Here is a 72,089-nt window from a genome sequence, read left to right on the forward strand (position 1 = left end):
TAAACCTCGCATAGAAGGAATTGAGATCATTTGCTAAGGAGATGTCACTGTTCAGTTTGAGGGTGGTGCCTTTGTAGTCTGTCATTGTTCTGAGGCCCTGCCACATGCCTCTAGAGTCAGCCTGTTCAAACTGAAGTTCAACTTTATCCCTGTAACGCCGTTTTGCCTCTATTACTGCTCTCCTGACGTTGTATCTTGCCATCTTGTGTTCTTCCATGTTGCCTGTCACCAGCCCGGTGTTGTATGCTGATGTGCGCACTTTCAGAGCCTCACGGACGGATTTGTCTACCCAGGGCTTTTGATTTGGGTAGATTTTAATTTTGGTGGAGGGGATTGTTTCTTCTACCAGAGTACAGACATAGTCAATTACCGTTTCGGTGTATTCGTTAATATTGGCTGTGTTATCACGGAATACACTCCAGTCTGTGCATTCAAGTGCAGCTTGGAGTGACTCCTCTGACGTCACGGCCCAACGCTTAACCTCTCGCGAGACCACCGGCGTTCGCTTGAGACTTTGTTTGTACTTTGGCAAAAGAAAGATGGCGAAAAGTGCAACCATATTGCTCGCATATGCCCCTAGAAATATGTGTGCGAACCGGAAAAATCAATTACTCGCACGGTGTGCGAGTGAAGATTACAGCCTCAGTCGTGCTTTTTTTCCCTCCGCTGATAAATCGTTAAAAAACTACAAGTCCCACATTGCACTCAAGCCAACGGTCCAATCACAGTAGAGTGACGTGACTGGTTTCAAGGCAAATAAAGGAAATGACCAATCGGAAGCTCTCATTAGCTTTTTAACTTCCTGAAAGTCCGCCATTGCGATATGCAAGCGTTTTCCGAGACAGTAACTTATTCTAGTCTTACCAATAGCAATAGATTTATCGATAGCAATAGTAATATAATGTTAATGCAACAAAACGAATGCCTTGCTTTGTTAATCATAACGTTGATGCAGTAGCGTATGTTGTTGTGTTGGCTGTAACTGACATGAGAATAGCATAACACTGTGTACACATTACAATTGCGATAATCGATTCTAACATTTTCAAATCGATGCAGTTGAATTTTCCCCTTAGGATCGATGCATTGCGATGCATTGTTACACCCCTACACCAAAGTCACTGGCCCACTGTGCGTGTGTGTGCACGCTAACTTGGCTAGCGTTATCAACAGCAGAGGTGGGTGCAAGCGGTGTGACGTAATTGGCAGAAGCAATTGTCAATCAATGGTCTACCTGACACGCAAACTCATAAACAATGCTTCTGTACTGGAGGCGTACAGTATTTCAATAGGCAACCCTGAAAGGATTATTTTTCTAGAAGAGCAACACTAGCCAAAACATAGGCATTGTATGCATAAAAGGGGCAAAAGCTAAAGTTAAGTGACTGTTACTTTTGTAGCAGTTGATTTTATAGTTTATTTGATAGGGACAGCACATGTTAATGAACATCAAGTACAAAATGTAAACATGCAGGGTTGTAGCAAGAGCTAATTTACACCAGGAGACAGCCAAACTCTTTCAATAAATAAATAGCCTGCTTAGGGTAAAAGCATTGTGACAATCAATGATAAAAACAACAATAAAAACAAGAAACAAGTTACATAAACTAAATCAGATAAAAAATGATCACAGTTCTGGTTTGCCTTAAGATGCAGTTTAAGATGGGTCTTGAACATGGAGTATGTGGGGCACTCTCTAATCACAACTGGTAGGCTATTCCAGTTAAAGGTAGTTACCACCTTTAACAGAGAACACAGTTTTTCCCCTCTACTGATGGCCCTGGTGGTAATGCCAGTGTCTCCTTTTTGTTTAATGTCACTGCCTTTTTTTATTAGGCCTAGTTGTTGGCTGCAACTTTGCCACAGTAGGCATTAATCACTTAATAGTTCAAATTTCTGTGTCCCATTCCCATTTGCACACGCAGATACACACACACGCACACAGTGGGCCAGTGACTTTGGTGGTATGTGCTATTGCACAGATGTGTGTCCTGTTCCCGTTTGCACATGCACGCACAGTACAAATATACATTTATAAAAATAAACTCTGTTACTTGAAATATTTTCACTGTGCTCCTAAATATTTTTGTGTGCTCCTACATTTCTTTGTGTGCTCCTAAATTTTTTCATTTAGGAGCACATGTGCTCCTTGGGGAAAAGGTTAGCGTAGAGCCCTGCACGCACTCTGTGCGCCACTCTGTTGTCACTCGTCACCAGTCAGTCAAACAGAAAAGACTTGCCGTTTCGAGGAGTATTTTCAGTTTCGATTTCTACCATGGATAATTCTGTTAAATCCATCAAAGCAACACCATTTGAAAGACGGACACTGCAAGAAAAACTCAGATTGAAAGAGCTTCTGTCGTTTTCTAGCTGATTCGGTAAGAAGTCTTGGCTAACAAGAAGCTATATGGCTAGCTGGATGCAGTCATGTAAATGCTGTATTTCTCTTCCCATGCCTGCTTTTTAAAACGACAGGGACATGAAACACTTTTTTATTTTTTTTTAAGTGGATTAAGGCTTGTGGACAGCTGAATATCTCGCCCCCTTCAACTCTTCTGATGGTAAGTGAGTCATATGTTTAATTTACGCAAGCCAGCCTTGGCTCTTTTAACAATATGCAAAATATGCTGTACTCATACTGAAGTTATTATTGGTATATACTGTATAGGTCTGATCCTTAGCAGTTCCTTCTTGTAGCATCCTGAATATTCTACTATTATTCAGAAGTGCTAATGTAACCTTTTACTTCCCCTGTGTGCACAAAGACATGGTAACCAGTGGTTCTCTTTGATATCCCGCCCGGACAAATAACGCGAGGTTCTCTTTCATCGCTCCGGCCGGAATATGGATTATTAACGTGCAACTAGATCATCCTTTTCCTTCCTTGAGTGTCCCATAGTGGGACCGGATTGCAGTCGCCAGCAGGGGGCGGTGGTGGCAGGCGGAGCAGAAGAGGAAAGGAGATGAGGAAGACGTGATTTTACCTGGGGAGCGGAAGAGAGAGGAAGCCTCTTCGACGTGGAACGTGGACATGAGCAGACGTGCACTCTCGAAGAGCCCCGTTGAGAGCAAGCGGGAGAGATAGAGAGACTGCTACAATCCGGGTTATTATAGAACTACAGGCGATAGTGGAGTGTTGGACTAATGAAACAGAGAAAGGAATAAACTTCAGTAATACCACGGGTTATACTAGAAGTGTATGCGGAATTTTAGCTTGTGGCTAAGGGGCTTTGAGTGCACCACCAGGCGAGCGTCGCCGAAGACAGGTGGTAGACATAGCCCACCGTGTGTTAGCTATATAGGCGATAGCAGGAGGGTCCACCAACACCCACAGTTTAGCTGTGTTTAGGTTAGCACCACAGCTTATCCCGCGCGTCGGCTCGTCCCTTCAGCCCCGCAGTGAACGTCTCTTCGACGCAGCAGAGGACGCCTCTTCTCCCCAGCAGAGGTCGCCACAACACAGCACGCTCCTCCAGCCCACGCCACTGCCAACTGCCAACCCCAGCCCGCCCTCTCTGATAAGTACAGCGGCGCTTTGAGTGCTGAAACGGTATCATATACAATTCACTGTGTGGTGCAGGTCCTAGGGGCGAAGATAAACATTGCTTGGAATGAACGCTGGCAGCAGTGCATAGGGGTACCCCAACCATTTTAAGCCGGCTTTAGCTAGGACTTTTGTTTGGTAATGTGGGCCCACTTTTCATTTCTTTTGAGTGTTATAACGTGCATGTTCCTTTATACAATTCCCATTCAGTGAACCCTTCCCTCCCCATTGTTGAAGTAGTGCAACAGTATATGTAAACCCTTAGGGGAAGGTATTGGTACTGTGCCTAGCCCAGACGTGGGCAGCACTTTAGTCTGTTTTACGGAGCGAGAGCACTTGGTGCCTAAGGCGTAATAGCATTGAATCAGACTGTATTTATTTGTAACTTGAATCCGATTGAGACACTAAACACATACTGGATGGGAGCACTGTGTGTGTGTCGATTACTGAGTCCGTGTCTTAACCCTTTTTGGTCCGGGTAATGCTATTATTATTTAACCCTTTCCCCACCTACACCCCTATTTCATTGTTAAAGGTCTCTACAGGTCATTAAGGGAGGGTACTGCTTTGGGGAGCGAAAACCAGTATCCATCTTACTGCCACCAGGTGTGGGGGGGCTAAAGGAAGTACCGGGGGAAGTGGGGGTGTGTGGGGAGCTACTGCTGATCGCCCTGGAGGGCCAGAAGGACCAGAGTGCCACCCCTAGGTTAGTGAATCCTAGGCCCCATCCGCTCCTGCTGCTCGACCTCCAGTTTGACCTTCCTGGCCAAAGATGGGGGTCCAGTGAGACCAAGCTCTACTGCATCCCGCTACCAGGTGGCCGTGTACAACTACTCCCATAAAGCAGGGATAATCCAACCTGCTACATTTGGCGTCACAAACAGGATCAACATCCTAACTTACTTCCTTGAACTTGACCAGTAGAGAGACCCAGGATGTCAGAGGAACAGACCCGCGCCGCGCAGGAAATGGCGGCGAAGTTTGAGGAGCTGCAGAAGGAGTGTCGGGCTCAGGCGGCACTACTGAAGCAGCAAACCGAAGCGGTGAAGGTGTTGACCGAGCAGGCACTCCAAGAGAAGCACTACACTCAGGCAGCCCTACGGGAGCAACGAGACAGCCAGGGCGCCGCCACCGAAGTAAAGGAGGAGGAGGCCGAAACAACAGGTGAAGGTCCAGGAAAAGACCCAGGCCGCCCTCGACAGGGACGGCTGCGAACCCCGCGCGGCCCCCTTGGCCGTGTATGTCCAACGGGACCGAAAGTGCAGCGAGTTCGGGGGGGGGGGAAGAGAGGGGAGAGCCGCCGGTGGGGGATTGGATCCGGGAAATGAAAGAGCATTTCCGAACCAGCCGAGTGCCCGTCGACGAACAGGCGGAGTTCGTACAACAGCACTTGAAAGGCTAAACAGACGGTGTGCTTCGTGATGGTGTCACATACCAATGTCTAATGACAATATAGAATATAAGCTGGAGCGGGCTGTATGTGAAAACCAGCCCCTCCAGTAGTGCATTAAGCACAGTCCCGGGCAGGTAAGAAATAAACAAAGCGTTTTCCAAAGGTAAATTATATTTATTATAGTAACAGAGGGGAATTAAACCCACAACAATAGACAGACAGGGAAAAGGGTAAGGGGAGAACAAACAAGGTAAATATAATAATAAGGAACACAAGTATTATCCGTGTCGTAGGACACCAGCCAACCAGCCAGAGGTTGGCACTGGGAACCCACCCAGCAATAGTACACCAGTTTACCAAGTGACAAATAAGTGCCAATACAATATTACAGTTGCCCACACACAGTGGTAAATGGCATAAGGAGTACACACTATAGTATCCACACAATAGTGACAGAAGGCACAGAGGCCAACAATATGATACTCCCACACAATAGGCAAGTCACACAAAGTGACAAGTAAGCATAAGAATCGCTCCACACAATAGTGGCAACCAACGGCAACCTCACTCCACTCTGGTCACTGGCAGATGACAGAATGAGGCGCCAGGATGTGTGTCATCTCCCACTCTATATCCACTCATCTCATCTGACTGTCTGAAGGTGCACCAACCAGGTGCAACCAATCCAATCAAGGAGATGAGTGGCATCTGCGAAACAGAAACAGGAGGTTAGGAGATGACACAACATCACACAAACAAAACAACACATTAAATATACTAACCTGATGTTACATGGTGTTAAAATATATGGCAATAATGATAATGAACCACCCACGTACGTGACACCTCCCCCCATAGAAGCGAACCCACCGGGTGAGCAAAACATTATTACCTATACAACCAACATCAGAGTAGTACCCCCAGACCTACCCCCTGGACAAGGCATCGGCCACAACATTGTCCACCCCCTTTTTGTGACGTATGACAATGTTGTTACCCTGCACCAGCAGGGCCCAACGCATCAACCTCTGGTTGTGGTTGTACATGTGAGCCAAGAACACCAGGGGATTGTGGTCCGTGTAGACCAACACCGGAATAGAGCTGGACCCTACGTACACCTCAAAGTGCTGGAGGGCGAGGAGCATCGCCAGCGTCTCCTTCTCGATGGTTGAATAGTTCAACTGATGTTGTTTGAACTTCACCGAGAAGTAGCAAACCGGGTGATGCAACCCGCTCTCTCCCGCCTGCAACAGCACAGCTCCAGCCCCAGCAGCACTTGCGTCAACCTCCAGCTGAAAAGGCAACGCAAAGTCAGGGGCTGCCAGAACAGGTGCACTGCATAAGAGAGATTTAGCAGCCTCGAAGGCGCACTGACACTCCGTGGACCACACAAAAGGTACAACAGGGCTACATAAAGAAGTGAGGGGAGCCACCACCACCAAAAAATTTCTACAAAAGCACCGATAATACCCAGCCATCCCCAGGAAGCGCCGAAGCTCGCGCCTCATGGAAGAAGCCGGATACGCAAGGACCTGCCCGTGACCCACCTGCTTCCCCAAGTACGTCACCGTGGCTTTCCCAAATTCACACTTAGCGAGGTTTAGGGTCAACGACGCCTCCGCTAAGCGTGCAAAAACCACCCGTAAATTAGCAATGTGCTCCGCCCAAGTATCGGAGTACACCACCACATCGTCCAAATAGACATTACACCTAGGCACACCCCCCAACACCATGTGCATCAAACGTTGGAACGTGGCCGGTGCGTTCCTCATCCCGAAGGCCATGACGGAGTACTGCAAAAAATGGTTGGGTGTAACGAACGCCGAAATATCCGAGGCTCGCTCTGTTAAGGGAACTTGCCAGTACCCCTTCAAGAGATCGAGTTTCGTGATAAACACAGCGGGACCAATCCTGTCTATGCAGTCATCCATTCTGGGTAACGGGAACGAGTCAGGCACCGTCACCGCGTTCACCTTCCTGTAATCAGTACAGAACCGGGGAGACCCATCAGCCTTAGGAGCTAAAAGGCAAGGAGAGCTCCAGGGACTACGGCTAGCCTTAGCCATCCCATTATCCATCAGATACTCAGCCTCCTTCCTCATCACCTCCCTCTTCGCCACCGGACACCGATATGCGTGTTGTTTAATGGGGGTCGCACTCCCCACATCAATATCGTGCTCCAGGACGCCTCGTTCTGGAAGGCACATTAGACAACAACACAGGATAGGACAACAACAGTTGTCGTACATCATCACTCTGTGACTCGGGCAGGTACAACAGATGAGCAGTGACTTCACTCATGAACTCAGAGTTAGTCAAACGCCCCGTCTGCTGACCCTCGGACAACGCCTTCAAATCATCGTCCGGCAGTGGATTTACACATGTTAACAAAACAGCTGGAACAGCTCCTGGGCTGCCAGACTGCACCTCCTGCATACTCCCACCAGCACGGGTGAGATACTTTTTCAACATGTTAATATGACACAACCGTGTCTTCCTGCCCTCTCGGGCGTACATATAACATAATTGGTGTCTGACACTTTCCTCTCCACTTTATAGGGCCCTGCAAACCGGGCAGAGAGAGCTGACCCAGGCATGGGCAGCAAAACCAGCACTTAATCGCCAGCCTCAAACTGCCGCCCCACTGCCTTCTTGTCAAACCTCACCTTCATTTCCCCCTGGGCAGAGGCGAGGGCCTCCCTAGCCAACGAGGATGCACCGCGGAGACGCTCCTTACACCGGGAGACAAAATCAAACAGTCGTTTTAGGAGAAGAACCAGACAACATCTTCTCTTTGAGCAGTTTTAATGGACCACGCACACCGTGACCAAACACTAGCTCTGCAGGGCTAAACCCAAGTGACTCCTGTTTAGCATCCCTAATAGCAAACAGTACAAATGGCACACCCTCATCCCAACCACAACCTGTATCAACACAGTACTTTTTTAGCATCGCCTTCAGCGTCTGGTGCCAGCGCTCTAGCGCCCCCTGTGATTCAGGATGGTATGCGCTAGACACCGTGTGACTGATACCCAAAACCTGTAAGGATTGATTAAAGGTCTTAGACATGAAATTCGAGCCTTGATCACTTTGTACGGTTTTTGGTAGACCGAAAGTTGCGAAAAACTTGTTTAATGCCTTGGTAATGGCTGGGGCAGTAATTTTCCTCAGAGGTATTGCCTCTGGGAAACGGGTGGCAAGACACATAATAGTTAACATGTATTGGTGTCCTGCCTTTGTCTTAGGCAGGGGGCCAACACAGTCAATGATCACATGTTCAAAAGGTTCCCCTATTGCTGGAATGGGATGCAGGGGAGCTAAAGGAACCCCCTGATTTGGCTTCCCTACTATTTGACATGAAATACAAGTACCACAAAATTTTACCACATCGGCCTTTAGACCGGGCCAAAAGAAATTTTGTAGGATTCTGTCATAAGTCTTTGAAATACCCAAATGACCAGACCAGATATGTTCATGTGCTAACATCAAAACGTGACGTCTACACTCCACTGGTAATACAACCTGGTGCACTATATTCCAGGCATCTCCACACTTCAAGTCTGTCACACCTGGCCTAGCTACCCAAGTTCGCATCAACACCCCTTCTTCTATCAAGAAGGCGTGTTTCCTACTATTAGTAGTGCTGGCTACTGCCGCAAAACAACTTGATAGGGAGGAATCATGTTTCTGAGCGTCATTCAACGCTTGACGCGTTAGTGGTAATGGCACGTCAGAAAACTTGGGATTTACCAGCTTTCCCTGAACGCTACTCACACCCTTTTTCACCTCGCCACTAGATGGCCACCTGTCCTCAGCGAGAGCCTCGCCACAGATGGAGTCACCCAGCGTCACCGCCTGCCCTCGTTGTCTCTCCTGAGCCCTAGTCACAGCACAGATAGGAAAAACATTTGGGTGACTTTTAATCAACGCATCGCACAAAAACTCAGACACTGGGGCGTCCACCACCTCCAGAACAGGGATTACCTTTCCCCCAGCTATATCGTTCCCCATGATAAAATCAATTCCGGCTACCGGAAAAGATGAACGAACTGCCACGGAAAAACAACCTGTGACTAGGTCTGATCTCACATGTATCCTATGTAAAGGAGCGGGTGTAAAACCCATCTCGATCCCCCTCACAATAGCACTCGATTTACAAGACGACTCCTCATTTAATGGCAACACATCCGCCAGAATAAAGGACTGCGAACCACCCGTATCACGAAGGATTCTCACCTCCCGTTGTTCACAGACTTTACCTGACAGTGACACAAAACCAGAAAAAATAAAAGGTTCAAAACAACTGTCTGGTTTCTCCTGCTCTGGGCGTGAGACAGTGCCAATCAACCCCACCCCCTTTGGTTTGTGAGCTGGCCTTTTAGTATCTTGCCGATCGCGTAATGCATAACAGTCCGCCACCAAATGACCTGGCTTCTTACAATAATTACATTGTCTCTTGTCAGACACAGGCGAGCGTGGCCGATACGCTCGCTCGCCATTTCCCCGAAATGGTAACTCCCGAGAGGGAAACGCACCGCCTCTAACATACACAGTATCGTTACGCACAGAAAAATGTTTGTGCGTTAACGCAAATTCATCCGCCAAAACAGCAGCGTCTTGGAGAGTAGCCACTTTCTGTTCATTCAGATACACCACGGTTCGTTCGGGCATACAGGTTTTAAATTGTTCCATGAGCACCAACTCGCTCATGGATGCAAGATCCTGCACTTTACTCGCCGTGCACCATCGTTCAAAAAGATTCCTCTGCTCACGGGAGAAATCTGTATTGTATCTGTATCACGGCAAGCTGATATCAAGCTAGCTAGCTAGCTAACGTTAAGATTACCTAGCTAACATACTAGACGTTAGCAATGTCTATTGTCGTGAACCATTTTAAATTGAGGCATGTAGAGGAGTTTCGGGAACGAGTAAAATGTGCAGGTCCTCTTCTCAGACCTGTGGGGCAAGCACTGCACACGCATCATGCCGGCTAGCAAGGTAGCTAGCTACAACGTTACAAGCTCAAAAACCTTATAACTACTACTACTGTTGTGTCAGAATACTTTGTTTGTGAGGACAAAGGTATAAAAAGAGGAGAGAACCATTTTAAATCGGGGCATGTTAGGAGTTTCGGGAATGCCGGCTAGCAAGCTAGCTAGCTACTAACGTCATGTAAAAAACAATAACGTTAACGAAACAATGATTTACATGAGTATTTACAGTGATTTAATATGCAGCGAAATAACGTTATACGATTTAAATTATAAATACAAATATGGTAACGTGGTTGTGACTTTTACAAATAGTGGTTATAGCTTTAGAGATAAATGGCTATGATCACCGGAGCACTAGTGTTGGGTGAAACAGATACTAGCCACAGATTCATGGTCAGTTATTTTCCCATTGTACGAATTGTTAAGCTTATGGAATGTAAGGGAAATCTCAAGTTTCAAGTTTCTTTATTAGTTGACATGCAAAAATACTTAATACCTTCACATGGAATGCTTTTTTCTGTTCCTAGGTCTGTAACTACAGGCAGGAGGCTACGCTGTGGTGACATCAGTCAGCAGTGCCAAATAGCAGTGTAGTTTCCCAGAAAACAAAAACGAAGGTTATCCTATAACCCTAGTTATATGATTGGTGTAGCTGTCTGCTTCGCCTATGGGATACACTCAGCGCCTGTGCGCGTTCAATGAAAACTTTTCACATGTACCTTTCATTTGCCCGACCACGCCCACCTCCAGCCACTCAAAGCCCAGGTGTGCGGTCTATTTCTTCCTTCTGAGTCTGAATTTTCAGCGAAACCCAGCCAAGGGTCCTCAGGGCTGTGATTAAAGCAGACAGCTACGCCAATCATATAACTAGGGTTATAGGATAACCTTCATTATATATCATTGGCTACGCTGTCTGCTTCGCCTATGGGACAACGGGCGAAGCAGGGCCGTAGCCCCGACAAATGCACCCCCTGAGGTCCCTTCACGACCATCAGAAAAACATGGGGTGGGGTCTGACCCCCTCGCGCCTCCTAACGAGGAGTGGAGAGAAGGACACCAATCATACGCAGTGGGGCGCAGTTACCCCAAAACGCACAAGGTGAGTCGATCATGCGAAAAACCGCCGTCTACCCCACCATGCACCCCGCCAGCCGCCCGGCAGCGGGATGCAGAAGGGGTTCCAGCTCTAAGGGCCACACTCCTCCTTTACAGAGGCAGGGCCCCCGGCCATGGCCCCCCGAAGGTTCCGATGAGGACCAAAAAGTCCTCACCCGGATTCATGACAGCGTCACGTCTAACCAGACGAGCCCTCTCACCGGGGTTACAGGGACCTACAGGCTGACCAATACCTTAGTACTGTCAGCCCGGATGAGGGAAACCTACATAAAAAACCCTCCTTCCCATCTGTACACATAGAAAACACAGCTTCTATGCTGTTCCGACTGATCTGTGTTGAAAAGCACCCGGAACCCGGGAGCACTGACCTTTAATTACCAATACGTTAGGCCGTAGGGAGGCAGAATAGGCCCACTACCTCCCCACCGTATTGGGCCGGCACCCCACGTTAGAGGGAGTCGGTGAAGTCCGCCACGTGAGATGTGACACAGCCCAGTGGCTGAGGTCCCACATCAATGATCGACCAACCAATTGAAAACTACCTTTTCAATCCAACTTAATAGCTTGGAGAACGGGTACTCCACCGCACGTTCAACACACACAGCTGTAAAAGACGATCAGAGATGTGGAACTCAGTCTAAACCCTCTACTCGTCATCAACTCACATACGAGTCGGGGGGAGAAAAACACAGCACAGTACCACTGTGCGTCTTTCAACCCTATATTCGAATGACAAGCAGGGCCACCCTGTGTGGGCAGACGTCATCCCCCTTTGCAGCAGTAGGGGGGGGGGGGCTGTCTAACAGCCCATACCGAGGATGGAAACCTTCACCATGCCTCCTCCCAAAATCGACCGATCGGGAGACAGCAGAGCCAGAAACAGAGCAAGTCGAAAAAGGAACCTTGAATAAACAACCCGAACCGGGGAGGTGTGCACGCAACTCCCCTGGTTGCTAACGCCAAAGCCAGCAAGGGTCCCCATATATCCGCCGACGGATAGCGGGGAACCCCGTCTATGCAAAGGACAGATATGTAAATACTAGAGGTGGGCATAGATTAATTTTTTTAATCTAGATTAATCTATCTGCAATCCTGGATTTAATCTAGATTAATCTAGATTAAAATGGCTCAAAAAAACAAAAAAAAACTGCCGAAGGCATTCAAAATATGTGTGTTCTACCCAAATAATGACCAGAAGTAAGTCCTTACTTTTTCTTTCCTCATGTTTCTCAGGCCAGGTGGCCCATTACACCATGAGCCCATCTCCCGTTTCCAAAATGCATTACAGACTGTTTGAAAAAGCTGTTTTGCTATGATAATTGGTAATGAAATATCAAAATAATGTTCAATAAGATGTACTTGTGTTTAATAAGTTGTTTTATTCAGAAGTTAACACAAATAAATAATATTACCAGTACAGTACAGTATCTAGCACACTCTCAGGAGCAAAACAGAAAGAATCATTTCAAACTTGAACTATGTGACATGGCTTGAATCAACTGCTCCAGTGGAGTTGCTCAGTGGCCAATGGTGTCAACTGTGGTTGTACTGGGCAGCTCCCAGGTGTGAATGGAACTGTGTGAATGTGAAGCAGGGCGTTCCTGAAAAAGAGCATCTGTGCTCAGCGAACCTACCCTGGGTAAATAAAGGTAAAAAAAAAAAATGTAAAAAAACAGCGTTAATTAGATTAATGCGTTAATTATATTATCGCGCGATACTAGTATAGCGTTAACGCAGCACGTTAACGCCGTTAACGGCCCAGCTCTAGTAAATACTAAGGCTGTCAAAGTTAACGCGTTATCGCCCGATTCTATTAACGCCACTATTTTTTTAAACTCACGATTAACACATTGGGCGCCAATAACGTCAACGTGTTTCAAGGTCATGCTAATTCTGCCAAACCACGGCGTACAACGAAATTGATATCATATTTAATTTTTTCGCCATGGTATTCATACTTCCCTCACCCAGCCTCGGCTGATACAGTGGGTGCCTGCACAACTCTGCAACGCTTCAATACTGCCGCTTGGTGGATGATCGGGCGAGTTACAACCGGAAATGGATCTCTGGTGATCTCCGTGGATCTGGGAAATGCGTCCGGCACTCACATATTGTTGCGGGACTCTAGACACACATCCGTGTATATGGATCGCTGCCAGTGTTCGAATTATGAGGGGGCCAATGGGGGCTCAGCCCCCATAGCTAGAGTCTGAGCCCCCATAGTCAAGACCCCCTGTGGGGGTCTCTCAAAAATAATATAATTATTATTTTTTTATGTACGAATTAGTATTATTTATGTTACCTAAATAAATTGTTAATAGATCATATTTTTCTTTTCAGTTTTTAAAATAACAGTAATTAATGTTGTGGAATAGGCTGCATTTCACCTCCAAGCCGCTATGCGTCGCCCATGAGCGTCGCCCATAAGTTTAACGCTACTCCAACCTAGTGAAGAAGAAGCAGCAAGCAGCTGCTGTAAACAGAAAGCTGCCGGTCCATGTCCTGCAACTGAAAACATAAACACTAAACAGTACGCCACATGCCGCCAAAAAAAAGGCTCAACCCGCTGCAAGGCTGTACAAAGCTGGACAGCTTTGGTTTTATAAAAAGGCCAAAGACTGACGCTGTTAGTGCAGCAGCTAGCAGCGCTACTGTCACTGAAGTTGACACTGCTAGTGCTAGTACTAGTGTTAGCTCTGCTGCTCCTGTGCACAGTGCACCTGTTATTGTTACCGCGCCGGTTGCCACTGCCAGACCCGAGTCTCCACCACTAGACCTGGACTGTGCTGCTACTCAACCACCACAATGCTGGGGTCCGAGTCAGTGGAACTTTTGGAAAAATAAATATAGCTGGTTATTTGCCAAGGAGGGATGCATTGGCTGCCTTCCATGTAAAAACGCCAAGACATGTTAAATAAATCATTTGGAGCCCATTTGGCAGAGCAGTGGATGAATGGGACTGTGACTAGCTCTCAGAGCAATGTCTATTGTCGTGAACCATTTTCTCAGAGCAAGTTGAGGAAGAAAATATACTTGCACAGTGATAGCATTGCTCATAAGCAAGCTATAGAAATAGAAAGTCAAAACCAGAAGGAAGTGCTTCCAAAAAAAGTTAGCGAAATCACATCTGCTTTGCTCAAGGAGACAGCCAGTTCATTCAGGGCAGCATATACTGTCGCTAAAGAAAGGTTGCCGTATACCAAATTGAACCCCCTTATGACACTTAATGAGTTGAACGGTGCGACAGTCAGGCCAGCTCACCGATCCGATCATTCTTGTGCACAGATCATGCCACAGAGATGAAAAAAAACACTCTTTATTTAGATTTATACAAGTATTTATTTTATGTTCATTTTATTATCAGATGATAATGTTACTTACTGTATCCTGATAAATGCTGCTGTTGTGCCATACAACTATTTATTTTCCATTAGATTATTTTGTTAGTTTTTGATTTATAAGTGCAGAGACAAATAAATGTTAATTCAAGTTCATAAATTTGGTCAAAGATGCAAAATGCAAATAAGTAAATATGGCATTATATATCAGAGGTGAGTAAGAAAATGAACAAATATTGATGGTTAAGAATGAGACTGAATAATGACATCACACAATAGTCTAATGATTAGACTGTTGTGTGATGTCATTATTACTTAGTATTAGACTAATCCTAATGAGATATTCCTCTAAATATGACTTCGAAAACAGCCACAATTTCAGGAAAAAAATTGTAAAAAAAAGAAAAAATTCAGGGGGCCCCCATAGCTCTCAGGTGATAATTCGAACCCTGATCGCTGCCATTACTCAATAATCGATATGATTTGGGCGTTTATTATTATTATACAAACCGGAAATGGATCTAGTAGATCGCCGTCATCCAGTCTCATCGGCGAACGGTAAGAGGACAGTAACGTTACTTTCAGCGTGTTTGTTTATTATTATTAATGCAAACTGCTCTGATCAATATATCACCCATACTACATAAAGCATTTACTGACGATCACGGAATTATAAACGACCCCCCCCCCCCCCGTTCATCCGCGCATGATGAGTCATAACGTTTAGGATCATGTACAGTTGAAATGTTTAATATAGCGTGTATCGGCAACCAACGGCAGTTGATAATCTATATATGCGTTTATGCCCATAACTCACGTTCTAGGAATTACTGCAGAAAACGATAAAAACATATTTATATTCTAGACGGTATTTTCGTATGAATCTATGAATGAAAAAGTATAACGTTCCTACATCCTGAACGATAGATATCGATGTTGAATGGGCCATAGTAATGTCAATTTAGCAATACAATTTAAAAAGTTATAGCCCTGCAAAGAAGGTGAACATCTCCATAGACTTAGAGTGGTGGCAGAGAGTGGTATGAGACGGGCAAACTCCGTGGCAGTTAATGTGTTAAGGGGGGGAAAAGAGTTTTTTTTATTTTAAAACTTTTTTTCTAGACTTCACTCAGGTGTATTATTGATGCTCTCATTGATACTATGTTTGTTTCTGAAGTGTGTGTGTGTGTGTGTGTGTGTGTGAGATATAGAGAGAGAGAGAGAGAGGGGGGTGAGAGAGATGAGGAAGGGGCAAGAGAGAAAGAGAGCTGGGAGAGTGTGTGTGAGAGAGAGAGGTGTGATTACTCAGCCCTTGTGTGGGTGAATGTAACAAGTTCCTAACGTTTTCTTTCCCCTATTATTTCATGCACACTTTAAATTGTTTTAAATAATTATTTTCTTTTAAGTTATTTTGTGCGCGGCTAAGTGGCGCAGTGGGCAAGGCGCTCACCACTAATGCAGGAGATGCTGGGATCGAGCCCAGCTCTCGGCATTGCTACCAGCTTGGCTGGTCGTTCATACTAACGCAATTGGCAGTGTTAGGGGTGGGAAGCTGGAGGGTGGGGATCGGGCGTTGTGGACAGCGACTCCTACAGGTCGGTTGGTGCGCCTGCGCAGCAGAATCAGGAAGCGACGGGGGCGGCGTGTCCCTCCCACGCAGACCCTCGCCGCTGAGAGATCGCGCTGTGCAGGTGAAAAGATGCGACGGCTGCCTCCTCGTGTACCGGAGGGGACACATGATGCAAGGCTTCGTCCACATTGCAGCCGGCTTGTGGGAGGCATGGCCTAACAGCGTTCGAGACATGGGAGGGAAGAATTGGACAATACGAAATTGGGATGGGAGAAAATAGAAAATGGGAGAAAAAGTAGATACAAAAAAAAGTTATTTTGTGCATCACTCTGTTTTGAATTTGATGCAAATTTGCAATGCATGAGGGTCATCCTTTTGTGTTAAATGGCTGCATAAAGCATGCATTTGTTGACTCTCATGTTGATAAGAGTATTAAAACTTGGAACTTGAAAAAGATCCGTTTAAGGTAGATAATTTTTTTTGCGATTAATCGCGAGTTAACTATGGACAATCATGCGATTAATCACAATTAAATATTTTAATCGATTGACAGCACTAGTAAATACAGATATGTAAATACCATACGTCACCGCTCCCACTGAGCGGCAACGTGGCGTGTTGTCCACGCTCATGGTTGACCAGAGGAGCTGGATGTAAGATATTTAATGAATAAATATAGTACAGCCCCCCACATCAGGCATTCTCCTGGGGGAGAAGACCGATACGTCATATACCCACATGAACAGACTGTAAAGGACCCCCTACAGGTATAATGCCGGTTCCAATTTGAAAACATGGGACCAGACACCGCCCGCTGCCTCCTGGCTGAGCGCCACTGGATCCAGCGGCCTTACCGTTAATATAAATAACACAGACTCTGTAGGGTCACTGACAATCTATTATCAGACACAGTCAGAAATCATACCAGGTATATTCTTATGGGGGATAAGACTAAACGTCATATCCAACACACACGATCAAGTACAATGCCCCCACCGAGTGTAACGCCAGTTTCCGTTCTTCAAATAAAAATAAATGGAACTCCAAGCACCGCCCGCAATTCTCTTTTTTTTGTATTTTATTTTTTTATTATTTTTTAAACAAACACATAAACAAACATGACAACACACAATAGGATATACAAATACACATATGCTCCAGCTCGTACCCCCCTCTCCCGGACCCCCCATTGGATAATCCAACCATTATAATTTGTTCCTGACCAGACACTACCATTATATGCTGGCTTTTATTCTCTCCACCACTTCTAACCACATTGCCATTTTGGATTCATTGAGACCCAAAATTCTAGCTGTTGATATTTCTTGGTAAATCACATCGAGATATGTAAGAATCCAGACCTTACGGCAAATTTTTTCCGGTTGAAACCATCGTGATGCTATCAGCTTTTTAGCCACTGTGATACCGGATAAAACCAATCTCTTTAGCTGTGGAGGTACTGCATGCTCAAAGACATCATTCAGCAGTAATACAGAGGGGTGTACAGGTATATCCAGAGTTAAGAGATTTGACAATTGCTGGGTCACTTCTTTCCAAAATATCTTAACTGGTGGGCAGTCCCAGTACATGTGCATAAATGTCCCTTCGTCCCCATTTGTACATAAGGAGCATTTGGAGTCTTGTTTAAGACCCATTCTGTTCAGTCTTATAGGAGTTAAGTATGTCCTGTGAATATAGTTAAGATTGATTTGTTGATGGTCCGGGTTCCTTGATGCAATGCGTACATTTTCCCAGGCTTCTTGCCAGTCAAAGTCTATCTCCAGGTCTGGTATATCCCTCCTCCAGACTGAGTCTAGATGTAGGGTTTCATACGAGGCCGTTAGTAATTGATGATAAAAATCTGAAACAAAACCTCTCGATGTCTCTCTTTCATAGAAGAATTTGTGGTATCTGTGGTGTACAATTGGTATCCTTAATGGAACACCGTGAGCCTTCAAACATGCCAATAACTGTGCGTAAAAATAATATGAGGACTTGGTGAGATTAAATTTTTTGCATATCTCATCAAAACTACAAAAACCCTGTTTGTTGAAAACATCTCCTAATGTGTGTATGCCTTGCTTTTCCCATCTAGGGAATCTTATAGGTTGTTTTCCAATCAAGAGTGCATTGTTATTGAATAAGGGAGTATGATTATGCCATTTATGTGGGATAGAGTCTTTTTTTGTGTTTCACGCCATATCCGGATTGCATGAGTGATTATGGGGCCAAATTTCCGTTCGCATTGCTTAATTGATAATTTGGTGTACACTATGTCCTTCAGCCTATGTGGAGCTACTATATTTTCTTCTAAATTTCTCCAGGATACTGATGCTTGGGGATCAAACCATGTTGTCAGTGGTCTTAAAGTGTATGCCTTAAAATAGTGGTGGAAATCTGGAAATGCCATACCACCGTCTGCTTTGTTTCTCTGTGCGGTGGATCTTTTTATACGTGGTGGTTTGTTATTCCAAATAAATTTGTATGTGGAGGAGTGTAATTCTTTCCAGTAACCCTTTGGAGGGGGTAACGGTAGCATTGAGCTGAAGAAGTTGATTCTAGGTAAGACGTCCATCTTAATTATTGATATCCGTGCTTGTACTGAGTTTTTAAGTTTTGACCACCTGACAAGGTCGTATTTGATTTTATTTTGGATTTTTATGTAATTGTGCTTCACCGTTTGGCTTATGGTAGGGAATATTTCAACTCCCAAACATCTAAAGTGTTTTACCATCGGTATCTCTTCTGGGAGGGTTATATTTCTTTTTGCAGGGGCGTTAAGTGCTAAACGCCAGGAGGCAGCGGGGTCAAATCACATTACAATAATAATAGAATCGGTGGGGCACTTGACCAAACCCAGTATACCAGACAGCATTTTACATGACTGAAAAAGGACCTGCTGACGGAAAGGCACGAGAAACGCCACCATTCCACCTCCCCGAGGGGAGGTAAAATGGCATATTCCATGGGGGATATGACTAAAACGTCATATCACAACACACATACGATTAGGTTCAAAGGCCCCCGCCAAGTGTAATGCCAGTTCAAGATTTCAATAGAAAAGATGGAACCTCAAGTACAGCTTGCAGCTCCCCGGGCTAAACGCCAGGGGGCAGCGGGTACAAATCATATTACAATAATAATAGAATTGGTGGGGCACTTGACCAAAACCAGTATACCAGACAGTCATTTTACATTTACTGAAAAATGACCTGCTGACGGAAAAACCACGTTCTCACCTTAGACACGCCACCATTTCACATCCCAGAGGAGAGGTAAAATGGCATAATCCATGGGGGATATGACTAAAACGTCATATCACAACACACACATGATTAGGTTCAAAGGCCCCCGCCAAGCGTAATGCCAGTTCAAGTTTTCAATAGAAAAGATGGAACCTCAAGCACCGCTTGCAGCCCCCCCGGGCTAAACGCCAGGGGGCAGCGGGTTCAAAGCGCATTACAATAATAATAGGATGGAGGGCCACTGGGCGGCTACGTGGTGTAGTGGGCAAGGCGCTCGCCACGAAATGCTGGAGACGCTGGGCTCGTCAGTTCGAGCCCAGCGCTCCACATTTGCTTTCAGTTTAGCTGGTCGTCCGTACTAATACACATTGGCCGTATTAGGGGGTGGGAAACTGATGGGTGGGGATCGGGCGTTGTGGACAGCGACTCCTACAGGTCGGTTGGTGCGCCTGCGCAGTAGAATCAGGAAGTGTCGGGGGCAGCGTGAGCCTCCCACGCGTTACTCCTCGCCACTGAGAGATCGAGTTGCGCAGGTGAAAAGATGCGACTGCTGTTACCTCAAGTACCGGAGGGGACTTGTGCTATGTATGACTTAGTCCACATTGCAGCCGGCTTGTGGGAGGCAAGAAACAGCGTCCGTGACAGGGGAGGGTTGAATTGGATGATGCGAAATTGGGATGGGAGAAAATATGGAAAAATGGGAGAAAAAGTGGATAAAAAAAAGGGGGGGATGGAGGGCCACTGACCAAATCCAACACATCAGACGGCCACTTTTCTCTACTGAAAAAGGACCTGCCGACGGAAAAGGCCACATCAGACATGGTAACGGAGGAATAATTGCACGTCTGTTGAACAGAACCCACCGGTTTCACTCTGGCTTTTTTATTACAAAAAAACAACATAAACAACAACAAACATCGTATGCACAGTGCAAAGAATAGAGGAATTATGTACAACGTGGGCGAGAGGGGAGAACTCTTTCCAGCGTCCCACTACCACAGTCGCACCCAACAATAAAACAATACGTACATAAAACTCCTTCTATTCACCTCCTTCGTGTTGTGGCCCATCCACGGTTCCCCCGAAGGGCGAACCTGTAGTCCCGGTCTTCCGGGGGACAACAATTGTATCGACAGATTGCAGAATGGGTACAATGCAGTACGCCTCAATACACACAATTGTCAGGTGGACGTAGCCCAGGGCAATGGGACAAGTCTCATTCCTCTGGGCACCCCATTTTCAATTTATGACAGTGACGGTAAATGTCCTAAACGGCCCCTCATACGATCCCCGTCCTCATGAACACGAGTGGGGAATGTGAAGACACTTGCATGGCCCAGCGCGGCACTTCACTCTGTTAACACAGCGCGAGCCAGCATGACATATAGATTGAAATCGTATCAACAGATTGTAGAATGGGTACAACGTAGTACGCCTCAATACCCACAATTGTTAGGTGGACGTAGCCCAGGGCAAGACATACAGTAGTCTCATTCCTCTGGGCACCCCATTTTCAATTTACATATACATTTATATATATACACATATATATATATATATATATATATATACACACACATACATGTCCAAAACCAAAACTCCCCGTCATCGTGCTATTACATAACATGACACGAGTGAGGAGTGTGGACATACGAGACACATTTCAATATGAATATGTGACAGTGACGGTATATACAATACATTATACAATACCCTGTCCGTATGAAACACGAGCAAGGAATGTGGACACACCGCATTTACCTCTGGGCACCCCATTTCCAATTTACCATATATATATATATATACATATATATATACACACACATATATGTCTAAAACCACAGCTCCCCGTCGTCGTGCTATGACATAACACAAGTGAGGAGTGTGGACATACGAGACACATTTCAATATGCATATGACAGTGACAGTATATGGCCTAAACTAGGCTTGGGCGGTATGACGGTATTAAGGTATACCGGGGTATTTAGAAATATCAGAGTTTGGTTTAAGTTTCTATTTCCACTGAAACAGAGTTTATACAGGGACGGCATTGGGTTTCGGTTTCCATTAGTGAAATGGAGTTAACTTTCGAGTTGGTTGAAGTGCGTGCACACACACACAGCACGGCCAGCAGAGGGCAGGGGAGGCGGTCCGTATTTCCCCACACAGATGTGCATCACACTAACCTACCTGTATGCATTTCCTCTAACTCTGAGCAGCTGCTAAAGCTTAAGCAATAATAATATTAATAATATGATGTTATTGAACAATGAAGCGTCGAAGTTAACCACCGTCACTCCAGCCCACGATGAGCTCCCTGACCACAGAAGAGCTAAACTTGCACACACTGTCGCATTTGGACAATTAAAGGACTGCAGTCTGTTTGGATTTAAGCAAAACCCTCGCGCCATGAGTCGACTCGCCACCAGTGACTTCATCCAGCACAACGAGACTACGAGAGACGGAGGCACTTCTTTGGTAATGTAATATAAAACGGGGTGAGTGAGTGTTGAAATTTTTTAATCCTAATGCAACTGGCTCACGTTGATACCTGGTGCCGGGCTGCCGGCCGGGATAACTAGCTACCGTTAGCTCACGTCGATACCTGGATGGTGCCGGCAGGCGGCAGTGTCTACCTTCTGTGAGATTTGTTTACCTCGAGGTTGAAGAAAGTGCACTTTCAGGTTGAAAGAACGGCCCTAATCTCAACGTGTTTCAATATAAGCAAGCGTTATGTATGGTGATAATAACGAGTATATTGTTAGCTGCGCCGCTGCCGCCACCCCCCCCCCCCCCCCCGCTGATGATAATGAATGAAAGACATACCGTCATATACCGTGCACTGGGGTATTAGGTCATGAAGGTATAACGGTGTGAAAAAAAGCATACCGCCCAGGCCTAGCCTAAATGGCCCCTCATACATTTTCCGCATCATGAACACGAGTGGGAAGTGTGAAGGCATTGCATGGCCCAGCGCGGTACTTCACCTTCTGTTAACACGGCACAAGCCAGCATGACATATAGATTGACATAACATTGATTGAAAATCGTATCAACAAATTGCAGAACGGGTACAATGTAGTACGCCTCAATACAAATTGTTAGGTGGACGTAGCCCAGGTTAAGAGTAAGACAGTCCCATTTACCTCTGGGCACCCCATTTCCAATTTACCATATATACATATATATATACATTTAAACTAAATAAGACTCGTGCACCTGAGGAAGCGATAGCGAAACGCGTTGTGCAACAATAAAAAAGCAAAAACCAGTCCTGAGTGTGCGGTCCCTTCTTTCCCTTGAAGGTATTCTCCTTTTAGTTTATATATATATATACATATATATATACACATATATGTCTAATAACACAACCCCTGACGTCGTGACAACACGAGTGAGGAAACTGCACGGCCCAGCGTGGTACTTCGCTGTCAAAAACAGGCAAAATACAGCACAAGCCAGCATGACATAGATTGCAATGACCAAGAAACAGGGAGCAGAAACTGACGGGTGGGGTCCCTTCTCTACTCGAGAGAAAGGACACACACACACTTCAGGGTTACACAAGCATCGCACTACACCTGGGTAGAGCCATATGAAATCCGCGTTCACGTAATCGCAGACAGAATCGCGGAATTGAGCAATAAAAATGGAATACTGTAAAAAAAAATTATCAAAAATATTAATATTTTATATTTATTTTTTATTTTTGGGGGACTTATACAGCACTTTGTTCAACTTTGTCAGTGCTGTAAAGTTTAAACCTTTTTAAATCTTAGACAAATAAAACACTTTCATGAAATATTGTAAGCCGTCATATGAGGCTTTATAAAAGCAGCACAATGAACACAAATCTGTCAGTGCCGAGTCCGACCTCATCTTAAATAACAAACAGCATTGCTTGTTGTAGTTAACAAAGAGAGGCAGAGTTGATTTTGCACAAAAATAAAAAGAAATATCTTTATTTTTTATATAATCTAATTTTATTTTCATATTCGAATCCCATGCCCATCGAACGAAGCTATTTAAGACAGCCCTATTAAATGGACTGTTATATCTTATTAAATTGTGGACATTTATTCATTCCCACTTATTAGACACTATTTCTGATGGTAAAATGCACGTACAAAGCAAAATACAGAATTTTGAAATATTAAAATGAAAAAAAACGGAATTTGGAAACAAATTTAATGGAATTTGGGGGAAAAAAAATGGATTTCATATGGCTCTACACCTGGGGCTGTTGCTGTACACCTGCCGCTCCGTTCCTGCCTCCACGCCATGCACTGCTCTCCCCGTATCCGGCGATGACGTGGGCCCAGGGAATCCTCCTGTTGTCCGGGGAATCCCTATGACGCGCCTCTCTCGAAGACGCGCCTCGCCCCGTTCATACTGCAATTAACCCCATCACCCCACGCGGGAGTAAAAAAGAGTCTCTCCCCTGGTTCGACAGCCAGTTCACCGGCCGCGCCACACCATATCATCAGCCCCTCGAAGAGAAGCGCCGGTCTGCTAGGAAAACTCCATACCGAGCATTACAGCGGCACCCCAATCGCTTCCCTTTCCGAATGCGCCAGGGAAGTCCTGAAACAAGGACTTTGTGGTATATCCTTACAGCTCTTATCTAACTAACTAACCAATTTTCGTTTCAACTGCCAAAGGCATGTGAGCCAGTCGTTTCGCTGAAAACAATGAGGAAGGAAGAAGTAGACCGCTGATAGATTAGTTCATTGATGCCTGGTAATATCTTATATCTGTGCTTAGGCTGTAGGCTGCACCCTGCTCTCTCTGTCTCTCCCTTTGTGCATGTGGCGTGACCTGATGACCTCTGGCTGGAGGCTCCTTACACAGGGCCCCCTGTACATCACATGGACGCGCACACGCACACACACTCACACATCTCCCCATCGGGGCCCCTTTGACTTATGGAGATGTTGTTCAGAGACTAGGGGTTCCTCCATCTGGAACCAATTAGCCCCCCTTCTTCTGACCAAGTACACACACACACACACACTCACACTCCTCCCCTCCTCTCTGTATAAAATGACATGTAATATGGATATTCTGCCTTCTTTCTTCCTCTACTGGTGCTGTGAGATGATGTGCCCGCGCGGGGTAACTGTTCTTCTTCTCTGATGAATAAAAGCTCCATTTGAGAAATACTCCGTGTTCCGCTTCGTCTTTCGGCCGACTGGTCCACAACTATATCAATTAAGAATTCACGAGGGATAGGAAATCCCTAACACCGCACACCTGGGCTTTGAGTGGCTGGAGGTAGGCGTGGTCGGGCAAATGAAAGGTACATGTGAAAAGTTTTCATTGAACGCGCACAGGCGCTGAGTGTATCCCATAGGCGAAGCAGACAGCATAGCCAATGATATATAACATAAACGTTGTTATTTTGCTACCTTTACAATTAATTGCGAATATTTTCATGTTGAGCTATAGATTGTGGATAAATACGCACAGAAAGGTACACCATGCCAACGTTAATGCTTTATTTATCTAAAACGAGCCGATTTAGAAATGGTCAATGGAAGTGGAACAGAGGGTGGAACAGGAAAAAACGAAAATGACGTAACCACTACACCTCCCTATACACTCCGGCAAGACTCCGGCTTATATCGATGCATGGACTAGGCTCCTCCCCCCTTTCATATATGCAATGCTGGATAACGCTGGATGCACTGCGTTTGTATTTGGAATGGCGATCAGATTGGATTATTCTTTTTGCAGTACATCATAGACAAGGTAAGGACTATATATTATCGATCTTGCGTTGATCCGTTTATTCTTTCCCCGTCATCGAAGCGTGTCGGGGTGGTGTGTGTGTGCGTCCCTGTCTCCCTTTCATGCGTGCATGATGAAAGATAATACCGATAATCTAGCGTTGAAAAAAACGACTCGACTCGAGTCTCGCGCTGTCAGTCCGAGGCCGAGCTGCAGTGTGTGTGTGTGTCACTGACTGTCACTGTCAGTGTGTGACTCGAGTAGTCAGAAGAAAGACTGCCAATACTGATACAAGTTGTTTAGCTAGCTAAGAAAAACAAGAAAATGGAGCAAAAAATACGTGGCTGAGATCCGTTTCAGATGATCCCCAAAAGGTCGAATGCAGCATCTGCCACAGGAGCTTCACCATCACCCATGGAGGAGAGGGGGACGTTAAGAGGCATGGTGATGGCGAGGCTCACAAAAAAAAATGAACAGCAAGGCTTATCTTATAGATCTGGCGATTGTGGATCAAAACTTAACCCCATCATGTTCCCCGATTCAGAGATAGCTAAGAAGCTAGCATGCGGACGCACCAAGAGCGCAGCTATCATTACAGACGTGCTTGCACCTGCATCCGTGGAGACATTATTGAAGAACTTGAATACGCCAATGGTTGCAGGTAAACCAGAGTATCTTCCCTTTTTTTTCAATTGCATCTGACGCATCGAACCATGGTACTACCAAGTTATTCCCACTAGCAGTGCGATTTTACACCCCAGAGCTTGGCCTGCAAAACAAATTGTTGGACTTTTATGATGACCACAAGGAAGACTCTGATGCGATATTTAATCAGGTCGTTTCGAGGCTCGAGGAGAGCAACCTTGGCTTGGAACAGGTCTCTGCATACTCTGCAGATAACGCCAGTGTGAATTATGGGGTACACAAATCTGTCTATAAAAAGTTAAAAGACAAGAATGGTGCAATCATCAAAGCCAACTGCGTGGCCCATATTCTGCATAATTGTGGGAGGAATTCAGGTGACAAGCTGAAAGTGGACATCGAGAGCGTAGTCACGAAGATATATAACCACTTTTCAGCATCCGCAAAACGTGTCCAAGAATTGAAGGACATTTTTTCTTTTGTAGAGTACCAGACGCTTTACAGGCATGTACCAACACGGTGAGCCAGCTGTCAAACGGCTTCACAACTGCTGGCCTGCTGTCAAAAGCAACTTTTTTTCGCCAATGACGAGAATGGCGAGGGAGTGCCCTGTGAACTCCAGGCATACCTGATGTTTCTGCAGAATAGCCTAAAGCTTTTTTATGACGCAGTGCTTGAAGTTGAGGGGGATGAGACAACGGTCTGTGAACTTTTCCAGCTCATGACCAGTCTAGGACTGAAACTTGAACAACGATCAAAGGACTGTTATTTTGGATTCGAGACCAGTGCTCTCATGCAGAGGTTTCTTACCGTACAGGCTGCTGCGATCGAACAGGACTTTTTAATGTTCTATCAGAGAGCGCTCGCTTACCTAGACAAATGGTTTGATTTCTCTGATCAGAATTACCTGAAACAGGTGTCATGCTTGGCTCTCAAGAAGAGAGCATTCAGCTTCCAAGAGCTTCGCGAAGCAGCTGAAACTCTTAATATCAGCAGCAAACTGGACATGGACCAGTTATACGACGAGTTCTGTGTTCTGTTGCCACGGGTAAGCGAAGTCACAGCGACAGGAGATCCTGTAGCAAAAAAGTGGACAGCGCAGGAGATCCTGTAGCAAAAAAGTGGACAGCGCAGGAGATCCTGTAGCAAAAAAGTGGACATCGCTGCTCAAGAATGCAATTACCCCCGAACACGACTACGTTGGTATCCTTTGCATTAACACCGATTTATAGGCCAGAGGACAGAGGTTTGTTTACAAACCGATGTACTTTCTAAGAGCTATATATATAATTTATAGTATTGCTATCTGTCCATTCTCATTGTCACTTGAGTGCATAAACCGTGCCTTCATAATGGCTTAAAGAAAATAAAAATCCATGGGTTGGTTGTCATTTTATAGCATCGTGAATATAAGGTTTATCGCACTTTTCGTCTCGTCTTTTTTCTAGGGAGTTATATCAAACGCCATTTCTGCTGTATATATACGAATGAAATAAAACAAACTGCGTAGCATCCGGACTATTACAGAGCATCTATGGATGAAATGGGGGCGGCGGGGGACGCCGATCAGTATTATTGATTAGCAATACATTGTGTTCAAGTAGCCATTTTCGCTGATCGATCACGTTACGTTTTAAAACAATGTCCAATCCAGCTGTAATTTGGGGGAATAGTATCCTACCGTCAGGCCATGTGATCGCCGGCAGCATTTGGTCATTAGTCATCGGAATCTGGTAGATCGATATGTCCATTGGCTAATCATAAATCCCATTATTCCAGGCTGAAATATGCGTTCGGTAACGGGATCAAAGATGGAGGGTCTTCGTTTGGAACCGAGGCTCATATGAAACGCCCCCAGAAAAGAAAAGAATAATTTTTTCAATCGCCCTCAATGATACTGCAGTGGAGCGATGGCGCCCCTAAGCGGATCTGGCCGGTATTGCATGTTTCGAAAATCAAATATGTGGCTTAGGTCCTGCATGTCGATCGCGGACGTTAATAGCGTTATAAATATGGAATCACGAGTTAACTCGTGGACGGTCCACATAGTGTTAAGCATCCCGGTCGCGTGTATGCTTTTACCAACCCAGTTGTGTTTCCGGGTTCCCGTGATTGGCCACTGACGCACACGGCTACGCCCCCTCGCTATGAGTGACGCGCGAACAGACTGCCGTCTTGTTGACAGAGCTCTCATATTTGCGAATGCATAAACTATATCTTAAATTATGGCTGTGTCTAATATGGCCGTCGCTTATCAATGACTTGTTTGCAGTCAACATTGTCGAAACGGATAGTTTTTTAATCGGTTCATTTTTACGGATTGTTAATTTCCGTTTTATACCATTTTGAAAAACGCTACACGCGTACAGTACAGCTCAATACATACAATTGTTAAGGGGATGCAGACCAGAGAAAGACTTTCGTCAGGGTCCCCCATTGTCAATTCGCCATAATAAGCGTGACTTTATATGTGCGCTAAAGTTCGCGTTTAAAGTGCTTAGAAATGCCGGTAAATGCCGGTTCATTCATGCTTTGAGGCACGCTTCCTGACAGGATTTTATAATATTGGATTTATAATATTGTAGCTTGACAACGCTCTCAGCTGAGAGTCAAGAAACGACCCTCTAAGCAGTCATCTTATGCAGCATCACTTTTCACATCAAAACAAAAGTAGAACTGTAATAGCGAGGGGCGTCACTCATAGCGAGGGGCAAAAAACAATCCGTTTCGACAATGTTGACTGCAAACAAGTCATTGATAAGCGACGGCCATATTAGACACATAATTTAAGATATAGTTTATGCATTCGCAAATATGAGAGCTCTGTCAACAAGACGGCAGCTCTGTCAACAAGACGCCCCTCAGCGAGGGGCGTCACTCATGTACGCGTGTGCGTCCGTGGCCAATCACGGGAATCCGGAAACACAACTGGGTTGGTAAAAGCATACACGCATCCCGCGTCACCAACGCTTTTGTCGAGAGACTGTTCTCATTGATGGTGGGGGCCTGGACGGATCAAAGGAACCGCTGCAGCGTTGAGCTCATCAACAGTGAAATACAGGTGATTTTTTGATTGATTGTAAACTTTATTAACAGATTTGAATGGGTACTACAATACAGTACGGCTCAATACAAACAATTGCTTTCGTCTTGTTTACATCATCAGGTGAAGGTTAACTACAGCTGCACATGCCAGGAGTTTTACATGCATGTGCTAAAGGAGAAGAGCCTGCTAGATGCTGCCCGTTCCAACAAAAAATAAGTTTAAGAAGCACTGAATCAGGTAAGAACACAATCAATTTACAAGCTTGTTTTAATAAAAGCAACAAAAATGCAAACAATGTCCTGAACGTAGCATATCCTTACCGGTAATAGCGAAACTCTGCCCCAGCCTTTTTACATAATTTTCTCTTCTTGCATAAAATGCGTTTTTAAAGGAAAACTCCAACATTTTGGGAAATTAGCTTATTTAACATCTTCCCTGGAGTTAGACAAGAAGATACATACCTTTTTTGTCTCTGTGCGTGCATTTTAGCTTTGGGAATAGACGCTCCGTTAGCATAGCTTAGCTTCATCACTGGAAGTGAGTAGGGGCCGGAGCCTTACAGTGCCTTACAGTGTATTGCAAGGTCTGACATTGACCAAACTTGATATGCATGACCTTGGTGGGCTCTAGATCAACTCCTGAAAAGGGGGTCAATGTCAGACTTTGCAATCAAAAGTTAGGGGGCTAATAACCCTTGCCATAATTTCAGTGTGCCCCCTAACTTTTGATTGCAAGGTCTGACATTGACCCCCTTTTCAGGAGTTCACCCTCCTCCCACAGTGGGTCAATAATGGTTCTGTCTTTAATGAGACACTTGTGGTCTCTCCTGTTGGCGCACAATAGAAGGAATGTCAACTTCAATGTTTGTGCATGCGATCTGCATCAGATGAAATAACGTTTCATTTTTACGTGCACGCGCGTACACATCCGTGTGCGTACTTCTGCTCAGAAAAGTGCTGGGACGGTGTGGTACCGCGTGGCATGACCACTGCACCCCTGATTATTAGTGACCCACAATAGATGGAAATTATGTTAGCGAACTTACCTGTGTGTTTTCCTTTCATTGCGGGTGCTCCATCGGTAACAACAGCGGACAGTTTATCAAACCCCCCATATTGCTGCACGGCACTTTCAACAGCGTTGAATATGTCCACACTAGGGCTGACCCCTATTAGTCGAATAGTCTACTAATCGGTCGAAAGGAGCCATAGTCGACTGCCAACCTCTTAGTTGAATATTTAAAAAATATATATATATATATTATAATTATTAATTTTTTTTATATTGGCCTGGGGCCGCATGGAGCGTCGGTGAGGGCCGCATCCCTGGTCTAGAGCTAGTTTCTGCTGCTAACTTTATGCTATTTCTATTTTTCTATTTCTTATTTTTTGTATCCTATTTTATTGATGTCACTGCAACAAGTCAGAGGAGCCAAGACACAATAATTGCATATAAATTGATAGTTTATTACGGAGCTGTCGGTTTGTAAAAATAATGCCAACATTAAACCGGTCCGTGGCCGTCAGATATAGACTCATAGGTTGCGCATAATGTAGGATCAATAGACCGAGACCGGTCTATAGAGAGAGAGAGAGAGAGAGAGAATTTTCAGCACCAAGCGCTGTCGTGTTGCCAAGCGCTATACACATTGCACCTAGATGCCTAAGAGAGAGAGAGAATATTCAGCATCAAGCGCTGTCGTGTTGCCAAGCGCTATATACATTGCACCTAGATGCCTATATACCTGTTATTCACTCTCAACATGGATAAAACATAAAGTATATTATAATAAAAAGAATTTGATAAAAAAAATTATAAATATCATATTCTAAAAATAACCTGACGGGCCAGATATTATTGCTGGCGCCGGCGGGCCAATTCCGGCTGAGTCTACACAGAATGGACGACGTGCCAAATTAAATCCAAATACATTTTGACCTGCAGGGGGCAGTACATCCTGATTGACCTCGAGCTCTGCGTTGACTTCCTGCAGCTTCCATCACTGAGAAGCTGCGCCTGGCTCTTCTCGATCTGATCCACCATGTCTGCTGTCCTCACTCATCTTTCTGGTTTTGTTCTGGGACATGATCGTGTCAAGTCGTGTTATCCACACCACCATTCAAATCAGTTTGTAGATAATTAATCTGCTGTCTATATTGGTTGTAATTGAGTTAACAGTTAAGTTAACATATGTTAAGTATTTTTACATACATGGTTATGGCTTTATTGTTTTAAAATCTGCATTGTTTAAAAAATGTTGTGGGTTCACCAGACACATATTGCGGAGACTGTGCTGTCTCGCCTTTTCTTTACGTTATATAGGGTTTGTGGAGACTTTGGGTCTCACCCTTTTTGTTTGCTATGAGCAACTGAGTGATCCGCTATTCACAATAAAAACATTATTATATTGTGAAGATCAACCATCGCATTCCGTCTCTCTTCTAGACTTCACTGCTAATAATGCTCAGGAAAAGATGGCTGAAAAGACTTAGCTCCTGCTCTTTCTATTAATGGAGTGATTTTATCAGCTTGGATACCAAGATTGATGGTTACCTGCTTAACACTTTGGATGCCACGCCGTGTTTTCCTTTTTACCCCCTTGATGCCCAAACCCACTCCAATGTTAATTTAATATCGCCTAATCTATGTTTTAAATTATGGCTATGTGTCTAATCTGCCCGTCGCTTATCAAAGACTCATTTTCCAGTCAACATTGTCTAGGCAGATTGTTTTTTTATCGCTTCATTTCCGTTTGATAGCATTTTGAAAATCACTCGTTTTCGCGGAAAAAACAACCCTATGATGATAATCGTCTTTTACTGGAATATTCCGGAACGTTGTCATTTGTCTGCCTATTTATGAATCGTTTTCAAATAAACGCTAGATGATCGATAGTATATTTGTGCGCACGCACGCTCGTGCCGCGCGCTGATAATCGCTGCTCTTATTTCCTGATGGCTTTTACAGTCAAAACAGCTATATCACATATAGTGGAAACGCTTATATCTCCGTGAAAACGAGTCTGATTATCCTAAGACTGATAACATAGATTCCTTACCTGAGGTCAGATGGTATCCAAATGGTTTATTCCAATTTCCGATCGCCATTCGAAAAAATCGATAATTGTATTGATCCACCGTGTGTACAGTAGAACACATATTCGCCGTGGCACCAAGGTTCCAGAATGAACTCTGGTAGACCCCGGTTACATCAGTGAGAAGTAAAATGTGGAGTCAGAAATCCGTTCTCCCATTCACTTTCATTGAGTCCAATCCAAAAGGGTGATTTACCATCTGGGAGACGATAGGGGGCGCTTTTTTCACATCTGAGCGCCGGCAGTGCCTGGATATCCAACGGTAGGCTTGCTTGATGCAATATGATTTCAGATCGCTAAAAAAAAAAAAAAAAACTGAGAAATCTCGTGATGGGCATTCAATGGTCGGGGGGTAAACCCGAGAAATCTCGGGCATGGCATCCAAAGTGTTAATGATGAAAGTGTGATTAAATAAAGATGTTGGTGACATAGTGGCGGCTGAGAAGGTGATTGGTGAAGCATCTACAGTTTAATAAGATTAATAACAAAATGTGCTATATATAGCCTACCGTCTACGTCAAATATGAAATAAAGGCATTTAAATAATAAATACATTTCTTAAATTTTAATGAGCAATTAAAAAAATCTAATTAAAATAATTTTTTTATCTTTTTTTCCCCTCACATAAGTGTCCCGCATTGTCCCGCAAAAGCAGTGCTGCTGTCCTGCGACTGAACCATTTTGACCTGGTCACCCTAAGCCCTGAAATCCACTTATCACGTTGCCATTTTTCGCCTGATTATCGAATCATCCTGAAATCAACGCTAGATTATCGGTATTATGTTTCCTGGTGCATGCACGAAAGGGGACGGGGGAAAACCGGCCCTCTGTGCGTCTATCGCAGCCAACGGCACGCACACATGCACAGGCTGAAATCGCGGGAAAAAAATTATCGGATCAACGCAGGATTGGTAATATATAGTCCTTACCTTGTCTCTGATGTACTGCAAAAAGAATAATCCAATTATCTGATCGCCATTCCAAATATTCATCGCGATCGTTTGTCCGACGTTATCCAGCATTGCACATGAACGGGCGGGCGGATGAACTCGTCGAGGCAACCGTGGTGACCGCTTGTCTTGCCGGAGTGTTTAGAACCCGCCCCCACGCCGCAGCTTGGCCGAGAAAACAAACCACATCGTTTCAAATGGAGTGCAATAGCGGCCGCAAGGCGTTAGGCGGCGGTATTTGCCGTCTGAGATCTCAGACACATTCAGGACAGGATGCACAAGGTGCCTCAATTGATTATGAATGAATGAATGAAAACTTTATTTAACAGATTGCAGAATGGGTACAATACAGTACGGCTCAATACACACAATTGTTAAGGGGATGCAGACCTGAGAAAGACGTTTGTCTTGTTTACATCAGGGTCCCCCATTTTCAATTCATATAGACATTTATGACATACACAACATACATGACATTTATGGCATAGGGACATATAGGTATTTAGTACTGATACATTTGTGACATAAACGGTATTCAAATATACAGTACTGTTACCCCTAGATCCTGACAGAGTATATACATATGATGGAGGGGACTGTACATTAGGAGAGGGTGGGTGGGTGGGAGAGAAATATACATACGATGGGGTGGAGACTGTACATTTGGAGCGGGTGGGTGGGAGAAAAATATACATACGGCGGGGAGGGAATAATGCGGTGGGGAGGAGACTGTCTATTGGGAGGTAGTGGGGGGTTTGGGCATTTACGGTGGCCAGTTTCGAATTGCAGCCTCCCGTAGGTGCTCTTTAAGAGCAGTTTTGAATGTGGGTAGCGATTCACATTCCTTTACAGCTTTGGGTAGGGCGTTCCACATTGATGTCGCATAATTGCGAAACGTGTTTAGTCCCTTGTTTGAGCCGAATCTGGGTTTAGGGCTGGGCGATATGGCCTAAATATGATATCACGATATTTTCTGACCTTTCGGCGATACACGATACACATCACGATGTTTTTCTTTTTTTCCCCAAACAATTCATTATGAGGCTTACCAATACAGTATTTGAGTTTGCAAGCTAACATTAACGACAAAATAAAATACCCATGCATTTAGCATTTTTATATTATATATTAGATTTAGATTATTGGATTATTAGATTATATATTGCATATATTTAGCAATGAGATAGTATATGATTTAGATATGAAATATGATTAATTGAAAATGGGGGACCCTGATGTAAACAAGACGAAAGTATTTCTCTGGTCTGCATCCCCTTAACAATTGTATGTATTGAGCTGTACTGTACCCATTCTGCAATATGTTAATAAAGTTTTAAATCAATCAATCAATCAATCAATAGGATTTTAGCATTTTTATGAAACTACTGTATATTTGTATGTCTCTAAATGTTTTGATGAATTGAAAATGGAGGACCCTTATGTAAAAAAGCCTAAAGTATTTTTCTGGTCTTCATCCTCCAGTCCACTGTTGTTGTATTGAGCTGTACTGTATTGTACCCATTCTGCAATCGTTAATAACGTTTTCATTCATTCAATCATTCAGCCGGCAACAGAATAATTTTGATTGACAGTCAAGTTTCAAGTTTCTTTAATAGTTGTCATACAGAAGTACAGAATACTTTCATACAAAATGCTTCTTACTGTTACGCTCCAGAGACTGTGCTAGACAAGATAGTATCAAATAACATAGTATAGCATGTAATTTAGAAGAAGAAAATGAGGTCACAGTGTTCGGTATAGACATATGTACAATGTTCTGAGTTACCATATAATATACAATACTATGCAGTGTACTAATGTACAGTACTATATAGTGCAAAGCAGAAATGGGATGAGGTACAATTTAGGTACAATTTACAGTAAGGTGTACGGGTTGTAGTGCAATCCTTCATCCTTCGAGTCTGCCAATTACGTCACACCGCTTGTACCCGCCCTGCTGTTCTTAGCACCAATCGGCAAGTGCTATTCTTTTTTTACATTCCTGAATGCCCTCCATTGATTTTAACGAGAGCTCAGCTCAACGACAACAACAACAGCTCACCGCGGCCGACGAGTGATTACTAGCGCACCGCAGCATGACAACGAGGCATAATGATTTTACTGCAACAAATGTTATAATAAAAGCCTTTCCATACATCTGTCTGATTGAAAACTTTATTAACAGACCGCAGAATGGGCACGCACAACTCGGCACGGGCTGAGATATGAACAGTAACGCTTGCTATCTATGTCGTCATCGGACGTTGCTATGTTTGGGTAAATACGCTGATGTGTAACTATATAACGTGTAACTATATAACGTTAATGCCACAAAACTAATGCCCTTGTTAATCATAAGTACTAACTTTGATGCAGTAGTTGTGTGTGGGAGCGGCGTTGTTCAAAAGTTTGAACGGGGTGGACCAGATTGACGCGACACAATCCTCTTGGGCAAAACATCACGATATCCACGATACGTTAAAAAAGTGTATCGTTAATGAACTGTACCCGATATTTATATAATATCGTCATATCGCCCAGCCCTAGTTAACATGATTTGTTGAGCTTCCTCTGGTGTAGTGGTTGTGGTATTCACTGACCTTTGGGAAGTATTTTGACATGTACATGGGTACCTTAGTCGTATAGTGTATCTTGTAGACCAGGCCCATTGCAAGTTGCTGTACTGGTGGGTTCTGGGCCATTATGAATGGCAATAGCAAATAACGACGGCACTCAACGGTCGGGCCACAGAAACGTAGATCTACGTGAACGGCACAGAAAGTGTTAACCACTATAAGAATGTCGAAGCTCCCACTTCTGAACCATTTAAACTGATAAACTGGTGGAATGCCAAATGAATTAGTAGCGGTTGAATTGGCAGTAACACGTATCTAACTATGCGTTAATTCATTTTCACAGGGAACGGGCTGTATTTAGCGTGAATAAGCACACTGGCAACAATTGGACAATGTTCTTCAGTGTGCACCCCATGCCTAGCAACTAGAGCCAAAACTCCAATCAATTAATTCTATATAGCCACATTTTTGTTTCCTTTTGAATATAGTGATAAACAGAAGTAATTTACTGCGAGTGCACTAGGTGAATAACTAGGCTGCATTCAGTTCCCTTCTTCCACATCCCCTTCCTGCCTTGTCTTCTCGGTTGTTCCACTGAGCAAGGATGAGTGGTCGAAGGATGGGAACAGGGCCCCGTTCCCCGTACCTGGCAGCCGGATAATTTCCAGCATAGCTTGACTTAAGCCAGACCTTTCTGTTCCCCGAAGTCGGATTTTCTAAATCACCATGGTAACAGATCAGAAAGTTTGAACCTGGTCCGGAGCAGGGTTAAGTTCAGTTAGCTGGATAACCTGCATGGCCACGCCCTCGCAAGGAAATGCCAGCTCGCTTCCTGAAATATTTCTCACAGTCTAGATCCCATTATACCATTCTGAATTATGTTTTTGTGCTTCGTTTTCCTAGAGGGGGCTTTTGAAATGTATAATAATAGAACTAAATGCTGATAATAAATCATATTCAGCCTATAGATTTACTTTGTCCTAAATAAAATAATGCACGTCATATACGGCGCTCGGAGTCGCGATACACGCTGCATGTGGTTATTTTAATAACGGCGCATTGCAAATGTGAATCCCGCAGGGATATCTTTAATGAATGAAACCTATCGGCCGTTTGGCTCTGATTAGTTTCATATATTCTCCGCTGTAGATTTGCTTAACGGAGCGCCCGGATTGTCTTTCATTCAAGCATAAAATTGAAGTGTCTATGCGTGGATTGTGGACTTTGTGGATTATGAATTACGAGGAATCTGAGGATTGTTGAATTGTATCATCACTCACACGTTATTGTGATATTGTAACTAGGGATGTCCCGATCCGATCACGTGATCGGGATCGGCGTCGATCACGTGCTTTTCAGAGGATCGGGGATCGGGAAAAAATTATAATAAAAATCGGCAGTCAAAAAAAGAAAAATTGTATTCAACAAACATGACCATGTCCACGTCTTAAACTCATACGGAGGCCTTAGTTTTGGTTTTAAATTACATCATTAATGTATTTATTGTCACACAGAGCAGAATAATTGTCCACAACAAACACATTCCCCTTTAATTTACACCGTTGCAACAAACACATCCCCTTTAATTTAGACCGGCTACACGCTCCACATCACAACAACAGTACAACACGTCGCTCCCGAAACACGGTTAATATCCACTGACTTGAGCAGCTAGACTTAATGTCAGAGGTTTGGAACTAAGCATTTTTAAATAGAAAGTCAAGCCAGTTGCAATGTTTGCAAGGAGGACAGGCTGGAGGCGAAGTTTTCAGACTAACTTTTCACCTGGAGGATAACGTGACTGAGGATTATCGTCGGCGTTTCAGACCAGAATGGACCATTACGTAAATCGAACACTGAATGTATACTAATGTGCAAACATATATTGAAACTTTTAATATTTCTCATATGAAGCAGAAGCACATTTCTCAGGGTGAATGTAATAACAAAAGCCTCCGCGCTCGCGCCCCGGACTATAGGCAACAGATGGGCTTGTCTCGCTCTGCCAGTTTCTGACAAAAATGCGTCAAAATTGATTACTAATGTGAAAGATCGGATCGGAAACGATCGGATCGATAGATATTTAAAATCACATGATCGGGATCGGATCGGAAGCAAAAAAAGGCGATCGGGACATCCCTAATTGTAACTGGGATTAAAATGTCTGATGAGAATGAGATGCGCTGTTTGACGGATTTGAGCAATTGAATGAGCCGTTGACGTCACATTAATGCATTTGAGAATAAAGAGATAAAACTTCATTCAAAAGAAAAATATTCGAAACACGGGTCTCTTGTATTGATGGATACACAATGGATATATCCCGTCTGGCACAGTGGTGCAACGGCTAGTGCTCACTCCTGTCAAGCGGACGACCCTAGTTCGAAACCCCGCGTTTCCAATATACTTCTTTTGGAATATAATATTAAGACTATACGCAAAAGTAGCCTAGTTTTAAGTTAAAAAAGAGTTGAACTAATTATTTTCGCTAGCAAGATCTCATTTGATTATTCAATCCATAAACCTACTGCCAGCAGGCACGTTTAAAGAAATATAATCTGATTGATTGGGGTAATGAGGGACTTAAAATTAGCCTATAGATTATGCATTTAACTTGTCGGCGAGGCTATTGAGCCATAATGCATTGTACCCATTCTGCAATCTGTTAATAAAGTTTTAAATCAATCAATCAATCAATGCCGTTAGGAAATCAGGATTTCTGCTATCGACACCTGCTGTCTTTTCAGCTGAGGCGCGCGCGCGCAATTATCCTGAGTCTCAAGTCTGGTTCGAATGAACGAGACTGAATCAGTGTTCGAGGAACAGGAAAATCCCGGATTCAAACATCGGGTTAATTGAATCTGGATAATGGGACTCTTGATCGACTTAGTTGAACCAGGTACGGGGAATAGGGCCCAGGTCCATTCAAAACACAACAGACACCAAGACTGTGTTGCAGTCATGACATTTTGTTCATTGCAGGAGCAGAGGAGAACATCAGAACATCGCCACTAGGAGGTTTAGGCAGGTCCCCATTGTGACACTTTATTTTATTTATATATAAATAAATAAGGGAATAATAAAAACAAGTTGGAGTATTTACAAGGAAATGTTATTGTGGGAATGCAGCATAGCAATATAAGCAAATCCATCAAAATAAATAAAAAATATCATGTATTTTGATGATGTACATCTTTCAAGTGATGACATGGGCAGGATCCTCTCAATTAAGCCAACAGGAAGCAGAGGAGAGGGAAAGGCGATGTGGACGGATGTCCTAATAGCGGCCGTCACAGATCCATTCACCAACTGATGCTTATCGACCATGTGTGGAAGTGGTCTGCGTGAATGGTCTCCTAATATGTAAACCGAGACCCTGAAGGTGTGACCAATGAAGCCAAAGGGAGCTCGAGAGAGACGGAGAGGCTCGGAAGATGGAGAAGGCTGGATTGAGTGTGCGGATGGCATTTTAAAGTGGTTGAGGGATCAATAGTTTGCCGTGCAATCATGGTTATCAGTATCCAGGGGAGGAGGGGCAATCTGTCTTAAAAGCCGTTGAGTCTTTGAAAATGAGGTGGATCATCATGGACTTATGGAGAAAGATGAATCATTCTATAGTGGGGCCACAAAGGCTATTGTCCATTTATTTTAGACGGAGCATCCATTTTGGATGTAAGCCTTACTGTTTATTCAGGCTTTATTCTGCATACTCACTGTCTGCCAATCTGTCTGCCTCCATTTAGGTATAATATATGTGTGCATGTACCATATGCAGTATACAGATATAATGCTTGGAGGGTATAACTCTCAATATAACAATAATATACAGTATTTTATCCATTTCCTTTTTATTTTGTAACAATATTATTGTAATCCTGTTCCGTGTTGAAGTCACTTTGAAAATGTTATACACTACTATCACTATCAATCAAATGCAGTGCGATTATTAGGGATGGGTACCGAACTCTGTACTTTTAAGGGTATTGACTTACGAATTACGTCGGTACTACAGATTACGATTCACGTTCGATGACCACCTTCAATGGCGCTCAATTGTCATTTCATAATAGACACAGACCAGCACGGACCTTCAATGACATGCAATTGTCATTTCATTATAGACACAGACAGCACGGACCTTCAATGACGCTCAATTGTTGTTTCATAATAGACGCAGACCAGCGCGGACCTTCAATAACATGCAATTGTCATTTCATAAGACACAGACCAACGCGAGCAACAGGTCCAATGTATCTAACATGCTTGGCATCCTCGCCATTCCTGTGTCCCTAAAACCTAGCCTCTAACCCTGGAAACGCTCACAGTGGAGTGATTCCATGACACCAGTTCCATTAGTGAGGAAAGGGGGGCTATTGACGAGGCTTGACGACCAAGGTTCAAAGATAACTTCACATTTATTGGCTGTTTATATATATATCGCCTTATGAATCAGGCTCCAGGTACTCCACAACTCTGTGTGTTGACTTCCTAGTGTGACAACACTGAACTACGACAACCAAGAGGCTCAAACTCAAACCTAATACATCACATACGTACATACATCACCTAATACTCCCTGTTGAGATCAGAGGTTCTGTGAAGGATTGTTAGTAACTGTCTACCTGTACATATGGCTGTTTACAGGGTTTATCTGCATATATAACTGTCTCCACCAGTGACTGTCTAGTTGCATATATATCTGTTCCCACAGGAGGGCGCTCTAGGCGGAGCCACCCAGGTACACCACCTTGTGGCGAGTATAAAAACAAAGGTAACTCCCACTTCGTTCTCTCCCCCCATGCCTCTCAGAGAGAGGAGACCTGTATGTTACTGCTGCTTTCCATGTGAATAAAAAGGAACAACGCCAGTTAAGGCTCAAGATAGAAACCACATTATTGTCGCCCTATAGTCGAATTCTGTTAACAGGTTATGGGCCCAGATAACGCCGGGGCGAAGTAGTGGAGGTAATAGTGGAGCAAGCTTAGCTGAAGTATAGGCTAGGATAGCGCCGGGAGCACCGCATGGCTAGACGCTAGGCCAACAAGAGCAAAAGCTAAGCATACATTAACGAAGAGGATGGAAAACAAGAGAAGAGACAAATGGCCGACATTCAATGGAAAAGCGGAGAACTATGAGCTCTGGGAAGAGCGCATGCTGTGCTGCATGCACGGGGCGGGGCTGAAGGAGACGATCCTGGCGGCCCCCACCGGAGAACTGACAGCGGAAGAGCAAGCCCTGGACCACCAGCAAAACGCAAGCGCGTACTGCGAGTTAGCGCCGATGCTCGACGACACCAGCCTGGGGCTGATATTCCGCGACACTAAAGACAGAGGCAGAGAAAGCCTGGCGGTACTGAGAGAGCATTTCATCGGCCGAGGAAGACCCAGAGTCGTGGCCCTCTACATAGCACTAACGGGCCTGAGGAAGGGGTACAACCGAAACCGTGACCGAATACGTCAACAGAGCGGAGCAAATCACGACGCCACTGAGGAGTGCCGGAGAAGCACCAAGCGATGGGCTAATGATGGCGATGATAATGAGAGGACTACCTAGCTGTACAAACCGTTCACACTCCTGGTAACACACGGTTCAACGGACATTACGTTGGGACAGTTCAAGGCTAAGTTAAGGAACTTCGAGGCCTCAGAAGACACCCACCCAGCCGCCGCGGAGCTGGGGGAGATGGTGCTAAAGGCCCGAGCGACGCCAAGAGAGAGAACCAGGACCACGACGGAACTGGCGTGTTGGCGATGCAGTGATAAAAGCCATCGGAGAAGCGAATGCACAAAGACTGTATGGTGTAGCTTCTGCAAATCCACGGGGCACACAGACAGAGCGTGCATGAAGAAACACAACCAGAGTGCGCGATACACGCATGGACAAGATGGCGGCTACGGACGAGACGACGGCCATGAACGAGACGGAGGCCACGGACAAAATGGCGACTACAGACGAGACGGAGGCCACGGACGAAATGGCAGCTACGGACAAGATAACGGCTGTGGACGGGGTGACGACAGCGGACACGATGACGGCGACGATCGACGTGAGATGAATCGAGACGACGCCCGGAGAATCGATGACAGCGACGATCGGTGTGAGGCGAGTCGAGACGACGCCCGGAGAATAACGGGACAAGAAGACTGCGCTTTTAGAGCGCAGACGGCGGCCAGCTGCAGCGGGCCCAGAGAAGGGGACTGATCGTGGACACGGGCGCGTCGTCCCATGTCATCAACGACAGGGGTCGGTTCAAGAACTTTGACGACACTTTCCACCCGGAGAGGCACTGCATGGAGCTGGCGGACGGTAGACGCATCTACGGATTGGCACAAGAGAGGGGAGATGCACAGGTATGCCTCACGGACAGCAAGGGGCGCCGGCGTACGGTGACGCTAAAGAACGCTCTATACGTACCATCGTTCCCACAAGGACTATTCTCTGTAATAGCTGCTACTGCAAGCGGCGCCAAGGTATTCTTCGATAAAGGTAAAAATGTTCTTGTAGAACCTGACGGTACCCGGTTTGACATAAAGATGTACCAGAGAATATTTTTTCTGAAAACGGAGTGTAATGACAACGACCAGTGTAATGATAATGATGATGTGTGTAGCGGGACGGCCAGTCACGATATTCAGACATGGCACAAGATTATGGGTCATTGTAATTACGAGGATTTACTGAAACTGCAAGTAGTGTCAGAGGGCATTCACATTGAAGGGGAGAAGCGTAGACCTGACAAAAATTTTGCAATGTGCAAAACGGGGAAGTTTACCCAACCGAGATACAGAAATCCCACAGACAGAGTAAGGGTACCACTTGCACTAGTTGACATGGACCTAGCAGGCCCAGTAAGCAACGAGTCCATAGGAGGTTTTAGATATGTACAGTCTTTTACAGACGTGTGTACAGGGGCAGTGTTTGTTTACTTTATCAAAGCAAAGAGTGACACACTCCAGGCCACAGAGAAATTCCTGGCAGACGTAGCCCCTTATGGTACAGTAAGATGTTTGAGGTCCGACCACGAAACCGAGTTCACAAACAGAGAGTTCCAATCACTGTTGAGAAGGTATAAGATAAGACACGAGACGTCACGTCCATATCCCACACACCAGAGCGGGGTGGCAGAGAGGGAATGGCACACCCTTTTCGAAATGGCTAGGTGTAAGCTAGCAGATAGTGACTTACCAAAGAGCCTGTGGCATTATGCGGTGCAAGAAGCTGCTTACACCAGAAACAGGTGCTTTAATAAGCACTCGGGCACCACCACGTATACAGCGCTGACAGGAAAGAAGTGTAATCTAGCCAGAATGCACCGATTTGGATCAGTGTGTTATGCGTACCTGCAGGACAGGGGAAAACCCAAGTCCAAGGATGTAAAAGGATTTTTCGTAGGACACGACAGAGGAAGCCCTGCTTTCCTAGTTTATCACCCCGGTAACGGGAGAGTGCAGAAACACATGCTAGTCAAGTTTGTCACGAAGACAACCTGTGAGAGCGAGACACAGACAGAGGAGCCAGAGCTGGACTCCAGAGCAAGGTGTGTAGAAACAGAAACACATCACCCCAGTGTACTTAGTACAGTTGTGCAGACAGACAGTCAGCAACCCCCAGAGGGCGATGACGAGGAGCACCTGAGGGTGACGTCAAGTGCCCCAAGCAGTGGGAGGTATCCCCCAAGGGAACACAAACCCCCAGAATATCTGCCAGACTATGCCAGGAAAGGGAGTGACGACGAGGACAATACACCTACCCCCGTTGAGTACTACTACAGGGTAGTCAGTGGGGTAAACCCGACATTTAAGGAGGCCACATTGTACCCCGAAGAGGGCAGACATACAGTGGGAGGAAAATGGGTGTATTCAACCAAGTTACCAGAGGGCAGACAGACAGTGGGAAATGGTTGTATTCAACCCAGGAGGGTATTGAAGACCACGGTAAATACAAAGTATAGCAACCACTTATAACACCCTAGCAACCACCTAGAAACACCCTAGCAACCACATATAACACCCTAGCAACCACCTAGAAACACCCTAGCAACCAGCTATAACACCCTAGCAACCACCTAGAAACACCCTAGCAACCACTTATAACACCCTAGTAACCACCTAGAAACAACCTAGCAACCATATATAACACCCTAGCAACCACCTAGAAACACCCTAGCAACCACTTATAACACCCTAGCAACCACCTAGAAACACCCTAGCAACAACCCATAACACCCTAGCAACCACCTAGAAACACCCTAGCAACCACCTAGAAACACCCTAGCAACCACTTATAACACCCTAGCAACCACCTAGAAACACCCTAGCAACCACCCATAACACCCTAGCAACCACCTAGAAACACCCTAGCAACCACCTAGAAACAACCTAGCAACCATATATAACACCCTAGCAACCACCTAGAAACACCCTAGCAACCACTTATAACACCCTAGCAACCACCTAGAAACACCCTAGCAACAACCCATAACACCCTAGCAACCACCTAGAAACACCCTAGCAACCACCTAGAAACACCCTAGCAACCACTTATAACACCCTAGCAACCACCTAGAAACACCCTAGCAACCACCCATAACACCCTAGCAACCACCTAGAAACACCCTAGCAACCACCTAGAAACACCCTAGCAACCACATATAACACCCTAGCAACCACCTAGAAACACCCTAGCAACCACATATAACACCCTAGCAACCACCTAGAAACACCCTAGCAACCACATATAACACCCTAGCAACCACTTATAACACCCTAGCAACCACCTAGAAACACCCTAGCAACCACATATAACACCCTAGCAACCACCTAGAAACACCCTAGCAACCACTTATAACACCCTAGCAACCACCTAGAAACACCCTAGCAACCAGCTATAACACCCTAGCAACCACCTAGAAACACCCCAGCAACCACTTATAACACCCTAGCAACCACCTAGAAACAACCTAGCAACCACATATAACACCCTAGCAACCACCTAGAAACACCCTAACACCCTAGCAACCACCTAGAAACACCCTAGCAACCACATATAACACCCTAGCAACCACCTAGAAACACCCTAGCAACCACTTATAACACCCTAGCAACTACCTAGAAACACCCTAGCAACCACTTATAACACCCTAGCAACCACCTAGAAACACCCTAGCAACCACATATAACACCCTAGCAACCACTTATAACACCCTAGCAACCACCTAGAAACACCCTAGCAACCACATATAACACCCTAGCAACCACCTAGAAACACCCTAGCAACCACTTATAACACCCTAGCAACCACCTAGAAACACCCTAGCAACCAGCTATAACACCCTAGCAACCACCTAGAAACACCCCAGCAACCACTTATAACACCCTAGCAACCACCTAGAAACAACCTAGCAACCACATATAACACCCTAGCAACCACCTAGAAACACCCTAACACCCTAGCAACCACCTAGAAACACCCTAGCAACCACATATAACACCCTAGCAACCACCTAGAAACACCCTAGCAACCACTTATAACACCCTAGCAACTACCTAGAAACACCCTAGCAACCACTTATAACACCCTAGCAACCACCTAGAAACACCCTAGCAACCACTTATAACACCCTAGCAACCACTTAGAAACACCCTAGCAACCACATCTAACACCCTAGCAACCACCTAGAAACAACCTAGCAACCATATATAACACCCTAGACACCCTAGCAACCACCTAGAAACACCCTAGCAACCACCCATAACACCCTAGCAACCACCTAGAAACACCCTAGCAACCACCTAGAAACACCCTAGCAACCACTTATAACACCCTAGCAACCACCTAGAAACACCCTAGCAACCACCCATAACACCCTAGTAACCACCTAGAAACACCCTAGCAACCTCCTAGAAACACCCTAGCAACCACATATAACACCCTAGCAACCACCTAGAAACACCCTAGCAACCACATTTAACACCCTAGCAACCACCTAGAAACACCCTAGCAACCACTTATAACACCCTAGCAACCACCTAGAAACACCCTAGCAACCAGCTATAACACCCTAGCAACCACCTAGAAACACCCTAGCAACCACTTATAACACCTTATTGTGAAATAAGAATAATATAATGTGATATGTTGATATGCTATTGTGAGATTACAACATCTGATGTGATATTACAGAGAAAGACTTTTGTCTTGTTTTGTTTTTTTTATAAAATTACAATATATTATTGTGAAATAATAAATAAATTATGTGAAATATTCATATGCTACTGTGAGATTACAAAATGTGGTGTGATATTACAGAGGATTTTGATTGCAATATTTTATTGTGAAATAATAAATAAATTATGTGAAATATTCATATGCTACTGTGAGATTACAACATCTGATGTGATATTACAGAGGATTTTGATTGCGGTAATTGTGAAATAAGAATAATATAATGTGATATGTTGATATGCTATTGTGAGATTACAACATCTGATGTGATATTACAGAGACAGACTTTCGTCTTGTTTTGTATACAATTACAATATTTTATTGTGAAATAAGAATAATATAATGTGATATGTTGATATGCTACTGTGAGATTACAACATCTGATGTGATATTACAGAGGATTTTTATTGCAATATTTTATTGTGAAATAATAAATAAATTATGTGAAATATTCATATGCTACTGTGAGATTACAACATCTGATGTGATATTACAGAGGATTTTGATTGCGGTATCTTATTGTGAAATAAGAATAATATAATGTGATATGTTGATATGCTATTGTGAGATTACAACATCTGATGTGATATTAAGGAGGATTTTGATTGCGGTATCTTATTGTGAAATAAGAATAATATAATGTGATATGTTGATATGCTATTGTGAGATTACAACATCTGATGTGATATTACAGAGAAAGACTTTCGTCTAGTTTTGTATACAATTACAATATTTTATTGTGAAATAAGAATAATATAATGTGATAAATTGATATGCTATTGTGAGATTACAACATCTGATGTGATATTACAGAGAAAGACTTTCGTCTTGTTTTGTATAAAATTACAATATTTTATTGTGAAATAAGAATAATATAATGTGATATGTTGATATGCTACTGTGAGATTACAACATCTGATGTGATATTACAGAGGATTTTGATTGCGGTATCTTATTGTGAAATAAGAATAATATAATGTGATATGTTGATATGCTATTGTGAGATTACAACATCTGATGTGATATTACAGAGGATTTTGATTGCGGTATCTTATTGTGAAATAAGAATAATATAATGTGATATGTTGATATGCTATTGTGAGATTACAACATCTGATGTGATATTACAGAGAAAGACTTTCGTCTTGTTTTGTATAAAATTACAATATTTTATTGTGAAATAAGAATAATATAATGTGATAAATTGATATGCTATTGTGAGATTACAACATCTGATGTGATATTACAGAGAAAGACTTTCGTCTTGTTTTGTATAAAATTACAATATTTTATTGTGAAATAAGAATAATATAATGTGATATGTTGATATGCTACTGTGAGATTACAACATCTGATGTGATATTACAGAGGATTTTGAATGGGTTGTTTGAATGGGTTGTTTTTTCCACGAAAACGAGTGATTTTCAAAATGCTATCAAACGGAAATGAAGCGATAAAAAAACAATCTGCCTTGACAATGTTGACTGGAAAATGAGTCTTTGATAAGCGACGGGCAGATTAGACACATTTAAAACATAGATTAGGCGATATTAACGTTAACATTGGAGTGGATGGTGGCATTCAAGGGGGAAAAAAGGAAAACACGGCTGGCAATCAAAGTGTTAACAACCTTCAGGTCAATATATCGAGGGTTGAATGCACTGAAATACAAGAACACCCTATAGAATATGTACTGTACTTTTACTTTTGAAACTTAATACAGTACATTCAATATCAAATAGTTCTCTACTTTTACTTAAGTAGTAGCTACAGTACCATCTACAGTACCAGCTACAGTAGTTTGCTGTGCTGTTTCACTGCTAGGTATACTAAACACAGTACATAGATTATTGAATTGATCATAAGTGAATCCAGTGGCATATTTGAAATAGGCTGGTACACTGCTGTGCTGCAAGACCTCTGGTGTTAATCTATTTGGTACTTGATTATGTCTCAGAACAGTATTTATACTCGTCAGTGATTCGATTTGTGCTTGTTGATTTCTCAATCGTTCATCTCGCTCCTCTTGTCCACCTTCCATTGGGGGAGCCTGCTCCACAGGCCGCGTCTATATTTATCACAGCCGAAGAGTGCAAGATCGCTTCCGCATCCTTCGCCATACGCCAGTACGGTAATGCGCATTTCCTTTTCCTTCGCCCAGGTGCTCGCCGCGCATGCGCATGAGGTCACTGCTTGGTTCGACGCGGTTCAGACCCCCATTAATCACAGATGCCAGAACGCGCCATATGCCATATTAAAGCCAAAGCCTTTGGTTCATATTAACACTGGTCAATCACATATTAACACGTCATATTAGCACACATTAACGCTGGTCATCTGTATGTCATATATGTCCTGATGAATTGAAAATGGGGGACCCTGATGTAAACAAGACGAAAGTCTTTCTCTGGTCTGCATCCCCTTATCAATTGTGTGTATTGAGCCGTACTGTATTGTACCCATTCTGCAATCTGTTAATAACATTTTCATTCAATCAATTTCATTCAATCAATTTTATGAATGCCCGAATAACGTTATGTATGGCGTTGCGAGTGAATCGCGTCGCGATAATATACATGTATTCCATAATATGTAAAGTACAGTTGACAGCTGCGTTGTGTTAACGTTACAATGTACAGGGAAATAACATTATGGCGTGTTATGGCGTTATGTGGTCCTCGTTTGGATAATATGTAAAGTACAATTGACAGCTGCGTTGTGTTAACGTTGCAATGTACAGGGAAATAACGTTATCGCGTCGCGATAATATACATGTATTCCATTTGGGCGTCTGAGCGGGGGAAAAGAAAATGGGCATTTGGAGGGCGTTACCGGGGCCAATCAGGGCAAAATGCGGAAGCGCTCTTGCACTCTTCGGCTGTGATAAATATAGACGCCCACAGGCCGGCACTCCTCATCTGGAGTAAGAGGGGAGGAGAGAGGGGTGATGGATAAGGAGAGAGGGGTGATGGATAAGGGGAGAGGGATGATGGGGAGAGGTGAATGAGGAGAGAGGGATGAGGGGGAGAGGTGAATGAGGGGAGAAAGAAATGAGAGGAGAGAGGGATAAGAGGAGACAAATTACTCCTTGAGGTTTCTAATTTTTTCTCTCGCTGCAGCTCCCACTGTTGCAAGAATTTGGCAAGATACTAAAGAGAAAGAAAATTGCAGATGCCTTCATACAGTCCACATATTACCCCAAGCCATTCACTGCTACTGCAACAACCTATGGCTCTGCCAATGAGTCAAAGGCCAAGCAGCTGTACCAGGAGACATTTCCAGATATGCATGTTCATAGCTCTGGCCTCCTCCTGCAACCAGATCTCCCCTTCCTTGGGGCAACACCAGATGCTATAATATGTGACAATGGTCAAACAGGCTTGCTTGAGGTGAAATGTCCCTTTGCAGCAAGGGACATGATGGTAGCAGAGGCAGCCACAGCCATAAAATATTTCTATGTGCGTAAAGACGGAGAAGACATGCACATCTCAGAGAGGCACAACTGTTATTACCAAATTCAAGGGCAACTACTACTTAGCGGACTCAACTTCTGTGACTTTGTACTTTTTACAAGAAGAGATATATATATTGAGAGAGTTCACAATATTCAGTTCATCAATGACATGATTGTAAAGCTGCACACATTCCATGATGCTCACTTTAGTCCAAAAACATAAATCAGACCTCTTTCATTGTCACTCTTGTCCTGTCTTGGGTACCTGTGTCGTCTCTGTGAGGGCAGTAACATCTCCAGCACACCTCATTTTGTGAAAAAAACACAAAAAGCTGACTATTAGCTAAGCATAGACAGATAATAATAATAGTTCATTTATGGAGCATCTTTCATACATAAAATGCAGCTCAAAGTGGATTTTATTGACAACAAACATAACAACTTTGACAGATCAACATTTGTATTTGCCTTGTCAGGGATAAAACGAAATGTCCAGGACTTATTTACATCGTTGTCCCTGTTGTTACTGGTTTCAAGTGGTACTATGGCATCTGAAGTGCATCGATCATTCTTAGTGCATGTAGTAGTATTCATGTTTCAGTTCATTCATGTTCATGTTCATTCATGTTTCAGTTTTTTTTTATTAAAAAAAAAAATGCATCATTCATGCTCATTTGTGCATTAAAAACAATTATTTTCATCAACAAAGTGCATAGAGACATTACTCATCGTTCACCAGAGGTTCCTCCGGTGGTTATAACAAGTTTGTCCTACCTGCCTTATTTTTTAACCCATTAATATGGATTCTGTCTTGTTGCCTAGATGCAGTGACAACCTGTTGTCTGTTCCAGTTCTTTATACTATCAATGGTGGTCACTACATTACATCTATAACTATAACTGTCCTTGTTGGTCATCATTTCCACTGTTATGCACCTGGCTGACTGTAACGTTACCTTTTTTTGGGTGAGGGTCTGTGTCTTTTTGGAGCAGACACGAGAGCCCGGATGGGATCTGGATTTTCCAGAGTTGGCTTCCCATCTCTGAAGTGCTTTGAGGTGAAAAGACAGTTAGCCAAAGTTAGCTAAAAAGACTAGCTAACTAGCGAGGACGAAAGTAGACAGCAAACATGTTGGCAGCTAACGTTAGCTAGCTGGGCTGGATATACGCTAGCTAGCTAGTTGGCAGTCAAAGTCAAACGTTAGCAAACTAATAGTTTGGTCTACGTTTCTAATACATGCCGTCAAATATTATGTCTTTATGAATTGACCTTACCTTTGAGCAAACATAAGTGTCCTTGGTAATGGTATTCACATTCAGTTGTGTATGTGGTCAACAACACAACAGAATCCACTGCTTGCATTTGTCAAGTTTTCTTTTGGGCTTCGGAAAAGGTATGAAATATACTCCTCCATCCAGTCTTTCAGGGTACCTGGTGTCCGAATTACAGGTACCCTTCGCACAGCGTTTCACCATCAGATATTAGCTAGATAATAAACATAGAAACTGAACTCTTCACAGTGGTTTCGATCACAAACGTTTGGTTTGATGCAGCTTTTCTGTTGTTGTCCGACTTTTCTGCCAGCGAGGATTTTCGCTGTGATATGATTGGACAAATTCTATTTTGGGGCGTGGTTTAGCGACAGGTCTATTGTATTAGTATGAACGACCAGCCAAGCCGGACGCAACGCCCAGCATCTCCTGCGTTAGTGGCGAGCGCCTTGCCCACTGCGCCACTTAGCCGCCACGCATGGTGATATCTGTTAGTTAATTGTTTTTCCCTATTCACCTGTAGTGAATAGTGTATTGGTGGCCGCCATCTTGAAAATGACCCCTTTCGCAAGGTTCGATTTTAGTAGACTTTTAGTATGCTATTCAGCATGACCAATACCAGAATCCATTGAAAAACCTTTTGTTGCAATTCTTTTGAGGTTCAACCATATTGTTGTGAAGGATCAGATTAAACCGAATATATATATTTATTTATATATATATATTTAAATAGTATTTGTATATCGTTTGATATCCCCTGTATATTCCTTGTACAATATGCACTGAATATCCCTTTAGTCTACTAAACAGCCCATAATAGTTTCATTCTACCATTGGACGAGAACCTGGCGCCAGCAGCCATACCCCTAGGTTCAAGTTCAATCGTGCCGCCCAACATGCCGAGGCAAGCCCGGTTCCGCGTAGGAATACGTCTGGCGAAATACGAATGGTACTATTTGTTCATAGCGCATATATATATGGCGCAAGTAAAGTAGAACTTTCTTTTAGTCCAGTTCTTTACCCTCCAACCGAGTAACAGACGCGAAGCCTCACCCACGACGCACGTGTGGTGCAGTAAGGCCTACTTGGCCTCAGAATAGGCATTGAGATATCGTGTGGATTAATAGTTGAATAGTCATAGTTTGGCACTATACCGTCGAGTTGGACGTATTCTATTAAGCTAATAATAGTCTATTTATGTATGGTGCATCGTTCGGTTAGAGTTATAAAGTTATCAGTACCCCCATCGTTCCTGACGTTATCTGGAGTCTTAACCAGGCTGGGCAGACCACTAGTGGTGCTTGCATCCGAGGAGCTCCGGGCCAGGGCGACTGGACCTGTACATTGGATTACTCTACCCGGACGACGGCGAGCCTTCCACGGCTTGGATTATGCTTTGGGTGCTTTGATTATTCCATGGATAACGGCCAACACTGCGGAGTGTTGGAACTACCCCCCGGAGAGGACTCCAGGTGAGACGGCGCTCTACACCAGTGAGGTCGCCTCACGTCTCTCTGTTGTGGACCGGCAGCTACCGTCCACCAGAGGGTCCGGCTGTATTCATCTGCGGACCGAGGTTCTGTGGGCACCGTGTTCAAGACTTTGAATTCTCCCAAGAAATTGTCGGCCAGATGGGATACCGCCAGCGGCTTCTCTAACCCCCCCCTCCTACTGTCTTACAACCAGCGGGACCCCCCCCCCCCCCTTAGTGTATCCAGCTATAATCATTTAAGTACCATCGCTATAGTTTCCTAGAGAACCGGGTTGTATACTTACTCCCTGCGTAACCAGAGATTGGACATTCAATGTTGATTTACCTACGAATACTCATTTGCCATACAAGTGCATTTCAAATCATAAGTGTAAACAAGTGAACGTTGTATATACCTTTTGCTATATTAAATATTCGATATGTACATTTGTGTGGACTTCGTTTCATCAGGTGGGAAAGTGTTCATCATATTTATATCATGTACTGGATGGCCAGAAGTTAAAGTACAAGAGGTAGTGGTTTAATAATACCATACTTAACAATACAGTCAGGGAATTGTACCCCTCAGTTACAATTGGTCCTTCGAGCCGGAGGGTAACTAGTGTAATATTAATATAGTGTTATTAATATTGAAATGGCCTATGATGAACACTCCACGAAACGGTCCTCCTAACCTAGAACGCCCGCGGCGCAGACGACAGCCACCTCAGTACTTAGAGGATTACACTGTCAGTCAACTACCTAGCCTTCGACAAACGGTAAACGCGGTAAAAGTAGAAAGTAAAATTATGTCTGACCTTAACGACCAGGTTTCCCCGACCACAGAGGCCCTAGTAGGTTCTAATGTAACTGACCAAGCTCACGGTGGGGACCAGGAGGGAGCTGACATGCCTTTACCCCCCGCCACTACCGAAGAAGTAGTCCCCGACCAGCCCTGGGAGGAAGACAACCCTACAGAGAGAGAACTCTGCACGGAAGAAGAGGAGGAGAGCGCCGAGGAAATAGAGCTCCAGGACTCCCCAACGAGTACACCCAGGAGCGGCTCACACAGGAGCGGCTCACCTCCACAACCGCCTTCCCCCAGCGAAGCGGAGAGGATGCTACAACAGGCGTTCCTCGTCAGCCTGACAGCCTCTACCGAACGCGATCGACTCCAAGCACGGACGCTTAGCGAGCGCGAACATTTTGCCATTGAGAGAGAGCGCCTCCAGGCGCAGCAACGGAGCGAAGAAGAGCGCACACGCCTGGAGATGAGACGCCTTCAGACGGAAGAGAATATGGCAAGAGACCGGGCCGACGCCCAGCGCGCCGCTGCCGGTGCCCAAAGAGAAGCAGATCTCACCAAGCGCGAAGTCGAGCGCGACAAGCTACAAGCGCAGCTAATGGAGCAGCTGATCCGCAAGGCAACACCCTCTCCCTCCGCCAGGGGTTCAAGGAACTCGTCGAGACAACAGTCAGGGGCAGCGTCTCCTAACCGAGCAAGCGACCCTGAACTTGACCAACAGACCGAGCCTATACCCCCCGCAGACCCCCTTCCCAGACCGGTCCAGGCGGGACCCAGCTACAGGGAAGGAGCGGCATACACTGCGGAGAAGCTAAATAAACGATTACAGGATCTGGAAGACCTGATAGAGGAAGAAGAGGGAGAGGAGGAGAACCAAGCCCGACGACAGCACAGTACTCCACCGGACCAGGAGGTCCAGTACAGCCCAGGCTATACCCCCGCGGCGCTGCGCTGCAGACCCCCGACTCTATTCACGGGTGAGCACGACGCACGACCAGCCCCGAGGAATAGCACCTGGACCAGCGGGCCATGGTACCCTGTCGGTACCAGCCCACAGAGAGGCGCAAGAGGGGACTCGCCTAGGAGGTCTCTCCCCCAACGCTCGCCGATGTATCAGCCATCCACGGCGTCATACATTGCCACGCCGTCATTTCCAGACTTCGCCTATGAGAGTCGAGCACAGTACACGGAGCTCCGGATGTGCTTAGAGACAATGATGGTGGATGTCGCTGATGAACGCCACAAGTATGCAATATTACTGAAGCACCTGAAAGTACCGCGAGCGCACAATATAGCGCTAGCCTATGCCACCTCTACGACACCATACACAGCGGCCCTGGCGGCGCTGGACCAGAGATATGGACGTATATGGGATTACGTAATCCAAGAGATAAGGCATATTGATCGCCTACCCCCAGCAACAGACAATCGCTCATTAGACGACCTGTCAATCAAAGTGCAGTCCCTGGTAGGGATGCTGGGAGCGCAACGGGAAAAGGGCATGCATGAGCTATACGCCAACTCTAACGTCGAGAGGATTTTGGAGAAGCTGCCACCCGCAAGACAAGAGCGTTTTAGGCGGCAGAGAGACTACCGGGATCCCAACGGCCCCGAACCATCCCTCCTTGATCTAGCCGACTTCCTGGCGAGAGAAGTCAGCAGCTTACGACTGGATACGTTCGGGCGGAGCACGCCAAGCTCCAGAGAGGGACCCAGGAGAATAAATGATGGAAGAAGATCGGTGACTGTCATGCACCAATCAGAGTCAGTACCGAGCAGTAAGAGCCACAGCACCCCCTCGAGAAAAGAGAAGTGGAAGATGGCGTGTCCCTACTGTGAGAAAGAACACTGGCTGTCACAATGTGACCTGTTCACAAAGATGAATGCAGAAGAAGTGAGTCAATGGATAAAGTCCAACAGGCGCTGTTACCGATGTGCGCGACCACACATGGCAGCCGAATGCCGCCTAAAGAAAAGGTGCAGTCGGTGCGACGGAGCCCATCTGGATATACTACACGAAAGTAACAGAAGACGGCCTTCACCTGCACCATCGAGCGACACCAAGGCAAGTGTCATGTACATTGACCCCGCCAGCAGCAGCGGCGCCCAAGTGCTCTTAAAGGTAGTCCGTGTGACATTGAGCTACCAAGATAAAGTCATGGACACTTACGCCGTCCTTGATGACGGGTCAGAGAAGACCCTTCTGCTCGCATCCGCTGCGGCCCAGCTGGGACTGCGGGGGAGCAAGAACGAAATGACGATTCGGACAATAAGAAGAGATTTAAAGACGATAAAGGGCGAGCATGTCTCCTTCACTATCGCAGCAAACGGGCAGCCAGAGCGACGGTATAAGATTACAAATGCTTTCACCAGCCAAGAAATAGGACTATCGCAGTACACCTACCCTATCGCCAAGTTGATGGATAAATATGTGCACCTGCGACAACTACCTATCCCGCTCATAGACGGCGCTACCCCGACCCTGCTGATAGGCTCCGACCATGCAGAACTCATAGTCCCGATTGACCGGGTCCATACAGGACCCCGAGGCTGTCCTGCAGCAGTCGAGACCCGCCTAGGGTGGACCCTACAAGGCCCCCTCGCTAAATCTCTCAACCGAACAGCAGCCACTAGCTGCCTCCACTCCAGAACGACAGAAGAAGACACCACTCTCCTGCAACATGTCGAGAGGCTATGGACACTAGAGACAATGCCCTTTAAGAACGAAAAGAAAGATATTCGTTCTAAAGAAGACATTTACGCCATCAACCTACTCGAGCAGGGGACAAAGAGAGTCACAGTCGGCGGAGTGATGAGATACGCAACTCCACTCCTGAGGCGAGAGGGAATGCCCACCTTTCACGCAAAGAAAGACGCCACGGAGCGCTATCTATTGAACACGGAGCGGCGCCTAGCCAAAAACCCCGCTCAAGAGCGTGTGTACCGCGCTGAGATTGAGAAGCTAATCACAGCGGGACACGTGACAAAGATTGACATTAAAGAGGCCGATCAGACGACCGAATCATGGTACGTGCCGCATCACAAGGTCCACCACAACGGCAAGGACCGCATTGTGTTTAACTGCAGCTACCAGATCGGATCCCAAAATCTGAATAAAGAGCTCTTGCCCGGCCCCACACTCGGCCCCTCCCTACTAGGCGTGCTACTGCGCTTCCGCCAGGACAAGGTGGCTATCAGCGGGGATATCAAAGGGATGTTCCTGCAGGTGAGACTATGCTGCGGTTCCTATGGAGAGAGAGGATCGGAGATGAGAACCCAGCCATCTACCAGTGGGAAGTACTCCCCTTCGGAACCACATGCAGCCCGTGCTGTGCTACATTTGCACTACAGAAACACGTCGCAGAGGACCCAACAGCAGATGAAGAGGTCCGACACAGTGTGAAGAACAGTTTCTACGTGGACAACTGTTTACAAAGCGTTTCGACTCAACAAGAAGCCGAGGCTCTCCTAATCAAGCTACGCGCCTCCCTGATCAAAGGCGGCTTTGATCTCAGGCAGTGGGCCAGCAGTGACCCGCACGTATTGCGCAGCCTCTCCCCCGCGGACAAGGCTGCCAGCAGCGAGACCTGGATGGCGACCATCCCAGGAGAAGCCCAAGAAATGACACTAGGACTAGTCTGGCGCTTCAAAACAGACTCGCTCCACTATAGACACAAACCCTTGACCCCAGAGCAGGGAAGGTCGACGGCTACACCGACCACCAGACGGAGTGTGTACAGAACACTCGCCAGACAATATGACCCGTTGGGATGTATTCTACCTTACACCACCAGGGCAAAGATGATTGTACGAGCACTATGGGACAAGGACCAGGGCTGGGACGACCCAATACCCGCACACCTTGCCTCAACATGGAGAGAGTGGGAGACGGAACTCCGCTCACTCCCAGGCGTCAACATACGCCGCAGCTACTTCCCATCCACAGTGAGGCCAGAGACATGCAAGATTGATCTACACGTCTTCAGCGACGCCTCCGAAGTAGCCTATGGATCGGTGGCCTACTTGCGTGCCCAAGAGAAGGGAGGAAAGATACACACTGCTTTCATCCTGGCCCGCTCAAGAATAGCCCCACGAAAGCAACAATCTATCCCGCGTCTAGAGCTCTGCGCAGCCCTAGCAGGAGCGCATCTAGCCACGTTAATCCAACGTGAACTCACCATCCCGGTGCACAGAACAATCTTGTGGTCAGATTCCACGACAGTACTCACATGGATCAAGTCTGATTCATGCAGATACAAAGTCTTCGTGGGAGTCAGAGTCACCGAGATTCAAGAGTTAACAGAAGCAGCAAGCTGGCGGTATGTGGACACCAAACACAACCCAGCTGACGTCATCACCCGGGGAATGTCTCTGGATGACCTCACCCGTCGCAACATCTACAGTGACGGACCAGAATTCCTCAAGCTCCCGGAAGGAGAGTGGCCTACGCCCACCCCACGGGAAGCAAGTAACGAGGAGGCTGAGAACAAGAAACCTATGTTCTGTGGACTGAGCACAGTCGCCTCCACAGACCCCAACATAGATGACTGCATTACCCTAGAGAGTGCGCAGCAGAGGACATTCCTGTGGCACCACCCAGAGATTCAATCCACCACTGACATGTCAGCAGCTGACTACGAAGAAGCAGAACTTCTTCTACTACAACGAGCCCAGAGAGACTCGTTCCCCGATGAGCTAGACTGTCTACAGGGAGGAAAGCCCGTCCCATCAGACAGCAGACTGCTCCACCTGGCACCCGAGAGTGACGCCCATAATCTCATCAGAGTGGGTGGTCGCCTGCGGAGAGCCCCCGATCTACCGGATGACATTAAGTACCCGATAGTCTTGAACAGCCGACACAAGGTCACAGAGCTGATCATAAAGAAATACGACGAGGATGTACACCACGCAGGAGCAGAGAGAGTCTTCGCGGAGATCAGACGTCGCTATTGGATACTTCAAGGGAGAGAAGCGGTGCGACGCTTCCAGTGAACCTGTCTAGACTGCCGAAAGTGGCGCGCGCAGCCCAGCATACCACGGATGGCTGACATACCTCCCTGTCGCCTCCGACTCGGCGACAAGCCATTCCACTCCACAGGCATGGACTGTTTTGGCCCGTTGTATATAAAGAGAGGAAGAGGAACCGAGAAGCGGTGGGGTATTGTATTCAAATGCATGACCACCAGAGCGATACATATCGAGCTCCTTCCGACCATGAGCACAGACTCATTCCTTATGGCCTTCCGAAGATTCACATCACGGAAAGGAAAACCGTCTACATTGTTGTCTGATCACGGGACAAACTTCAAAGGCGGAGAAAGAGAGCTGAGAGAGAGCTTCCAAGCTATGGGCCCAGAACTTAAGACCCACCTCGCTCCATCCCAGATTGACTTCCAGTTTAATCCCCCGAACGCACCCCACTTCGGTGGAACCTGGGAACGAGAAGTACGTTCCATAAAGACAGCCCTGTACGCCGTGCTTGGGGCCCAGACTGTGGCGGAAGAAGTCCTAATGACAGTCCTCACGGAGATCGAGGGAGTATTGAACTCAAAGCCCCTCGGTTACGTCTCCAGTGATGTAGCAGATGTCGACCCAGTCACCCCCAACACACTCTTAATTGGGCGGCTGGACCCCGCGCTACCCCAGACAATGTACAGGCCTGAAGAAGCGAACGGCCGAAGAATGTGGAGGTACAGTCAAGTACTAGCTGACAAGTTTTGGAGCAGCTTCCTACTCCACTACCTACCGTCTCTACAGACCCGCCAGAAGTGGGTAAAAGAGAGAGACAATTTGACAGAAGGAACAGTCGTCATGATTATCGACCAGTCACTACCCAGAGCTATGTGGCCGGCTGGCCGCGTAAGCAAAGTGATCACCGGTGCCGATGGCAAGGTCCGAGCAGCTGAAGTACTCGTCCAAGGGCGCACTTACACACGACCCGTGGCGAGGCTAATAGAACTGCCCCGACTCCCAGATACTATCGATGATGACCATGACCCCATGACTTTGTGAGTTGACTGACCCTTACAGCGGACCTTGAGTGGTAGACAGTGCGGTTAATCTGTCTCTGCTTAGCTAATTAGGTGGGACTAATTAGGGGGCGGCTGTTGTGAAGGATCAGATTAAACCGAATATATATATTTATTTATATATATATATTTAAATAGTATTTGTATATCGTTTGATATCCCCTGTATATTCCTTGTACAATATGCACTGAATATCCCTTTAGTCTACTAAACAGCCCATAATAGTTTCATTCTACCATTGGACGAGAACCTGGCGCCAGCAGCCATACCCCTAGGTTCAAGTTCAATCGTGCCGCCCAACATGCCGAGGCAAGCCCGGTTCCGCGTAGGAATACGTCTGGCGAAATACGAATGGTACTATTTGTTCATAGCGCATATATATATGGCGCAAGTAAAGTAGAACTTTCTTTTAGTCCAGTTCTTTACCCTCCAACCGAGTAACAGACGCGAAGCCTCACCCACGACGCACGTGTGGTGCAGTAAGGCCTACTTGGCCTCAGAATAGGCATTGAGATATCGTGTGGATTAATAGTTGAATAGTCATAGTTTGGCACTATACCGTCGAGTTGGACGTATTCTATTAAGCTAATAATAGTCTATTTATGTATGGTGCATCGTTCGGTTAGAGTTATAAAGTTATCAGTACCCCCATCGTTCCTGACGTTATCTGGAGTCTTAACCAGGCTGGGCAGACCACTAGTGGTGCTTGCATCCGAGGAGCTCCGGGCCAGGGCGACTGGACCTGTACATTGGATTACTCTACCCGGACGACGGCGAGCCTTCCACGGCTTGGATTATGCTTTGGGTGCTTTGATTATTCCATGGATAACGGCCAACACTGCGGAGTGTTGGAACTACCCTCCGGAGAGGACTCCAGGTGAGACGGCGCTCTACACCAGTGAGGTCGCCTCACGTCTCTCCGTTGTGGACCGGCAGCTACCGTCCACCAGAGGGTCCGGCTGTATTCATCTGCGGACCGAGGTTCTGTGGGCACCGTGTTCAAGACTTTGAATTCTCCCAAGAAACCGTCGGCCAGATGGGATACCGCCAGCGGCTTCTCTAACCCCCCCCTCCTACTGTCTTACAACCAGCGGGACCCCCCCCCCCCCCCCTTAGTGTATCCAGCTATAATCATTTAAGTACCATCGCTATAGTTTCCTAGAGAACCGGGTTGTATACTTACTCCCTGCGTAACCAGAGATTGGACATTCAATGTTGATTTACCTACGAATACTCATTTGCCATACAAGTGCATTTCAAATCATAAGTGTAAACAAGTGAACGTTGTATATACCTTTTGCTATATTAAATATTCGATTTGTACATTTGTGTGGACTTCGTTTCATCAGGTGGGAAAGTGTTCATCATATTTATATCATGTACTGGATGGCCAGAAGTTAAAGTACAAGAGGTAGTGGTTTAATAATACCATACTTAACAATACAGTCAGGGAATTGTACCCCTCAGTTACACATATATTGACCCGTCTCTCACTGGACCACAGCTGCATGAACCACAGACAAAGTTAGGAGCGATCTATCAATAGTCCATTAATTTTCCTATAGCTGCAGGAGATTCTAGAGACTGGAGCAGCCGGGAAATATGTTACCTGTGAGAGGTCCATTCAGCCTCTAGTCAGGCTGGAGACGTAAACATGATTTTAAATAATTATAATTTAGAAAACCTACGATTTTAAATTGGGGACGGTCCACATTCTTGGATTGTATTTCGGGACTGGGAGGATGATGTAAAGGGTGGCCCAGCAATGTGGAGAATGTGGTTTAAATGCCGGATCAACAATGACCATTCTGTGTTCATACCATTTACACAGAACAGCAACCTTTCTGCCTTGAACAGGCTGTGTAAAAGGGCCTTGAGAATGTGTGAGGTGGGGGCAAGAGAGAGAAACAGATCTGGGAAGGTGACAGTGAGATAGAGAGAGAGAGAGTTGTATATATATATACACGAGACATGTAGTGAAATGAAGGTGGCCTTCATAGATAGAGATAGACAGGGACGGAGTGGGCGATGTGAAATTACAGACTGGAGACAACCCATGGTGAAGGCAGGATAGATAGAAAGAAAAAATAAATCAACATGGTCACTTCCCTACTGGAAGAGAATCACAGCATTAGTGACCATTCTAGCATCATTTAGGTCTTGGCCTTGACCACATAATTATGCAGTAGCTAAAGGCACCACGTGTAGCACTCTCCATAATTACCCTAAATGGATTGTGATAATGACCGTCGGTGCTCAGTGGGAGCTGTTCTCTTATCTGTGTGTGACGTTCAGATGCAGATTATTTTAATGTCTCTTCATACAGGAGTGTGCATCTCCTGTGTTTTGGTTCCTCGACCTTACAGCAGCACTTGCACTTCTTTAGAATAAAACTGAATAAGAAACAAGACAAATCAAATCAAATAGAATAAAAACTAAATAAGGCAGTAGAGGTAGCATTAAAGATATGGCATATTATATAATATAGTATATACTATACTATACAATACTGAATATACAAAAATGTAGTTCAGTGATAATGGTGTGGATGCAGTGTGTGTAAAGTGCAGTGTGTGTGTGTGTGTGTGTGTGTGTGTGTGAGTGAGAGTGAGAGAGTGAGTGAGTGGTGGACAGGCAGTTTGGTTATGTGTTCATGATAAGGGTCTGACTGTCTCTGGGGGAAAAACGGTCTCTAAGGCCATGGTTAGACTAGGTGTTTTTGTTTTGTTGCTGAATGAATACGTTTGCTGTCCCAGTTAAATAGAAATGCCGTTTTGGCAGGAAAACGTGTTGCACTACTGACAACGCTGAAAAGGTGTTTCGTTTTGGATACTCGCCAAAACTCGCCGACAACGTGTCATGTAATCTGCGCGGAGCCGTTGTTGCTCAACGCCCATGCGCAGTAGATACCGACATCTGTGTGCCCTCACCAACGTCCGGTGACGACAGAGCTGTCCCAAATAGCTGCAGCTACCATGTGTTGTCAAGTTATTGTTATAAGGACCCCAGTCCAAGCTACAACAGTCTGCATTCCCTTAACACTTGTTTGTATTGAGCCGTATTGTATTGTACCCATTCTGCAATATGTTAAATAAAGTTTATATCCATTCATTCTGCTAGCATTAACAATTGCATGAGCAGCTGGCTAACGTGAGCTAATGTTAGCTACCAGACCCTGTTAGCTCAGAGCTCCTCTTTCAATCTTAACAAGCATTAAACAAAATGGCCCAGTCATCTATTCACCTTTGTTTAATACATGAGGCGTTGTCTAATGTTATCTAGCTACTGATACTCCTGATATCATCAGTTTGGTGCTGGCTGGCTAACGTGAGCTAACGTTAGCTGCTAGCCACAATGCTATACTGTTATAATGGCATATCCCTATCGTGTTAGCATGTAAGCTAACAAAATCGACGATCTTTTTGTGAGACTAAACTATCCGCTCTTGGTGGTCAATTGTGTTGAAGTTAGTTTTGTTTCATCAACAAATGAGAGGCAGAACACACAGTGAATGTATCCGTTTAGTTTATTGCACTTTTATTGTACTTTCTTTGCTGAAAAATAAAGCTACATTGGCTAATGGCTCACGGAGGCATTTAAAGATGGTGGCTTGTTGATTTTTTTGCAGGAAGTGTATTGGCACATCCAAGGTAACTACCTCCCTGCGCATGCTCAGTGCTGAATTCGAGCGGCGATCCGTTGCGGTCTGACCACGCCTCGTTCTGACAAAACGAAAGTGCTCAGGTCGCAAAACAAATGTCTAACTCGCCTGCCACTACGTTGCGCTCTGGAAAGCGAATCTGATCTTGAAAACGAAACAAAAACACCCTGTGTGTAACCGACGCCTAAGTCTGCTGGTCCGGGCCTTGAGGCTGCAGTACCATTTGCCAAATGGCATCAGCTGAAACAGTTTGTGGTTGGGGTCCTATGAGCTTTGCTGACACACTGTCCATTGTATATATCCTGGATGGAGAGAATCTCACATCCACTGATGTTCTGGGCTGTCCACACGACCCAGATAATGTGAACACAGAGGAACTTGAAGCTGCTAACTCTCTCCAGGGGTCCAGCCTCTCTCCTGTAGTCCACGACCAGCTCCTTGGTCTTGTCAACATTGAGAGAGAGGTTATGTTCACTCCTGTAGGCCGGTTTGACGTTGTTGGTGATTAGGCCTATCACTGTTGTGTCATCAGCAAACTTGTTGGAGCTGTACGTGGCGTGTGCAGAGAAGGAAGTTGTGTGTCAATGCAGAATCGGCTAAATTTACACAAGTGCTACAATTATGTCTCTGCTATGACACTGTATTTTTTTGTCTTTTTCTGTGGCTATCATTAGTATGTCATCACTACTAGGCCTCTATAGTTTCACAGTATTGAGAAAACAGCCCATACATGTGGCTAGTAGAGGAGAAGAGACAGAGCAGAATGAATCACACAATAATACATGTTTTGAGTCATCAAGGCAGACAGCTCAGTTCATAAACAAGCGCAAATTTGCCATTTCTGCAACATGTACGTGCATACTGTACATCTACAAACACACACACACACACACAAGGGGGTGTGGCTATGTGTGTGTGTCCTTGCCCCATGATCAAGCTTTCCACAAAGTTTGGTCATGTTACATGAATCTGTTATGTGCCTTTTTGTTATAGGCCACTCCCATTGTCACTCCCATTTTTGCCAATTGGTGTGAACAGTTAATCAGTTGTCCTTTGGGTCATGATCAGCCTTCCTACAAAATCTTGTGCAACTCTGTGAATCAATTTGGAAGTTATGCGCCTTTTTAACGATAGGCCACTCCCATTGCCACACCATTGAAAAGCACATTATTGCTTATTGCTCTTAATTTTGCTCCCAAAAAGAGAAAAGCCTCAACTGAAGAGACTCTATTTGTAAAGCTACAGCACTATGGCTGGCACTTTGTGTGTGTGGAGATTGTAAATGCCATATGGCGCCGGTGCTGAGTGTGGCAAGGGGAGGTGGTGTGTCCAGCACAGCAGCTGGAACATCCACAGCCTTCCCTCCAGTGATGGGCAAGCTACTTGGAAAATGTAGCAAGCTACTGTCGTATATTTCTAAATGAAAACATGAATAAATGCAAGTGAAATGTACAAGGAAAATGATTTGAAAGACAAAATGCTGCTTGATAGAAAGGTTATTTAGAACACCATGTGAAGGTATTTCTGAGACCCTAGGGTAGAGGCGGTTGACTCCCCAGAAAACAGATGGCTGACCTTAAAGACAATAAAACTGACCCCTACCCTAAGTAAGGACTTTCAAGTTACGACATGGCAGAGTGGTCAGGGGACAGAGTAAATCGGACTGTAAAAAGAGCCTCTCAGATAGATAAGTCAGCAGCACTCAAGTGAGGCCAAATGTTCAAAATGCATCAAGGATATAGAGAAAACTAATAAAGTTACATGTAGGCATAACTCTTAGAACAATTAGAATAACTTAGTCACAATAAAGAATAAAAACTCTTAAAACTAGAAGCTAAAACTATACAGTATTGGTCAAATGTTCATCAGGAAAATAAAGTGTTCTATTAAAGGACGGGGATATATGGTTTGTCAGCTGGGCACTGTCTGAAAAAGTAGTCTGGTTCTTATCTAGACTATGTAAACATTTTAGTCACAAGCATGATGATGTATTACTCAGTGAAAAACTACCCTCTCATTAAGTAATGATTAAAGTGTCAGCAGATTCAAACTGTGAAAACCGTTGTCAGAGGACCCAGGAGGTTGTGTCAGCGAAACATGTGGTCACAAGACACCAAGCAGACATGTTTCTGCTGGAATGTGACCAAAAATAAGTGGACGTGAATAGGCAGGCAGGGCTCCCTCTCTCTCCCCCTCCCTCTCTCTCTCTCTCTCTCTCTCTCCTCTGATAAAAAGGGCTGATGGCGACTCACTAGACACACGACTCACACCAGAAGGAACCTGGAGAGACACGCCACACACACCGGCTGAGCGAAGGAACCTGGAGATGAACGCTCCTCGCTTGAGCGCTGAACCTCCACCGACGGAGAGAGAATCATCAAACAGAACTCGAGAGCCGAGCAAGACACTCAGAGGAGACGGAGAACCAAGCCTGAGACTCGACAAGCCGGCTACTGAAGAGCCGATGACATGAGAGCCATTGAGACCAGATGACTGAGCCGAGGCTCATATCCAGACTCCACCGAGGGTAGATGAAAGAACCAAGCGCTCCCAAACCTCCCAGGATCCGAAAGAAAGGTTGCCGTGGCAACCAGACCACGGACCACTAGAGAGAACGCGTGTTGGCCATGGACAACCTGAGACAGCGAACAGCACCGAGAGACGACAACAGCCAAATGAAAGAGACAATTAGATTGAACCAAAGAGACGATGTACTGTTTTAATTCCTAAAGCTGTTTTATTAATAAACAACCGCCGCCCGTTGATTTTGACCATATCGTCAGTCTCCTCTTACTTGAAACCGAACATCTGAAAATACCTAAACCAATGCAGAGGAAAGGGTGATATAGAACACTATACGATCAATGAACTTAGATAGAGATACATGAATGAAGATAAGACACTTCAATTGGTCCGTGACCCGTCCTGCATTCGGCCAGTACCGGTTGAAGAACGACAGCAGCCACTTCTCAAGGACACGGAGAGGTTCTCTCCCCCTCATCGATGCTCTCTATGACTGAGGACTGAGGATCGTCACCGTTGCGACCGAGGCCAGTGGGAATAGGTACGTAGTACTAATGTGTTTAAAATTGGTAAATGGTCGAAGCAGTCTCGCATTTTGGGGTTGCTATTGCATTAGGTAGAAATGAGTTGTAAATGGACCAGGATAATGTTGGTGTTGGAGGAGTACCGGGGTCCAGGTTTCACAACCTGGCTCTGGTCTCAGCCACACACCGGCGCTGCACTTATGTTCAGTTAGGATGCCTATAATTGGTACAAGGCCAAGTGAGGAGAGGAAATAGATGTCTGTATTTAGTTATATCAGCTTAGGGGATAGGCTAGGGTTTAGGTAAAATATTTGAGGGGACCGGCGTAGGAGCAGTAGAACGGAGATTAGTCACAGATAGCGGGACGTGGGACTGTGAGTGACGGAGTGGTTCATTAGAGGGTAAAGGTAAAGAGTTTAAAGAGATAAACCGTGGTGTAGTACAGGGCAGCCTGGTTCCACGAAGAGATAAACCGTGGTGTAGTACAGGGCAGCCTGGTTCCACGAAGAGAAAAACCGTGGTGTAGTACAGGGCAGCCTGGTTCCACGAAGAGAACAGAGAACGGAGTGGAGTGTAGAGTAGTATAAGAGAACCGTGGTGAAGTACGGGGTAGCCTGGTTCCGCGAAGAGAGACAGAGAACAGGGAGATGAGAAGAGGTTAAGGGTTCGGGCTAGAATGCTGTAGAAACCACACTTAGAATCGGTGCGACGGAGTAATAGACTTTGGAAGACGTTCCATAAGCGAATTACCACTTCTAATCCGACGTCATTTAGGCTCAGATTGGCTAGGGTCGATATCTGAAGAACATCAAGCCGCGTGGATGAATGCAAGGGGCTCTGCGGGTGGCGGGGAGTACGGTCGAACACACGATTTGGCCATATAAACTCCGATACAAGCCAACATAGGGCGCTGCTGAAACTTTCACGGGCTACAATACATGAATGGAGTGGGTTTCTCAGGGGTATAGCAAGTCGGACTCAGTAGATATATGAAGCACTTTGGAAGTAAATACTGCACGGGGGATTAGAAAATAGGAGGATATTGTGTGAAAAAAAGCAAGGAGATGCGTTTGGAATGATTGTGTACAAATGAATGGTATGCTTATGAATGAGACATTGTTTTGCTAAGTATATGTGTTTAAATGGATGAATGTTAGGAGCTCTGAGTAAATGCCAAGGTATTTTTTGTATTATTATGAAACAGGTGGCCAAGGCTGCAACGGAGAAACCACACCCCTGTCCTGCCAGCATTAGCTGAGCGCGACGCGACTAACGTGTGGACGCTGTGTTGCGTTTTCGAGTAAATTGAATGAATGACATGTGAGATGGAACCTAGGAGATGTGTAATGTTGGTTGAAATTTTTCAAATCGGGGCTGTGGGGGTCTAAAAGTAATGTAGTAAAGATCAAAGAAAACGGGGATTTTAGAGCTGGTGACGTCACTGGAAGCGTCGGAGCTGGGGGTGCGTTTGATACTGTGTATTTCGGTCGGCGGGGCCAAGCGGGCGAGCATGCTAGAATAAGGATAATAAAATAGGTTCTGTGAACGGGGGCTAAATAGGATTAAAGTTGTGTTACGGGGTGTAGCTGGGGTTGTGTAGACGTCGCGATGTGTTGTGCCGCTCGGATCAACAGAAGACTGGGCCGTTTAGGAGGAGTGATGTTGGATGCTGAGCTAAGCTAAGCTGGAGCTAGCAGCACTGAGCTAACGAAGCTACAATGCTAAGCTACCTGTGCTAACAATATAGCATGATTGAACTCTCGGGGAATCTCGCGTGTTGCTACTGTTGCTGGCAGCGGGATCTTAGAGAGGCGGTGGACAGGGACTTCCGGTGTAGAGGGTTCTGGGAATTGTAGTTTTGTGGTTGAGGTAGAACGTCGAGTTGACGTCTTGGGGTGGTTTACGTAATGACGCACTTGCGGGGGAGGCGTGGCGCCTCCTACAGGAAGTGGTGAGTGCTGTAGTGCGTTGGTGGTGTTGGACAAGACGTTCCAGCGGAGGGCGCTGTTGCCTCTTTTATAGTTTCACCTTTGCAGGTGGAACGAGGTGCAGTAAACAATAGAGATCAGTTGTGATTATTATAGGTTTTGAAGCGCGGCAATCTGTGGGAATTTGTGGGTTCTTTTTATCGTTTTTTTCTGTTGTTGATGATGGGTGTGTTTACTGGTTTGATTATAAATCTGTATTTGTTATGGGCCAAGTATGGTTGAAGTGAGAGCAGCGGCGTTTTGTGATGGGATTTGGCGTGAACAACCCCCCCCCCTTTTTTCTCTGTCTCTTCCTCCCTCGTTCACGCTCTCTCCCTCCCTCCCTCCTTCCCTCCCTCCCTCCCTCCCTCCCTCCCTCCCTCCTTCCCTCCTTCCCTCCCTCCCTCCCTCCCTCCCTCCCTCCCTCCCTCTCTTCCCCCCCCGCCCCCCTCCGCTCCATCCCTGTCTCCCGGCTTAACTTTGTGAGGGGACAGGTGCACAAAGGGAGTTTTTGTTTAGTATAGATTGCCTGATTGATTGATTGATTGAAAGATTTTGTTAACAGACTGTAGAGTGGGTGCAGTACAGTACAGCTCAATACACACAATTGTTAAGGGGATGCAGACCGGAGAAAGACTTTCGTCTTGTTTACATCAGGGTCCCCCATTTTCAATTCATCATGGGCGTGGAGTATTGGTTATATTAGAATAATGTTACTTGCTAAAATAGGATTACATAAGGATAAATAGAATATTCATGGTCATTCTTTTGGTCTGATTAAAGTTAAGGTTAATTTAGACGGTTTTGGTAATAGTTAATGTTGCATTGTGTGCCCCCCCCCCCCCCTTTCCTCCCCTTAGTCCCTGTATCCCTGTATCCCTCCTTCCTTTTTCTTTTCCCTTCGCCCCCCCTCTGTCTATCCTTGTATTTCGCCATCCCTAGATTGCGGCGTGTGTTGTGGGCGTTTGGTTGTAGGTTTATTTGAACTGCGTTGTTATTGTGTATGTGAAGTAGGTACCGGATGGGCGTTGGCCTGTCTGGGTGCAGGTGGTGGTGGGATGATTTGTAATATTCTTGGTGTGGTAAAGCTTGGGGTGTTTCCGTTCAGGTTCGAAACTGAGGGGAGGACGCTTTGGGCTGTGAGTTGACGGTTCTTTGTGTATTCAGAGAACTGGGTGGATATTGCGGTGGCATAGTGCGGGTGTCCATGAATTTATTAACGTGGCCAGCTGTACTATGTGTCGGTCAGGGTTTTAGTGATCTAAGTTGCTAAAAGTTTATTGTTTTCCCTGATTAGGTGGTTGGTAGCAGTAGCAACACTAATTAATTTGTATTAAGTGTTGTGGGGGGTAATGGTTGTGTGTAAGGAGTGAATGAAATGGATGTAGTATGAGAAGTGAAGCGAAAGCGAATAATACATTTAGTCGATACGCTAATCGGAATAATACATTTAGTCGATACGCTAATCGGGCATTTAAAAATAAGAAATAAGGTTAGGATGAACAGATTCATCAAGCAAAGAGGGATTAGAAACGGATGGAAGACCAGGTTTACAAAGGATTATTAGACAATGGATAGGAAGGGGATTAATGATTATATTTCCCAGGATATCAGGTGGAGAGAGCACACAGGGGATTGGAAAACCTCCAGTGTTCCTGTTGAAGGAACGGACAAAAAACAAGATAAGCTGTATCGTTATTTTTTCAAGCAAATCACACTGTGTCTCTTTAAATATATTAGTATAGTGTTGCCCGACATTTCCAATGCATAACGAAGAGTGGAAATAATAAGGGAAATGCCACTGTATTAAGTCTGGATATTTCTGCTTTCTTTCTGTACAGGTGCTCGGCCGGACAGGTGCTCTAACGACTTCCATAACCATCTAGGGAAAACGGCTTTAATGCGCCTTGGTATAAGTATGAATGATAAGCCAGTTATCAATCCTTGTCTGCACAGTAAAAATTTGACAGTGTGAGTGTTTTAACTCAAGTAAGTAGAAGTAGTGGAAGACAGAGAAACTTGTTTTTTCAAACGGTGATTACAAGAGTGTGTTGAAAGTGGAATGAATGACAGTAACATAGGAAGTTCACCTTAGAGGAAAATTGATAGGAACAACTGAAGCGTTAAATGCAGTAACAATAGAATAACAACAACAACGATATGGAGGAGGGCCTTAGTGATCAGGCCATTGGGGGGAGTAGGCCGAGAGCCTCTGCAGACATTTCCCAGATAGACTTTGCCGGTGATAATGATTTTATTGATTGGGACTTTTCTCATGTGACCAGTACGACAGAAAGTCTTGGGATGTTGACTTTGGTTCCGATACAGGGGAGTGAACCAGTGACAACGGTGTTACTCCAACCAGAACCGATTCAAGCTGGAGTGTCCATTGCAGGCGACTGCGGTTTAACCAAGGGGCAGAAAAAGAGACTGAGGTTACAGCAGTCCCACGAAGTCCACTCTGGCCGGATGGCTGGAACTGAGACCGACAGCAGGTATGGAATACACGAACAGTTTCTACAGCCCACCCGTTTCCCACATCCACCCTGCCCTCAGCACCAAAGCCAAGATGAGAGGCGGAGCCCAACGATGGGACGTCAAACCGCCGGTGCTGAGATGGGGGAAGAGGCAGCATACTATAGACAACAGAGAGCGTTTGTGACAGCGTTCGAACAACACGAGGCAGTTCATCGAGATCTGATGAAGACACAGCTGGAGATCGGTCAAGCCGCACACGAGACTCAGAGATTGGAACGGGAACTGGCGAGAAAGACTGTGCTACTAGAAGCGACAGCTGTTGAGATCATGCTTCGGGCGTCTGACCTAGGCCGCTGTGATCAAAGAATGCCCTGTGCTCTGTTGCCCGGACAGGGAACTGGGCCGCAACAGGGTGAACAGAACCGCAGGAGGGGTGAGTTTCCAGGCCCCTCCCAACAAGAGAAGGCCCGAGGAGAGGCAGCAGAAAAGGACAGGTATGCCCCTCTCTCCTCCAGGCAACAGGACATGCGACCAGAGGACAGGAGAGGGGTGGACCTGGAGAGGACGGTGGGAGGCCAGCCGAGAGACTGTGGGAGTCGTGGTAAACTGGGTGAACTGGAACCCCTGGGATGGCCGGCGTCGGCTGTGTGCTGGGGTTGTGGGGAGGTTGGCCATTTCGCTCGGTCATGTTACAAAGGGTGGAGGCCTCAGCGAACGTCCAGAAAGAAGCAAGAGTCCAAACAGGGTTGCTGGGGATGTGGAGAGTTGGGACATTGTCAGAGGGGGTGTCTGCATAGGTCATAGGTTAATTAAGAGCAAAGCGGAAATGCACCAACAAAGTCTTTTGGGTGCTCGGGAAAATAGAGTTATTAATAAGTTAAAATGGGAAGAAGGACTGATTGGAATAAAAATAGAATAAAAAATATATAGGAGCGTTGGTACATTAGATTATGAGTGGAAGCGACTAAGATGGATGTGCAACTAACAGGGAGAGGTGAAATGACTGACAGATGCATGAGCCAATCGTACTAACAGTTAATTAATAGACAAATCATTGGTTTTCCTTTTTGCTACAGTGTGTCTGATCAACTCTTGCTGTGGCAGTGAGGAAAACGTAAGGGAGAATGGTATGGTGGACGATTTTTGGTATCTCCCACCTGTGCAGCCTGGCCCGGCTGCACAGATTGGAGAGAGAGAGAAAAATGGTCACCGCAATGGCTCTTGTGGTCATGTGAACTCTGAACCAGACGGTGTCAGAGAAGGGTTAAACAGTTGGTTTTAGACAGGAACAATGGAACATATAATATTAGACAGAGTTAGAAACAAAGGACTATTTATAGTAGTGATTACAATACTTGATCAAAGGGTGGTCAAAGTTGAATTAAGGAATTTAAAAAAAAAAAATAAAAATAAAATAACGACAATATTATTATTTCATTACTTATTTTATTTCTTTTTGGATTTCTAATTTTGCTGTCTTAGTTTTGCGGGGGTATTTATGCCTCTAGATGATAGTTTAATTCTGTTGGATGGGTGTGTAGCATGTAGGCACTCACAATTTTTTTGTTTATTTACGATTTTCTTTGTTTTTGTTTGACTATATTTTTTTTAGGAACTGGCTGGCTGGGGGAGTTCTCTCGCCGGTCAGGGATAGCAGGTGGTGGTGACACAGCGGGACTGGTAGGAAGTCTGATATAATGAGCTGGAAACTGAGAATGGACGGGAGCGGGTTCATGGTTTGTTTTCCGCTCATTAAGACTCCAGATGTAGAATCTGGAGGGTTGTGTCACTTTTTGGGTTATGGTAAGTGTTGGGGGAACATATTTCTCTGTCTATAAGAAAGCTCTTTGGTCGCCAATTGGCCGAGACAGTGTTCATGTAGAGTGCAGACATGTGAATTTGATGATTGACTTATGGTAGACTCTGCACCGGCTTGTTGAAAGCTGGCGGAGTGTGTGTGATGTGTGTTAAAAGGGACTGTGGTTTGTTGACCATGCACATAGGTTCTGTTGGTGATTGGCCTCGTCTAGAGCTGACTGTCCGGACCGAGGAGCTGTCGGGAAACGAGGTATTTGAAAGTGAAATAATGGTTATTCCACTGTCAAGGGTGGAGGTAGTTGTGTTGATCTTAAGATATTTGATCTAGTAAAACAGTACAGCACAAAAAGAAATGAGACAAAGATGATTTGATTGAATGCTAACGTAAGAAGCTGTGAAATACATAGAGAATGAATTGGAGAAAAATGTATTGTCAAAATGCAGAACAGTAAAGATGTATCTGTGAAAATAAATGTTTCCAATCTATTGTGTGTTTGTAAATAATAATCCAAAATGCAAAAAAGGACAGAGGGAAAATCGTTTCCTTCTGTGGAAAATCGGAGCAGTACCAGAGACCTGCATACAACAAAGAAGGGGCGGTGATTAGCACAAGATACAACAAGAAG

Source organism: Notolepis coatsorum, assembly GCF_963971535.1.
Source record: "Notolepis coatsorum genome assembly, chromosome: 16".
NCBI classification, from domain to species: domain Eukaryota; kingdom Metazoa; phylum Chordata; class Actinopteri; order Aulopiformes; family Paralepididae; genus Notolepis; species Notolepis coatsorum.